This window comes from Malus domestica, chromosome 17, assembly GCF_042453785.1.
Source record: "Malus domestica chromosome 17, GDT2T_hap1".
NCBI classification, from domain to species: Eukaryota; Viridiplantae; Streptophyta; class Magnoliopsida; order Rosales; family Rosaceae; genus Malus; species Malus domestica.
Window position 1 is genome coordinate 29,772,655 of NC_091677.1, and position 72,089 is coordinate 29,844,743.

General features: G+C 37.5%; 6 protein-coding genes and 2 long non-coding RNA genes across 9 annotated transcripts; 3 read left to right on the plus strand and 5 right to left on the minus strand.

Annotated features, from left to right (window-relative positions):
• Nucleotides 1-2,097: 2,097 nt before the first annotated feature.
• LOC139193883 (uncharacterized) lies at nt 2,098-6,497 on the minus strand. 2 transcript variants are annotated; one of them, XR_011578413.1, is made up of 6 exons: nt 6,362-6,497; nt 4,257-4,341; nt 3,472-3,744; nt 3,144-3,173; nt 2,921-3,026; nt 2,098-2,385 (listed from the first exon to the last, which is right to left on the minus strand). It is a non-coding gene; the product is annotated as an uncharacterized lncRNA (long non-coding RNA). The 2 variants fall into 2 exon arrangements; XR_011578412.1 differs by having other exon boundaries at nt 3,144-3,744.
• Nucleotides 6,498-11,478: 4,981 nt separating this feature from the next.
• Nucleotides 11,479-12,084, minus strand: LOC139193463 (secreted RxLR effector protein 161-like). Its single transcript, XM_070816487.1, has one exon. The coding sequence runs from the start codon at nt 12,082-12,084 to the stop codon at nt 11,479-11,481; it is 606 nt and encodes a 201-aa protein (XP_070672588.1).
• Nucleotides 12,085-20,663: 8,579 nt separating this feature from the next.
• LOC114822733 (uncharacterized) lies at nt 20,664-22,391 on the plus strand. Its single transcript, XM_029097794.2, has one exon. The coding sequence runs from the start codon at nt 21,127-21,129 to the stop codon at nt 21,925-21,927; it is 801 nt and encodes a 266-aa protein (XP_028953627.2). The 5' UTR covers nt 20,664-21,126; the 3' UTR covers nt 21,928-22,391.
• A 3,058-nt stretch (nt 22,392-25,449) lies between these two features.
• Nucleotides 25,450-31,597, plus strand: LOC103421886 (uncharacterized). The gene is made up of 5 exons (XM_008359929.4): nt 25,450-26,340; nt 26,458-26,525; nt 26,638-28,419; nt 30,444-30,555; nt 30,734-31,597. The coding sequence occupies exons 1-5, from the start codon at nt 26,184-26,186 to the stop codon at nt 31,456-31,458; spliced, it is 2,844 nt and encodes a 947-aa protein (XP_008358151.3). The 5' UTR covers nt 25,450-26,183; the 3' UTR covers nt 31,459-31,597.
• A 264-nt stretch (nt 31,598-31,861) lies between these two features.
• LOC114822489 (uncharacterized) lies at nt 31,862-32,982 on the minus strand. Its single transcript, XM_029096868.2, has one exon. The coding sequence runs from the start codon at nt 32,765-32,767 to the stop codon at nt 32,087-32,089; it is 681 nt and encodes a 226-aa protein (XP_028952701.1). The 5' UTR covers nt 32,768-32,982; the 3' UTR covers nt 31,862-32,086.
• Nucleotides 32,983-34,091: 1,109 nt separating this feature from the next.
• Nucleotides 34,092-38,608, minus strand: LOC114822690 (chloroplastic group IIB intron splicing facilitator CRS2-B, chloroplastic-like). The gene is made up of 9 exons (XM_029097624.2): nt 38,355-38,608; nt 37,842-38,055; nt 37,669-37,753; nt 37,498-37,565; nt 36,603-36,653; nt 36,415-36,488; nt 34,696-34,754; nt 34,511-34,587; nt 34,092-34,298 (listed from the first exon to the last, which is right to left on the minus strand). The coding sequence occupies exons 2-9, from the start codon at nt 38,049-38,051 to the stop codon at nt 34,182-34,184; spliced, it is 741 nt and encodes a 246-aa protein (XP_028953457.2). The 5' UTR covers nt 38,052-38,055; nt 38,355-38,608; the 3' UTR covers nt 34,092-34,181.
• Nucleotides 38,609-39,250: 642 nt separating this feature from the next.
• Nucleotides 39,251-40,626, plus strand: LOC103405688 (uncharacterized). The gene is made up of 3 exons (XR_524463.4): nt 39,251-39,392; nt 39,499-39,551; nt 40,335-40,626. It is a non-coding gene; the product is annotated as an uncharacterized lncRNA (long non-coding RNA).
• A 17,789-nt stretch (nt 40,627-58,415) lies between these two features.
• On the minus strand, nt 58,416-59,519 carry LOC139193464 (uncharacterized). Its single transcript, XM_070816488.1, has one exon. It carries the CDS (start codon nt 59,517-59,519, stop codon nt 58,416-58,418), a length of 1,104 nt encoding a protein of 367 aa, XP_070672589.1.
• Nucleotides 59,520-72,089: the final 12,570 nt, after the last annotated feature.

The following is a 72,089-nucleotide window of genomic DNA, read 5'->3' on the forward strand; positions in this document are numbered from 1 at the left end:
AGTAGTGAAGTGAGAAACCCAGTGGCCAGCATGCACCTGCTGCAGTAAAACATGGCAAGCATGCACCTGCCGCAGTAAAACTTGCTATCTAAAAACTGTAAGTCATGCTTTACCCTGATAGGATACGGATGAAAAAAATAAATAGATAAAAACATGAATCCTTAAAATTTGCAGAAATATAGGTGGATGATTGGAAGGGCATTAGAGATGAAAGAAACTTATCGAATCTAATGAGTTATCGGAATAAATAAGTTTTCTTAATGAGTAACCACACAATTATTTTCGTTTCTTCTTCAGCACAGCTTGAATATAATGAATTATCGAATCCAATCCGAGACACCCGATATATCCACAAGGGTCCTATGGTGTCCCACCCCCTTTATATCCAAATGGTATTCATTCGACTGGTGAAGAGAAGATAATCGAATGCACTAAATCTCGTAAAGTACAAAGTTTTGATTTGATATGAAATTAGTTCACCTTTTGCAGCTTCTAATTCTATATGCAGGCCAGTTGTAGAGCAGCATGTGACTGTAAACCATAAAGTGGGGATCCATAGAGAGATTTGAGATATATAACAATTTGGAATACATTGTGCTGATAACGTTTGAAAAATGAAATAATTGATTTCTAGAGATGATTTATGGTATTGAAAAATTGACGGTTATGATAAAAAATATTGCTTTTACGATAATTCGTATTGTTAGTTTGTTTGATTTATATGGATGATTAAAAGTCTTCAAGTTCACTGAATGTTTCTAAATGATCTTTAATAATCATTAAGAGAATCAATTGTTTCGATTATGATACGGTAAAATGAGGTCACAGTATCATTTAAGGATTTCTCTTTACATGTAAGGAGACATGTAGTATCTCTAGTTAAATCATTGTGTTCATGGTGGCATACACTTAGGTTGAAAAATGATTCTTCTAGTGTTCTAGCTTGTCTCCGTTTCGGATGACTTTATTCCTCCATGATTAATTGGTACGCAATAGTTCCGCCAAGATGAGCTTTGCCTTCCTCAACATTAGTGTGACATGACTCCCTCCGCAGGTGGTTATTGTTTCTTTGCCTTCCAATTTTCTTGGCTTGCCATGTTACGAACTTTTAAATTAGTGTGAATCTCGACTTAGCCTCACTCTTTTCCCCAACATTTTTTTTTAAAAGCCAACTTTCTAGTGGTTTAAAATACGTTGGCTACAGAGTCAACTTGCAACTGGTCATAAAGCCAATTTTGTATGAAGCATTTACTTAATTATGCTCCACTTGCAGATTCAACCACACCATATAGCACATCTCAAACTACTCAAAAAGATTGCAAACTTTGGGAAGACCAATTTAGTATTGCAAACTTGGAGGATAGCAGAGAGCATCTCAAACTACTAAAAAAGATTGCAAACTTTGGGAAGACCAATTTAGTATTGCAAGCTTGGAGGTGGGTTGTCTGACATCCTATTTTCATACTCTTTAGATTCTCTTTTATTTGTGTGGTCACAGTTAGGCCACATCAACATTTTATATATTTTTTTTATAAAAATAATAAAACAAAAAGTAATAGGAATATAAAATGTTGACGTGGCTTAACCGTGACTATACAAAATAGGAGGGGATGAGAATATGGAAATAGGAGGGCTGACAATCCACATCCTGCAAACTTTGAGTAGCGGATTATACATCAAATGGCCCAGCTGATTAGACATGTTCAGCTATAATTTGTTTAATTAATGTCATTCATTAGTACTTGGACCAAGGGATTTAGTACAGATCAACAGTAATTTGAGACTTATCTGAATAAAAAGAAAGTGGTTACCACTATTGTCAATAAATTTGTAAAAAAATCATAAGTATTGAACAAACCAGTATAAAAAAACAGACGGGTCTATATGGGTGAAATGATGGATTATGATCAACGGGTGCCCATCTATACTCTATAATCTATATATCACCCTTATCATTATCACACAAGCAGAAACATCATCACTCACCACTATAATTAAAGCATATCTACACTTAAATAGACCTGCATTTAACTAAATGGGTACCCATTAATTATCCGCATGTGATCAGTTTAACAATCTTTCTGAACATAATAAATATTGCACAAATAGCATCAAAATTTTATTACTCCATGATCTCATAACAAACAGTACGTGAATAAATTGTTTAAATCACATTTCTAAGCCTTTGTTATGAGTGTATTACACCAGTCCAGTACAAACTTAACAACTACTATCAGTGTGTGTAACCCAGAATAAAAGGGTTGAAAGAATCAAGTGTGGCTAATGCTACGAAACTAACTACTCATCAATGGATTGTGTAAAAAAAATAAGTGAGAGCTGACTCTCCATGCCGTTACGGGAAGACTGATAAAAAATGTCTTGGACCTGAAACAGTAGAGCAGAGCAGTAGAGATGTTATAAAAACATCCAACCTTTCGTTACAATTCATCTTCTATAACATGTTTACCCCTACGAACATGTCATCTAACCTTTAGTTAAAAATATCACATTTCAAGATGTTAATCAAAGGACATATGCAGCTTTCCTCAAACAACTTCTTTTATATGCATAATCTAAAAGAAAAAGTAATGTCTTAGTTAATTTATGATTCGTTTCAGTGTAATTCTAACTAATGACTTTGTACCTTCACTTACAAGATAAACAAATAAATATCACCAAATATACACATGTAAAATAAATTCTGTGAAGAAGATTGTACCTCATGATAAAATGACAAGCCCTAGATACACCGATGTAGAAAAAAATATAAACGATACCAATCCCTTGCATATAAAGATTATTATGTTACGAAAAACGTCAAGTTTTAATCATCAGTACAATTACGTTTTTTTACCATTACATCTAAAATCTTAAATAAGGAATTTCAAGTTTTAATCATCAGTATGCATATAAGACTTACCAAATCACTCCCCATCCAACCCCATTACAGGGGCAGGGGCAAACTTCTGCAAACTTCTCAGCGTCACTGGAGTTGACTCTTATAGATGTTAAATCATCATATATATCTGCGACAATTACAGTCACGCGATATAAAATCAGTGATTCAAATGTTCAGAATAGCTGATATATATATATATATATATATATGTATATATATGTTAACAAGAATCACTGAGAATTACCATAAACTGAAAACAAACTGTTCATCACACCTGCAATTTGAAAAGCAAAATATAAGAAACTTTTCATTTCGCAATTTGCACACAAGAGATGTAGCAATGCAAGACTAAGCGCTTCATCTCAGAAAGTAAAGATTTGAAAAGATAAGAATGTACCGATGAAGAGAATAACGTAGCGAAGAACACGGACTTTCGTAAATTCTTGCAGAACCCATATTATAGCAAGGAATACAATAAATCTTGAAAGACTCATCAACAAGGATCGGTAATGTATGGAAGTATGTGAATAATATAAAACTAAGACGTATTGCACGCATGCGAAGATACTCACCAATACAAAGTCCTCGAAGTGTCCACTGTATAAAACATTAGAATTTTTTGAACGCAAGAGTGAAGAAATTAAGATCCTGAAAGTTCTAACACAAAAATATGAGAATGGAGCTAAAACATTATTGTCTGCATATGTTTACTGCTCTCTTACATGTTTTTGCCATAAAAAGCACGACTAGCAGGGCAACGCCAAAACAACCAGCAGCAATTCGAGCAGTTAGGCGATTTGTGGATGCGAGTATTAAAGCCATTCCCCAAAATGATGAACCTAGATCTGGAGGCAGAAAGAAATACGAAACCATGAGAACCAAGATCTGGATACAAGTCATGACTAGTTAGTTTAACACAAAAGCCAATTTTAAATAAGACCGTAAGAAAAATACATATTTTTGAAGCCAACATGGTTTGCATATAACACCGGAATGCATGAAATATGAAACCATGAGAAACAGTCCTACTTTAGCATCAGATGCCATGTTCAGTGCCAGCACACACAATCTGCTCGTTTCATGAACTGAGACACATCTTAGACAATTGTATATTGAAGATGAAGCATAACAAACTGAGGATGGAAAATAGTTTCTGAACGACAAATGCAAGTGTGAGAAAGTGAGAAACTTAATATGAGGAACTATGTATGCTCAAATCCAGTAAGACACTAGTATTCATGTTTACAACTTCTAAAATTGCATTTCAAAGTTTAAGCCCATAATTAATGTCTCGTGAAGTACAAAAATAATGATACATTGCAATGAAAAGTAAAGTTTAGGGACAAAGGTGTAGTACATCCTGCAGGCAAGATCAACCAATATATACCACCACGTGTTTGTGTCACCCCACCCTCATCTGCGTGAACCTGGGTACCCTCCACCTACAAATCAATTCAAACTATGAGACCCATCAGTGACATACAACTGCCCTAGAAGCTAAGGGCATTTAATGTAGTGGTATGTGATAGCAAGTTTGCAAAATGTGTTGTACTGTATATCAGCCTTCTAAACAGAAGCACTTAGTAAACTATGCTTAACATTCACCATCAGAAAGCTTCAACTATTGCAAGTTTGGACATTTAGAAAACCTAGGAACCTATGAGATGCCAAGGAATAGGAAATATACAGGAAAATTTAAAAGAAATTAATAAAACAAACACATAAATAATACAATCCATAATTATGATGATGAGAAAGCTTTTCTAGAAAAGTAAAATGCGAGTCATTGATCAACCTTCTAAAGAGAAAATATTGTAAGAGAAGCAAGGAATAAGTTTTTCAGCTAAGGATCTTTTCAATCCCAGGATGAATTAAGGACTTGATGAATCAGAATTCGGTGTACTCGTGATCAAGTGTTTAAACTCAAACTCATGCAACAAGAGAGGTGAATTCTTACATAACAAGCAAACGACTTTGAAAACAACAGACCAAGTTTGAAAACTTTAATATTAACTTGTAAGAAATATGACGCGAAGATGTTTGTAAACAGGAAACAATTAGGGAATACGGTGGCCTATGGTGCCAACCTTAATTAATACTTTGTTTGAAAAACCTAGTAGTTCTAAAACCAATATTTGTGAAGATCAAGATAAGTGCAAGAGCTCTGGTAACAGCGAATGACTGAAAACTTTGCAAGCATGAAGACTATGAAAGCTTTGAACTTCACAAGGATTGTCTGAAATGATATCTTTGAATGCAGTTTTAGCTGAGAAGCTCTGTTAAATCAAAATGACCAACAACATTGTCTAACAATTTGTGGGATTATGATCATATTTGACCTTCCTTGGGCTCTTACAACCATCCCCAAACTCGTTCGTTGCCCTATTGTTTTCAAATTATACCTTCCTTCTGCTCATGTCTCTCATCAAGACTTTGTTATCATGGTTCTACACACATCTTGGATTAGCTTCCTATGAGCGAATTCAACCCAATGAGAAAACAGGGCACACTAAAATACAGAGAGAACAAGAAAATACGTTGGTTTAGACATATTTACTTGGATAAGTATACATATCTACTTAAGGATATCCTAAACAAAGTACTTCAAATTGTTATATGGTGTAGATAATTCCACATCAGAAATTTAAAACCTAGCATAGCAATATATAAGATGTTTAGCCTCTCAAAACATTGCCAATTGGTTTGGGTTGAACGCTCTAAATTTTATCACAGCCCAGAGCATCAGTGATCAAAGGCTGTGGTAATGATAAAAAGTGATAATTTTTATGAAGAGGACAAGGACTGGTCAGAGAATTACAAGATCTGAGTTCTAAACTAATGGTTATCATAGTTGACTTTACTCCGTGAGAGTAGGTACTCCGAAACTGCATAAAGAAATTCAGTGAAACGAACACTAAATAACAGAAGTCCTGGTACATTGAACCACCGGTCATTCAATCAAACAACAGAAGGCCTGATACACTGAATCACATAAAGAAATTTAGTGAGGAAATATCACCGAGGCCAAAGAAAAAGAACACTAAATTTTACTCAATCGTCCAAACTTTGTCCCTTGCTTCTCTACAAAGCAGGGTCATACAGAAGATTAGTTCCACTCAAAGTCAGTGACACTGAGACTTTCGTTCTAATGGACTCCACAAATAAACACCAAAAAATGATTTCCCTTGGATCCTTGACTAAGATACTGGCAGCACAACATGATACTGTGTCTGTTAAAGATCCTTATTACCTAGCTTGAAGTTGTTAACAAGTGAATCGATTACATTTATTATTTTGTGAACTTGTGTATAGAGTCTATCACCAAGAAAGCAATATTTTGGAAGAACTGGAGTCCTTGAAAATAGAAATTTATACAAGAAAACAGTTATTCTTTTCTCTTTGGATCTGACCACATCATTTAAGAAGCAAAAAAATAGAAAACATTAATCAGCTTCTCCTTACCTTGCCATATGTGAGTATGCAAGCAATTGCACGGCTTGTTTCATGCAAGAAGACCGTGACGAGCTTAAAAGGCGTGAGTAGTACTGTCCTCCAAAGCTTTAACAGTAAGAAAAAACTTTTTGATCAAAAGGCTAACTGGATCAAGTAAGTGCTAAACCAATAAGGAGATTGATTAAAAATAAGTAAAAAATAACGCAGGATATATTTAGCCAAATAAACATGGCCCTCTAGAAATCATGTAAGATTAGCCAAATAAATTCTAAGTTATTTTGCTATATTCATATCCATCCCCATTCTCATCAAATCTCTTCGCACAACCTCAAACAGCACTATGAGCTTTCCCAACTCCTCTAGGTGCATTGCCAATGGTCTTATCAACGGATTCCCTAGTTACACATGACCGACTGCATTGCCAATGCTCAAATCTCATCTTGGTTGCATGTCTTCATCTTTCCCTGGTTGCTAATTCCTCATTCACACATTGATTCTAATATCATATACACACATGTCCACTCTTGTTTGATGACCATTTAAAGATAAAAATCACGCAAAAATGTCATTTCCAAAGTGACATTTCGTTTGGAAGGAAAAGAAAAGAACAAATCTTATGAAAAGTCTTACTTTGGAAGCTAAAACAAGTTCTAACCCCATTCCGAAAGTCTATCCACCACATAGCTTCATGTATTATTAAGTTGGTAAGCATAACTTCTCCACAACAATCATTAACCAAGAAAATTCCAGTGGAAAATAAAAACGGGGTTTCAGAAATCAACCTTGTTTGTCCAAAACCATTAAAAACCAACAAGAAGTTGAATATAACAAACTGTTAAGAAAAAAAATCAAACGGACAGTAATATATTGGGCCTTAAATTTTTCCATTTCTAAAATCCCAATTCAATTATCTGGTCAACAAGTGGACTATAACCCCTTTAAGTTTCAAGCTGAAGAAACCATAACAAAAACACCGGAAAGACCACTCTTGAGCTTTCTTTCAACAATTTACAGTTTACTTTCCCGGGAAACAAACAGTTTATGTGAATTGAAAAAATAAAGAGAGAGTAAGGCATACGCGAGGATGACAACTGTGAAGATTCCAATAGTCGCCAGGAAGACGACCTGGTCATGCTTGCAACAGCTTTTCAGCTCCCAATTCGGCATTCTTCAAACCCAAGAAACCTGAGAGAGATAGAGAAAGAGCAGGAAAGGCACAGAAAAGTGGTGGTTCTATTGTCTCTTCACTTTCTTCTTTTATTGGTCAAATATTTAAATAGATACAGTTGGTATTTTCTCATTGAAAGAACGTAATGGTAGTAGCGCGTTTACAGCAGTTTTTGAACTTTGAGATCAATCTAACTGTATCTAGGCTCACTAACTTAAATATCCGTTTCACACTAAAAAATAATGGGATTGCTGGATTTTTAGAAACTGCTTAAAAAATTCAACAATTCAAAGAAGGCTACCGAACATTTTACCAAGCAGGCAGCCCTCCTTTTTTTTTTTTTTTTTCGTCGATGGTGTCCAAACAAAAACATGTCATGATTTTTATACGCCAAAAAATTAGAAAATCCCAAAGAGACGGAGAATCCATCTTCTTGAACGCGTGAGCCATGGACGACGAGTTTGTTGTTTGCCGATTAAAAGAGACTGAATGCGTGAATGTTTCTTTAAAATAATAGATAAATAAATAAAGAGGATTATTATTGGTACTCCAATAGGATACAATAAGATAATTTATGCTTATAAATTTATTTATCGTTTAATTAATCTAAAGACTCATATGAAAAATAACCTCACAAGTCCTCTAAATGAGAACTTTAGGTGAGCGTTGTTGTTTTGTAAAAGCATTTTTATTGTTTAATGTTGTAACAATTTCTTTTCTTTTCTTACTTTTCTAGTTTCCTTTGGAGGGAAGACAAGACAAGGTCAGACTGACTTTTTTTTTTTTGAACAAAAAAAAAAAAAAAAAAACAGACCAGCTAATGATATTGTCGTTTAGAGAGAGTTGTCTCTTACACACACGCATGAAGGATGTTAGTAGATAGAAAGATTGAACAAATTGAGTAAAGAAAGACCAAATCTCACCAAAGGGTTGAAGGGGCCAATAACATGACAAAAATCCAACATTGTCGTATAAAATAAGATGGGGTACTTTAAATGCCCCCTTTGAGATTGAATTGTTATAGATTTTACAACCATTTTAAATTTCAAACCAAATAAGTTTTTGAACCTTATAAAAAAAGAAAAAATTAGAAAAATAATCAAATTTTAGACTCCATATAGATTTATAGTAATCATTTTAATTTTATAATAATCAAAACACAACCTATATATGGTACAATTTCAATCTCCCGTACGTTTACCTTGGGCTGCGCTTTCATTGTTCAATCACCCATCAATTTTAGAACTTTATTGGAAGTACCAAGATGCCTACCAATTTAATCTTGAAGACTCTGTCTACTTTTGTTAATGGAAAAATTAGTATCCGGTCCCTAGTTCTTACTGTTCATTGACTAAGACCTTATTAGTTCTCAAATTTTGATTCAAGTCCCTAGCATTAATGTGATAATAAATTTACATGTTTATTATATAATTTTTTAATATAAAAATTAGTAATTAATTTAGGGTTTAATACTCACACCTCTATTAAACTTCTAATTAATTTTCAATTCAAACATTTCCAAAATAATAAAAAATTAAATTAAGTTTGTACCTATTAGTTTTTTTATATATATAAAAAGATTCTCAATTTTTTAATCTTAAATGTACCCATTCATATAATTTTTCAATTTTTTTAATCTTAAATGTACCCATTCTCAAATATATCAATTTGTTATATGTAAAATGTACCCTTTTTTTAATATAAAATCCTTTCAAATTTTTTAATCCATATTTAAACTTATATGGGTACATTCTTTTTCGTTGATTTGAGAATGTATCCATGTTTTGGTACAATAACTTTTTTTGTTAATTTTGGTTAATGTACCCATACATATATGTACACACACACACACACATAATATAATAGAGAGTATAATTTATATTTTATTATTTTTAATCCCATAAATTATGGGTTTTATTTAAAATCTCATTAATATAAACAATTACAAATTTCAATTTTTAATTTTTAATTTAAAGAATATAGTAACTTACATTATTACATTAATGTCAGGGACCTCAATCAAAAACTAAAAACTAACAAGGTTTCAATCAAAGAATATTGATAGCTAGGAACCGCATCCTAAGTGTCCCTTTGTTAATTGATATACATACCGATCTCAGTAATTGATATGAAAGGTACGTAATATATGTGGGATTTGAAGAGGACAATGACATAACATAAATTGTACTATATTCTGTGAACTTGGTTCAACATAAAGGGTGTATAGAATTGTTAATACTTCTAATGATTAAACTATCATGTTTCAATGGTTTGGAACAACTCTTAGTTCCTAACTTTTGTATCTCAAATTGTTACATAGTGCCACATATATATGTTTAACGTTTCTTGTTTTCACATGGTTGAACCATTATGCATATATCTTCCATTAATCACTATGCATTGCAAGTACGTGAGGGGGACTTATATCATATAATTGACCTAAATGCAAAGACATGCACATGCAAAAGGTTTGATCTTGATCAACTTCCATGTGTCCATGAAACTGTTGCATGTCGAATTTGCTACACATCATTATACAATATGTGCTCCCAATTCTACACAATCAATGCAATTGTGCTAGCGAATGCGAAGCCCATTTGGCCGATTGGAAACAAGAGTGAATGGAGTGTGCTTGAAAAGGTGCATAATAGAGTGTGTTACCCACAATTAGACAAGTTGTATTTGGAAGATGCAAGACAAACAGAATCCCATCTCAGGGGGAGGAAATGATGGTGAAGAAATGCAGTCGATGTGGTGGAACATGCCACACTCGCCAAATTTGCAAGAATCCAAGTGGACTCCATTCCAGCGCATGATCGTGAATGTTTTTCTTCGGAATTTATTACTTTATTTGCTTTTATATCATTCGAGTTTAAGAACAAAAGATGCAAAGAGTTTATATGATATGTTTGCTGGTTTAACATACGACTTTCCAAGGTTTGTGTTTTGTAGTTATTCATGCAGTAGTGTTCAAAGATATATTACTTAAAGGGGCTTTTGATTTTTTTTTTTTTTTTTTTTTTTAATTTATGCTTTCATTTTGGTTTAAAGGTTGCAGACATCAAAATGTGTAGTTAAAGGTTGCAGATATCTAAAGATAGTTTAAAGGTTACATACAATAATGTGGGGATTAGGAAAACTCTTTCCATCTATTATAAGTTATGTTCTGGTTGTTGTGAGACCCTAAAATTAAGGGTATATTAGTATTTTTACATTAAAATTTTGGTTATAATTATCATAAATTAAAATGGTGGTTATGAGGCATAATTTAGTTCTTTTCAATTTCTTGCCCAAGGTTGGGTAGATGGGCATGGGGAGATTAACGTGGGTAAGGCTGGAGGGAGGAAGCTGTACTCACTGCTCAACGATAGTGTTGCAAGGTTCTTGTTTGTTTTGAAAAACACAGGGACTGTATATGTAGGAAGTGTAGATGGATGGAAATACTTAACAAGTTTATGAGAAATCTGAGTTGCTACAGCAAAGCTCTTGTATTACTTCTTATTGTAACCCTCTTGATACAAAATGATATGCCAAAGGCTATATATATAGTGAATACAAAGTACTAGAGAGTTCTAACTAGAGAGTTCTTCCTAGATAACTTAACAGACATAGGCTAGGAACAATGACTCTAGAATAATTGTTCTTGGGAATGTCTAGAGTCTTAACATTTAGGATAGTGCATTAATTCCAACACTCCCCCTTAATGCACTTTGTTCACAACTCCAATGAACTCTGAGGTAGCAAAACTTTTCTTTCAGAAGTGCCTTGGTGAGTAAGTCCGTTAGCTGCTCATCCGTTCGACAATATTCAAGCTGAATTTCTTTCTTCTTAAAAGCTTCTCTAACAAAATGGTATTTGATTGCAATGTGCTTGGTACGATCATGTTAACTGGATTTTTGCCAATTGCAATGGTTGACTTGTTGTCACAGTACACTACAATGCCTCATTCTTGATTTTTTCAGATATCTTTAAGAATTCTTCGAAGCCATATGACTTGAGATGCTACTTTTGTTACTGCCACATACTCTGCTTCAGTAGATGATTGTGCCACCACATTTTGTTTCTTCGTACGCCAAGAACATATCCCTGAGCCAAGAGAGAAAAGGTAGGCCGACGTACTTTTCATATCATCAAGACATCCAGCCCAATCACTATCGGTGTACCCGATAAGCCTTAAACTTCGAGTTTCAGCCATAATTCCATAGTCAAGCGTGCCCTGCACATACCTTAACACCCTTTTTCCAGCACCAAAGTGAAGCTGACTTGGTTCCTCCATGTATCTTGAAAGCATACTTGAAGCAAACATGATATCCGGCCTAGTGACAGTGAGATATAAAAGGCTACCGATCAAACTTTGATACTTTGTGGCATCAACTTTCTTTGCACCATCATATTTCTTCATCTTTTCATTAGGCATCAAAGGAGTAGCCACTGTTTTGCAGTTAGACAAATTGAACTTCTTGAGCAGACTTTTTGCATATTTCTTTTGAGAAATAAATATCCCATTTTTGGTTTGAGAAACTTCAATTCCCAAGAAATAATGAAGCAAACCCAGATCACTCATCTCATAGGTGCTCATCATATCTTTCTTGAACTACTGTAACAAACTTTGATCATTTCCAGTGAAGACTAAGTCATCCACATATAAGGAAACAATGAGAATGGAAGCTCCTCTCTTCAAAACATAGAGTGTAGGCTCACTTAGGCTCTTTTTGAAACCACGCTTGGCAAAATACTTATCAATTTCAGCATACTACATTCTTGGTGTTTACTTTAACCCGTAAAGGGTCTTTTTTAGCTTGTAAACTTTGTCTTCTCCCCCTTCAAGCACGAAACCTGGGGGTTGTTTAACGTAAACTTCTTCTTCCAACACTCCATTAAAAAAATACAGACTTTACATCAAGTTGATAAATCAGCCAATTCTTTTGAGCAGTAAGAGCAATTAAAGTTCTAATAGTTTCCAACCGTGCAACTAGAGCAAAGGTCTCAGAAAAATCAATACATGGCTTTTGCTTAAAGCCTCTTGCCACGAGCATATCTTTGTGCTTTTGAATGCTTCCATCTTGATTGAATTTTGTCTTGAAAATCCACTTCACATCCATGACATCTCTATCTTGTGGATAATCAACCAGCTCCCATGTTTGATTTTTCTCGATCATTCTCATCTCATTTTTCATGGCTTTCACCCATATTTCATGATTTTGTGCCTCTTCAAAGCTTTCCAGCTCTAAACCAACGAAATTGCAAGTCTTGTACACTTCTCGTAAACTTTGAGTTCCTAATGGATGACTTTCTGATGAAGAGTAGTTCGGAGAAACGAGTTCTGCATTTGAACTGCTTCCAGCATCATTTGAATTTCTTCTACTGGCAACTACTGGAGTTTGAGGAATGACTTCTTCTTGCTGCTGCTCTTTTGGAATTTCACCTTCTTCTTGCATAATTGCTTATGGCATCTCCTGCACTTTATTATCATTCCAATCCCAGCTAGCTTTTTCATTAAAAATCACATCTCTACTCACAATCAATTTCTTAGTTTCAACATTATAAAGCCTATATAACCTTTGGTGCTGGAACAATAGCCAAGTAAGACACATTTTTGGCTTTTTTCATCAAGCTTAGTTCTCTAATAGTTTCCAACCGTGCAACTGGAGCAAAGGTCTCAGAAAAATCAATACATGGCTTTTGCTTAAAGCCTCTTGCCACGAGCATAGCTTTGCGCTTTTGAATGCTCCCATCTTGATTGAATTTCGTCTTGAAAATCCACTTCACATCCATGACATCTCTATCTTGTGGATAATCAACCAGCTCCCATGTTTGATTTTTCTCGATCATTCTCATCTTCTTTTTCATGGCTTTCACCCATATTTCATGATTTTGTGCCTCTTCAAAGCTTTCCAGCTCTAAACCAACGAAATTGCAAGTCTTGTACACTTCTCGTAGACTTTGAGTTCTTAATGGATGACTTTCTGATGAAGAGTAGTTCGAAGAAACAGGTTCTGCATTTGAACTGCTTCCAGCATCATTTGAATTTCTTCTACCGGCAACTACTGGAGTCTGAGGAATGACTTCTTCTTGCTGCTGCTCTCTTGGAATTTCACCTTCTTCTTGCACAATTGCTTATGGCATCTCCTGCACTTTATTATCATTCCAATCCCAACTAGCTTTTTCATTAAAAATCACATCTCTACTCACAATCAATTTCTTAGTTTCAACATTATAAAGCCTATATAACCTTTGGTGCTGGAACAATAGCCAAGTAAGATACATTTTTGGCTTTTTTCATCAAGCTTAGTTCTCTTTTCAGTGGGAATATGAGCATAACAAATGCAACCAAAAATTTTGAAATGACTCACCGAAGGTTTGAACCCGCTCCAAGCTTCAAATGGAGTTTTGTTCTTTACGGCTTTGGTTGGACATCTATTAAGAATGTATACTGCTGTATACACAACTTCTGCCCAAAAACGTTTTGGTAGCCCTTTCTCATTTATCATGGATCTAGCCATCTCCACAATCGTTCGGTTCTTTCTTTCAATAATTCCATTTTGCTGGGGACTATACCCTGCTGTCAATTGCTTCCAAATGCCTTCATCTTTGCAATAGTCTTCAAATTCATGAGAGGTATATTCGCCTCCTTGGTCACTTCAAATGATTTTGATGCTGCAAACACTTTGCTTTTCTACTAAAGCTTTGAATTGTTTGAAGACAATGAAAGTTTCTGATTTCTTCTTCAAAAAATAAACCAATGTCATCCTCGAAAAATCATCAATGAACGTGAGAATGTACCTATGTTGGCTTAAGGAAGGAGTTGGCATTTTGCCACAAATATCGGTATCCACAAGTTCCAGTGGTGCCTTTGCTCTCCACATGCTTTGACTTGGGAATGAATTACAGTGTTGCTTGCTCATGACGCACCCTTCACAAGCATCAGTTGTTGCTTCAATTTCCGGTAACCCTTTCACCATGCTTTTCTTCTGGAGAAGCTTTAGCCCCTGGAAATTTAAATGACAGAACCTCTTGTGCCATAACCAAGAGTCTTGCACAACATCAACCTTCTCCACAGCGCATTGAAAGGGGAAAAGTTTGATTTCCACAGCGCATTGTATTTTAGGTGAATTATGCAATTGGGTCCCTATATTATCTACGCAACGCATCTAACAAGAAGGAGATTGTAAAGCCAGTGGTGGTTGATGTCATGAAGAGATATGCTGCAGCTGAAGCAATAAATGTTAGTTTCAGCAATCTAGCCCAGGCATTTTTGGACAAACGTGATTCTGAAACAACTTGAAGGCAAAGTAGTTTTTGTTATTAGATTAAGGTATTGAGTCAAATGCGTGTTGATTATTGGTCTTTGTTAACATTTTTGTGTCGTCCTGAAAAATTTTATGTTTCTGTTTCGGGATTCAATTGTTTCTGATTCCAAATGTTTGCATTTCATCGCAAGAAATACTATAATGATCAGTTAGATGTGGATCCAAATTTGCAAGAGCAGCATTCCAAATTACTTGATAACTCTTCGAGTAGTCTATTATTATCCTGAGCTTTAGCTTCTTTTTTCATTTCTCGTTCAAGGAGGCACACAACCATAACACATTGAAGAGTATTGACTCGATAGAAGGCTTGAGGTGAAGGCTTCGTTGTAGAGTTGACATATGAAGATGTAAGAAACAAGATTCGTTTGATTTCCTCAGTCGACCTTTCTTAATGTATGTGACATAGTGATTCTAACTTTTGGTATTTGAGGAATGAGACACTCCAATTTACTCTGCTAGGTACATTGAGCAAGAAATGACTGAAACTGTATGGGTAGAATTTTGTCAATACCAAACAGTTTTTCGATTTTTTTCTTTCTTTGTTTTGTTATTTTCTTATAAAAAGTTCATACATGGTTCTTCACTATTGTGTTGCATAGGGTAGTGTGGTTTCTTTGGTTGTTTCTACCATTGTTCTTGGTTATAACCTAATGAATTGCAATGTGAAGTCATAAGCAATTGATTGCCCTTTTGTTGTTACAGGTTCTCGGAACACATACAACTATTCCACCAAGAAGAAAAGAAATTTGCAGACGAGAACCAGGAAATAGAATGAAGAGAAGACTGATTCAATCATACACAGAGACAAACACAAAATATGAGTTGAACGAATTGCTAGATAACCATGCACTGCATTGCATTGATGTTAACTTATGATTTTGAATGTCTCGAGAAATATCAGTAGCATCTTAGATTATATATTTAGACAAAAGAAAGATCACGTTGTGTGTTTTCTTGTGTATGTGCTTTTGCGATTGTATTGTTAGCTAGTTTGAGCTTTTCCATGTGCACCTCAGTTTAGAGATTTCTTGAATTCAAAAAGCAATCGGAGAACTTGTGACCCGTTATGTGTGTCTTCGAGGATGAGATGGACCGAATGGACAGAACTATTCAAATTCCGTGACTGTTAACAGAGAAGTTTTCACAGAGAAATGAAGAGTGCAGTGCAGGAGGTGCCGAGTAGGGGTCGGTTGTTATGTCAGTTAAAATTCCCCTCTACCCCATTAAAGTATATCACATGCATTTCACGCGATATTTTTGTCGGAAAATTTAGTAGAACAAACGGAAAGCACCAAAATTATAACTTAGATAGACCGCCAGACCTATTTTGAATACCCAAGACCAAAACGCAAATTGGGTTTAGCTCAAGACAATCCTCATCGTTAAGCATATAACCTCGATGATTACAGCGTTATACTCTGCCATTACATAGGAAAAAAGTTTCCACAATCTTCCCTCTTTGTACGAAATAAGAACATGTAAACAAATAAACAAAATTTCATAATGTTCCAGTGTATGATATGCATTGAATAATGAGAATGTCAATTTTTTTTTTTTAATTAACGATCAAAACTCTGATACATACCATATGCTTCCGTGCATAAAAAAGAAACCCAAACCCTAATTCTTATCATTTCTTTATGGGTTCATGGTCCAACAGCAAAGGTGGGGTCATTGAAGTGAATTGCTCAACCACCAATTGCATACTTTTCAGTTGCTTTGTTATTCAACCAAGAAACATCAAGAAAAAAAAAAAAGAGGAGAAAAATGCCTTTTCTTTGTAACAAGTGGGAAAATGGCTTTAATTATTTGTTTATCTTGCTTTAGTTACCAGTTGTAGCCACTTGTCATGTGAGCAAACGCTAAAAGAAGCAACAAAGAAAATAAAAAGCGGTATATATATCTAGGTATGGTATATAATTACTTCTCAACCCAAAATTGCAACAAATTATATACCCTACCTATGGGTTCTTTCACCGTCCTCTTTGGGCTGCCCTACAAGTTAAGGGTTCCTTGCACAGCTACGTTCCACACCAAAAAAAAAAAAAAAAAAAAAAAGGGCTCATTGGTTTATAGTGCTGTACAACTGTAATGAATATCGGCCTATTTGCGATTTTGGTTCTTAGAATGTATCTTTTGTGTATGAAGCTCGGTCACTCTTTGATTACAAACGATATTATTCCTTTATATAAAAAAAAGTTTAATTCAAAAAGTAGTAAGTTTTTTTTTTCTTCTTTTTTTAAAAAAAATATAAATTTAAGATATGACATCCTTGTTGAACACGAATGCAATGATATAGGCATCAAAACACAAGCAAATTACGCAATGTATTGGGCGTAGCTCATTTATTATTTATGTGCTCAAGAGCTAACAAATTCATATATAAATGAATATAGCGCTAATGATTTGTTTAAGTTTACATTATAACGTAGTCTTATGATTTGAATCGTTGGATCTATAAAGTGCACATTCAAGTTTTCCTGCAATAATTACATAATTAGAAATCATTTAACATTTTGATTGCTAACATGAATATTTCGTTGTTTATACTGTGTTCGATCGTTTACATATTTAGTAATAGTTGCATAACTACTCGACAGTTTTAAGTGGTTTACAACAAACAAGCGAGTGGGAAGGTATTAAATTGTACTTTTTTCGAATTGAGATGAAGAGCAGAAGAGTTATAAGTAGCCTCAATGCCAAGAACATGATGCAAGGACACAAGATTGTTTCATAGAAAACAACTGACCAACTTGTGTGTAGGAGTATCATTGTAAGAAGATAAAGAAATAGAACAGTGAAAATTAGAATTACGAGTAGCAGAAATGTTCTTTTGGTAATCATGTAACTAAGAAATTCACGATTCCTTATCTTTAAATTTAATATCAAACGTGCAAAATAAATAAATATAAGTATACACACCGAGATAAAATGGTATGCAGAAATCATTTCACACTCACAAATACGGAAAAATTATAGGCTTTAAACTTTAAAACCAATTAACAGATTTAATTAAAGAATGATTTTGTAATTGTTTATGAAAACTAGTTGATGTGGTACGTAAGGTATATAACAGCACGTGGGATTGGCTGCATATTTTTTAGAATGCTACTATGCTCGGCTGTATAAGGTATAATCTTCATTTATCTACAATGTGAATTCTCTATGAAAGAAAGATAAGGGCTTGAGTATGATAATATTAACGCAGTGGTGGTGGTGCTGTATGATAATAGGAAGAAAGTTTCAGATATGAATCTGAATTTTCTTGCTTGAGAAATTTGACCTCCACTCTATATTCTTCTTTTGGTGTCTATATTATTCTTTAATTATATAGTTTTCCAGGTTTGAACTAATATAATTATTAATTATACTACTTGACTTCGGATGCAGTTTCTTCAGAGCCCATCAGCAACACTAATGAAGATGGGGGACCATCAATCTGTCAAAGATTTTAGAAAGATGGTACACCGGGTACCATAAGCCATACAAATGCGGTTCTCCTCTAACGTGGGATCCATATTCTTCATTATGTTCCCTTACGTGAGATCACCACAAAGTGAATCACACGTGTAGGAATAAATTTAGAAAATTAATTTATCGGGGCATAATTAAGTAGTGGTAATTAATATAAGTTCTCGTGGAATTTCAAAAACAGGGCACATAGCATTATCTGTGGAGTCAAATCCATACACATTATGTGCTTAGCGTACATTCTCACCCTTTGTTCTATTTTAACAATATCTTAGGTCAATATTGTTCTAGTGAACTAAGAAATAAATCATATATGTATAAAGATGGGAAGTACAATTTATAAGACGTACGAGAGAAGAGAGGGTTAACTTAATGGGCTTTTTATCATTCTAAGAAAAAAAAAAAAACTCACTCTAAATTTAAAAACTTTTTGAGCTATATCTGCCTACTGATTATTTTGATGAAAAGCAAGTGATAGAATTGATTGGGGTGGTGAATTGATTATTATTCGCCGTAGTCTAATTCGACGTCATATCAAACGATATAAATTTACTATTTAAGCAGAGCCCTAATTCTTATGGAGACCGCCTTTGTTTTTTTTTTTTTCCCATGCCACAAACTTGAAGGAGGGCACGTGCCCTCTCTGGCCCTTAATAAGATTTGCCCATGTGCACATGCAACCAATGTTACATCTGTCAAGCGCAAGATCATGACTATAGTAAACACAATAATTCGGACAAAAACAAGTTGAGACCCAATTCAAACCTTGTCAAACAACCTGCTTTTAGACAATGTACACGAACATAGTTTTAGTTTCTGTACAGCGGATAATGGTTGGTTAAGTATCTTCAGAAGTTGACCGAAAAAAAAAACATTATGAAAGAACTTGAAGGCTCAAATATGTCGTAGTGTTAGTTGCTTTCTCAAAATACGTTAAAAAGAATTAAAGCAGGCCGTAAGCCACATGCATGATTGGAATATAATTGCATGTGACAAACCCAATTATCATCTTTGCTGCTTTAGATTAGGGTCACAAGTCGATATCCTATCGTGATAGTAGCATAAGGGAAAGTAGAAGTTAGATGCCCTGCATGCCCATAAAAATTGCTTTTGGTTATACCTGCTCTTGAAGTTTACGTGCATGCGTACATAAGCTTAATATCACTGAAAACCTTTACAAATCACAATGCTTTGGAATGTACATACTCATTCTAGACTTCTAGTTAGTGAGAGTAAGTTCAAGTATTATACACATATATACATGTTCTTGTGAAGTACTTTTGCCCTTTTGTTTTTCATATATTTTTTAATTATACAGATAAATAAGAACGTTCTTCAGCGTATACATTGTGCACAACTTTGCGTAAATGATGTTTTTGCGCCTTATATTTTACTAACGTATTTGACGTAGGAGTACTAGAAGTGTAGCTCAGATTGACGAATTCCGGCATAAATAATGTTTTTGGAGTTTTTGCAATTCACATTCTGTTGAGGATATCTTTCCTTAAAGAGAATGAAACTCGTCGCTTTACTACGACTTAAGATGGATTTCAAGTGTTTGAGATCGTTTTTGTGGGTCAAAAACATATTTTAAATATTTTGTGTATTTTCATACTCTCCTGTTTTAATTCTTTTTGTTGTTATAAGGTTGTGTCACTATTTAAACTACTTTTATGGTTATATTTCATTTACCCTTTCAGTCCATTCTTAAAAAAACAATAGTTTAGTGATATTTCTCTTTATTTGTAAGTGAGAGGTCATAGGTTGATTCTAGCCAAAAACATATTTGAACCACATTATTATGACTGATCCACTATGAGGCTTAGCCCATTCTTCCACCCTCCCTTTAGTGTAGAAATATATCGTTTGTTCAAAAAAAAAAGTAATCATTTGTGATCCCTCAATCGATAACTTCTGCTCATTATCCCTTCTGATGGTTTCTGAAACATGATGGTTAAAACATAGACCTTCAAAATTTTGCCCAAATTACTATAAAAAATAGAATGGCTAAAATGATTATCTATTAAATTTCAATTGTTGAACTGATCAAAATTTAGTTTTGATGACATATCATTCTAATATCGATCTTTAAAATGATTATTCCATTAATTAAGATTTGGAAAACGAAAAAAAGAAAGACTTTTTTTGGGGGGTTAAGAAGCAATTGAAAATGAAAAAGAGAAAAATTAGGTAAGCATACAATTTGCTAGAACCCCTTTTCCCCACGTCGCTAAAAACATGGCCTGCCTGTTTGAAGACAGCAGCTGAATAATTTCAGGATTAGGATTATAATCCCTCCTTTTTCCATCCTCTTCCATCACCACCTTTCACATTCTAATATTTTGTTCTTCTCTTACTATAAAAAATTAATATAAAATGTTAGTATGACTTAACCATGACCGTTCAAATAAGAGAGGAGGAGAAAAAAGAGAGGAGAGGATCCTACTCCATAATTTCATTCCCTCAACTACTTCCACCGAGGCCTGCCTGCCTTGGTTGCTTGCTTTTATCTCCCTCTAAAACTCTCAACACACAGCAAAACTCTCAACGACTTGGTCATTCAGTTCTCTCTGTTGTCCAAATCACCTCCATCTTCTTCATTGGTTCCATCAACAACAAAAAACAATCTTAAGTTCACCACTTATCTTTGTGTGTGGATTTGAATTCCCTATTCTATAAAATCTAGACTTGGACTTGTCCATGTTTAAGTTTTAACCCTCAAAAGCGACATGTTTTCTTGGTTTTTTCTAATCCCAACTTCTTCAGTAGTCTGAGTATTTTCTGGCTTTGGCTTTTCTTTAAATTCAAGTTAATCTTACGGGAAAATGGCAGTTGAGCTGTATTCAGATAACCCTAGCAGCATGGGCGTCATGAGTCCAAGGATTTCATTCTCCTATGATCTCTGCCAATCTGATGTTGCATCTATGGAACAGAAAACCCAACCTCTCAGATCCAATTCTTCATCCTCAAGAAGTATGAACTCGAGCATGGAGTTCGACTTCTGCGTCCGCGAGAGCTTCGAGCAGGAGTCCTCCTCCGCGGACGAACTTTTCTCCGATGGGAAAATGATCCCGACTGAGATCAAGAAAAAGTCTTCCCATCAGCCAAAGCAGTTGGACCAAATCATGCCTCCATTGCCAACAGCACCGGCTACTAACCAACGTGACCCAAAAATAACTATGGCGAAAGAGAGCAAGAACACGACGAGTAGTAGTAGTGAAGGTGATGAGAAGCAGAACTCAAAGTCTTTCTGGAGTTTCAAGAGGAGTAGCAGCTGCGGAAGTGGATATGGCAGAACCTTATGTCCTTTGCCGCTTTTGTCAAGAAGCAATTCAACCGGTTCTTCATCATCATCAAATGCGAAGCGATCGTTGTTTTCAAAAGAGGGTCAGAATCAGAAGCAGAATTCCCATAAATCTGCATCCAAAAAGCCCTCCTCCTCCTCCTCACAATATTCTTCTGCTTTAATGAGTAATTACCAAAAGCCTCCATTGAAAAAGGGTCAATATGGATCATATGGGGGCAATGCTGCTCCATTTAGTCCTGTCCTAAATGTTCCTGCAGCTAATATGTTGGGTTTTGGATCAATCTTTTCCAATGGCAAGGATAAGACCAAGAAGAAATGATGATATATTTATGGGATCAAGTGATTAACTTCTTTTTTTATTGTTTAATTTGGTTTCTTGGTATTTTTTTTAATGTGATTTGTAAATTTATTTGGACATTATCTGTACGCCAAATAGTAAAGGGGTTTTGAAGGGTGAAGACAAAGAGATAAAGAGGTGCATGAAGAGAGGGGACATACCACAAGGCATCTGCATAATTCAAGCCACATGCTTGGAGTGCTAAAAGACAAGGTAACCATAGTTTTTCTTGGTTATTCCACATGCTCTTTTCCCTTTTTCTTGCATTATTTGGTCTTCGTTCTCTCATATCGATTTATGTGTATGGTTTGTATGAAAAGTTAGAATTCAGAGAGGTCTGATCTATGTATTTGAGGAGTCTCTGACATTTTCTTTGAACTTGGGTTTGGTGTTTCATTATTTTAGCTTGTTCATTTTTATTTTAATGAATTTTACATTTGTGTGTATTATTGAGAGTATCAATTTCACATCAGAGAAAAAATGGATCTAGTATGTACTTATAAGTAATTCAGCTACTCTCTATATTGCGAGTTGGTTTTATAGCAGAACTTTAACTTTTTATGGTATTAGAGTAAGTTGTTTCATGGATGAATTACAACAACCCCACGTGCTCCACGTTATCCAATTTGAGTTATCCTCGTGTAAGGCTTGAAAATTCGCCACACGTAAAGGGGCGTGTTGAGTGTATCAATTTCACATCAGAAAAAGAATGGACCTTGCATATGCCTATAAGTAATTAGACTACTTGTCATATAGTCAGTTGGTTTTATGGTGAAACTTCAATTTTTTTCGTGTACATACAGATGCATTATATGAATTGGGTTCTCATTAGTTTGTGCAATAATTAGTCCAAGTGATCGTGAACATAAATCATGATAAGTCTAAGATAATCGGATAACTGTGTTGATCAATTTGTTACAATATACGAATGAAGATTCCACCATAAAATCAATTGGCAATAGAAGAGTATAACTTTTAATAAACTCATGGAAGGTTTCTTATTGGTTTTTTAGTAAAACACTATGCATTTGAATAAAGGACCTCTTGCAGATGAAGAGACAGTGATGAAAAGATTGCAAAGAGATTTTTTATTTTCAAACTAAAGTAAATTTTTGTTTGGGGCATATTTGTTCGAATGCATGACTAAGCTCGTTTATTGTTGGATTGCTGTAAAACGAGTGAATAAAGCCTTTGAATTCTTCGAATCTGATGAGTAAGTGAGAACTAGGCCCAAAATATCTTGAAGGAGAAATGAGCCTTATGAATACACTGTTATTCTTCCAGCTGCTCGTATTTGGCTTCCTGGAGTGCTTTCAATAGCTCTGGAAATGGTTGAAGATGAATGGCGAAAAATTCTTAGCATGAGAGTTTGAAGTGTGGTAGCTAAAGATCCACATGTTTAGAACATCGGATAAATGAGGTTCGGTTAGGCTTGATTATGTGATAAGGCTTCGTAAGATATTTTGGTTGCGGTTTAGTTGTTGATCATGGTGATGGAAGGGCTTTAAATGTAGAAGATTTGTGGTGAGCATTATCAACGCAAAAAAATTGGGAGGTCAACAAAAATCAATGTGGTCATTATCAACGGTTTTGTTTGATTTGGTTTTGTTTAAATTTAGAGAGCTACTAGACCCACTCAATTGTCTTATTTCTCCATCCACGTTATAATCCCACCTTCCTTAAAAAGTTAAAAAATTAAAATGTTATTTCCCCACCCACTATTATTTTCAATATAACCTTTAACATATGCATACATATGAAATTATAAAACAACATATAATTTTCATAATGCATCACAGACATGGTATTTCAACTGGCTCTCGTGCCAGGGTCCTGCTGATTCATTCCAAGCATTCTAAAATGCACGTGACAATGAAACAGCCAAAAAAGGAAATGATTGTTTGATTTGCTTAAAGATTTTCGTAGGTGAGTTTTGTGTTTCTCAACATACGTTGGCCAAATTCAAATAAGCAATACAATTAAGGATATGTTGCCCAAATCCTTTTTGCTGATCTTGAAGTCACAAGTATGCAAATTCAATTGGAAAACACAGAGGTATCAAAATTCAAAAGGAAAACTTCGGCAAATGCAAAATACCCACATACAAAATTATTCTTTTACCTCTTCAATATAAACATAATCTTCTACCTCTTCCATAGAAGCGTCATTTTCTACTTCTTCAACGAAAAAGTCATCTAAATCCTTTTTTTCCCTTCCTCTAGATGAAAAGAGATGGAAAGATGAGTTAGCGTTCCTCTAGATGAAAAGAGATGGAAAGATGAGTTAGCGTTTAAGATAAACTGAGCGTGCAACCCAACCCTTTTTTTAACACAAAAGAGGATTTTACAAATGAACAAATTTGTAATTGAAAATTTTAATAAAAGATGAGTGAAAAGATAAGATAATGGGGTGGGAATAACATAACTCTAAATTTATTATTAAAACTGTACAATTCCATTAATGTCGATTTTGATTTTGGTTCATGCTAGTTTATAGTTCTAACAAGAATTATATATATATATATATATATATATATATTTTATTTTTTTTATTTTTTTAATCTTCTACTTTCAACACTAAACACATTTCAACTACATATTCAAGAAAATTTGAGCTCTCACACCCAGAAAATTTGTGACCGCAAGAAATAAGATTGGGATTTTGAGAGTAAAAATTGAGAACTTAAGAAGCGTTGAGGAGTTTTGACTATTAATCTCTTTGCCGATGATCACGATGATGCTTCTGTTGAATGGTTGACGAGAGAAAGAGGAAGAGGAAGAGATTAGCAGCACAAATAAGAGATAAATAAACACGTAGAGACGAAGAAAATAAGAGAGAAGAAAGGGAAAAGGGAGGCGGAGAGAACATACACAAGAGAAATGTGTTAGGGTAGGGTTGGTATTAGGCTTATCAGTAGGGCTATGTGCGGGTATTTAACTTGTTTGATACTTAATAAGTTATAGTTGTATTAAGTGAGATTTTTCATAGATTTTTTGTTATTTTATTTTTTTTAGTATTGTTAAGAAGGTTCTCTTAAAAGTGAAAATTTTCATAAATCATCTGGCCCTCATATTTTTTATAGAATTTCCATGCTAATATTATAATATATTATATCAAAAACATAAAACGATGGAGAGTGCATGAAAAGTTCTATTTTGAAAGAACCTTCTTAATATTTCTTATGTTTTATAATGTTAATACGAAAATTATGCTAAAAAGATAGAAATGCGGGATAGTCGAGAGGGGACAGAGTGGGAGAATCTCCCTAGCGTTTGACATTGTCAGCAGCGAGTAGGATTTTGACATTCCCGGCAGCGAGTAAACATTTGCACAGAGAGTATCGATTTTTTAAAAAGGTGAAAAAACACGGGTGCAAGATAGCGGACAGACGTAGACCCAACGAAATCTCCAATACTCTATTTCCAATTTTGTCCCTATTCTATTCCCCCAAACCACCAAACAATACCATTATTTTATTACAACCCCAAAAACTTAACAATATTTTACTTTTCGCGCCCTCTGTTATGTTGACCGCCAGTGCACTCTACAGTGCGCTTGGGGTGTACAGTGTACACTGTTGTCGTCTTCTCTTATCCTACGCACACGCTACTGTACAAAAGCCAAAGCCTCTTTTTGCAGTGACGAGACTGCGAAAATGGCAGAGAGAAGCCTTGTCCATCTTGGTTTCGATCTCTAGGGCTTCGCGGCGACATACGACGTGTCGTTTGCGTATTCCCTTTTTTCTCGATCGGCGCTTTTCATGGTCGTTATTCCATCGTCGTCATCCTCACCGTCAATCTGAATCGCTTCAGACTCTCTGTCAGCTGCTACTTTTCTCGGTCCATTGCATGCGAAAAACGGGACATATTTCATCAGACCTCGTCGTTTTACGGTGAAAGGTTGCTTTCGTTGCTCTGCACTTGCAGGACAGTTGTTGCTGTGCGTCTGTTTTGTTCTTTAGTCGCTTGAAGGAGTGTAATTATTGTACGGACGGCGGGTTTTCTTTGTTTTTGTTGTATGTTTTTGGGTATTTTCAGGAACAAAAATTGGGTTTGGAGGAAATGTGAGCCCTTTTTGGTGGAATGGGGTTTTTTTAAAAATTGGATTTTGGTTTTTGTTTGGTAGATTTATTTGAGTTTTTGTCTGCAAAAGGTCTCAAACTTTTGGGTGGAAGGTGAGGTTTTTGGGTTTTGAAAGAAAAGAGCTTTGAGGTTTTTCATCCGTGGTGGGGAAGAAGAATGAATGATTCTACCGGGACAACGGCGTCGTCTTTGGCGATAGCAGAGAAGAAGACGCATAGGCCGGGTGGTTGCGTCGGCATTTTCTTCCAGCTCTTCGACTGGAACCGCAGGTTCGCCAAGAAGAAGCTCTTCTCCAAGAAATTGCTTCCTCCATGTAAGTCTTTTTTCATCGTGTAAAGCTACATTTCTCTTCTTTATTTCTTATTTAATTAAAAAAAAACGAAATATAAAAAATTCGACAACATTTTTGTGTGTTAATTTGATGTATCAGCTCGAGGAGCAAACAAGGTTTCCAAGAAGTTTAGAGATGAGAAAATGCCGGTTTCGAAGCTTCATTTGGTATGCATCTTATTGCTTCTAAATTTAGATTATTTCTTTGTTTTGATGGGTTTGATTGTTTTAATTATCTTTCTTTTGTTGAGCATGCCGGGTATGTGTGTTTGAATGACAGATTGCTGATGAAAACCGTGGGGGTTTCCCAAATGCGAAGAAAAATGTGAATCGTAGCGTTGATTTTGAGCACAAGCATGAATTGCGAGCTCCAAGTTTGGTTGCTAGGCTTATGGGACTTGAATCCATGCCCGCCACACGCGAGAAGCCCAAGAAAGCTTCCTTTGCTGATGTTAGGGGCAGCGGAGAGAAGACATTTGTGAATAACCATAGTGGTAATGATAGAGATGAATTGAATTTGGAGACAGAAAATGCAAAGCCTGAATCAAGGCCTCAGAAGCTGCAGAAAATGGGACCGTATGAGAAGAGGGCAGTGACTAGGTTTGGAGCCGAGGCACTTCAAATTAAGAGTGTTTTGTCGCGCTCGAGAAAGCATCACCCAAAGCTTGCTTCTCCAGTGAAGAGTTCAAGGATTTCCTCTGGGAAGAATTCTTCGCGCACTTCTCGGTTGATTGATGCTGCTACTAGAATTTTGGAACCTGGACTTCAGTCTACGAATAGAGCAAGGGGTGCTCTCACTTACTCACGTTCTTTTCATTATCCTCTAGTGGATGAGGTTGTGGAAGATGGAACAGCAGTTCAATCACTGGGGATTTCTAATCAAGCATGTTATAATGGTGGTGCGGTCAACTCTATGATGGGCCAAACTTCTTGCAAAAGTTGTGGTAATTTAGTAGATGTGGACGTAACATCAAATGTGGAGGAACAACAACCTGCGTTCCCATCCTTTGCTTCAAACTTAGTCAATAGCTCTTCGCTGGTAGCAGAACAAAGGCCAAAGTCATCCATATCCTCCTTGGGGCAAGAAAATGATGCAATTTTTCAGGGAAGTAGGAACCAACCTGTATCAGTTCGTGGTCAAAAGAAAATACTATCCATTGGTGAACCTGTCACAGAAGGGAAGTCTCTGCCACCAGAAGGTCTAGCTTCATGGCAGTTGTCGTCAAGTGAACCATGCAAGCCTCAAAATGGAGAAGCATCTTCTATTACCTCAAAGAATAGGTCTCAGATGCAGCATCGAATGTCACTAGGAAGAGAAAGGATTCCACCCAGATCCAAACTAAATAGTCTTGATGGCAGAAGAGCCTCATCCGCTGCAAATGCTGTTAGAGGGACAAAAGACTTTGTTGCCTTGAACCGGAATCTGAGTGGTCGTGCCCAACCGAGGGTGCCTACCAAGGTGAACGATTCTAAGTTAGACACAGAGAGGAAAACTTTTCCTGGAAAAGATGACTACCCATCACAGCTAAGGACAACAATACGGAAAAGGAGGATGATCAATGGTAGTGGCCAAGTTGAAAGTAGTGGTTTTGTTAGTTCAACTTCCACAAGACAGGAGAATTATCAGTTTGATAAGTCAACTGGAAAAGGATTAGGAAATGGTGCTCATTTGATGGACCACACTTCTGCTAGGAATAAATTAGCCAGTCGGAGAGAAGCTAACAAAGCAAATGGAAATGAGGACACTGATGTTATTTCATTCACATTTAATTCCCCTATCAGGAACAAGACTGGAAACCCTACAGGAATGCAAGGTACAAGCATAGACAATTGCATAAAGTCCCCTCCCCAAGAACCATTGCCATTGAGTGGAGATGATATTGGTGCCCTTCTGGAACAAAAACTGAGGGAGCTTGCTTGTCAAGAAGATAATGACATGGCAACAGGTGCTTCATCCAAGAGGTCCACTGCTATGATTCTCCAAGAGCTAATATCTGCCTTGTCTGCAGATCGTTCTCTTTCTCATGACGGACACATGGCCAATACAGATATAGCATCACCTGTAAGTCTCTTTGTTTATTCAACTGTGTTTATTGACTTGGCATTACCTGTACCGTTTATACCAAGAAAAAAAAATATGCTGGAAGTGTAACGATTTGAGTTTGGGAACCAGTTACAATATATTTTTTTACTTTGAGAGAACAATGTTTCTAAATTTCGAGGCTTTTGTATTTGGTAACTGGTTTGGCAGCTTGTTTATCATGTTACGATTCTAGTATTTGTCTAACATGATGCATTTTTAGAATTGCTTTTTAGATGTATGATTACAATTCTTAATATAACTGATGTATGACTTATATAACTGTCTATCAGAGTTGGCCATTACATGCAAGATCTCCCATGGATAATAGTTGGGCGCTTTTCATGGTGGAAAGCGTTATATTTTAGTCATCTTAGGTTGTAGCACTGTTTAATCCCTTATACATGTCCCATGCATCATGAAATACTTTTGAGTTTGATTTCCTGGATGCTATATTATAGATATGGAAAGTATTGCTTAATAAGTAGTGGTGACCTACATCAGATAAGCTTAGATATTCATATTCTTGTATAAGTTGAAGTTTCTTCACAGTTATCACATCTGCTATTGAGATTGGATGTTCATGTAATCATAAATGGATGGTACATGGGTTCCAAAACTAAAGTCCCAATTTTTTTGTTTTTCTTTTAATTTAAGAACTTATTCATGTTTTATATAGTTGGTGGTTGCTTTTTTGTATATATTATGGACACAAACAGAAAAATTCCTGAACTGGGATGACTACAATGGATACATCATTGTTTCCTGATGGATTTCATTAGACTTTCTGGAGCTTTAGTGCTTCCACCAGGCTAGTTTGGGTTATAAGAATGTGTCAGGAATTTGAAGTAGAATGGCAACTCTTTCTTAGTTATGAGGAGTTGCATGTGGATTCTGCTTATCAAATCACAGGCCTTTGGGCATGCATACTCCAGTCTGGCAACAGTAGTTACTATGGCATCTACATGGTATGGAGCTTGTCCATGTATTTTACTTGTAATTTAGATGATGAGTGGAATGAAGAAAATTCAGGTCGTGGGAATATGTGCTATTGCATTGAGATCGGGTCCTAGATTTGGAAAGCTATTTCAACAGAGCATGCTGCTTGAACAATTGATTTACTTTCCTCACCCTTTGCTTGTAAATACTACCCACTAGAATTTCATATTGCATTGATGAACCGGGGGCAACTCCTTGGTTATATTCACAAAAGTTACTGTCTTGGTACCCAATGGTACTGTTTGGTATGTGGGACGGGATGGAACGGAGTGGGATGAGGCGTTCCGTCTCACGTTTGGTGCGCCTAAAATGGGTGGAACGTGCTGTTCCACGGGACACAAAATTATAACCTCTCCGTCTCCTTCTTCTTCCTCCTTGTTTCCATCCGAGGGCATCTTTGCTCCCTCTCCGTTCCATCCCGTCCCGTCCCGTCTGCATACCAAACGATACCTATAAGTTCTAACCAAGAGAAAAAAAGTTATCAACTTCAAAGGAATTGCATTCATGAGTTGGTTGCTGGTAGGATGTTTGCTGCCATCTCTTGTGTATGTATTAGGGAAAATTATATGAAGGAGATGCCGAACCAATAGGGAGAAAAAGGGGAGAAAAGGAAGAAAGAGAGGTCAGGAAGAAGAACAAGGGGTTAGCTAGGATTTAACATTAGTATATTAGATGATGCAAATTCTCAGTAGTACTCTAGTTAACATCTCTAATCAATCATTTGCTGTATGCTTCTTAATTTGCTATTTGCTTCTCCCGCAACTTTTACTGCATAAGTTTCTGGGGAACTATCGTAGTTAATGCTCGATAGCCCTTGTCATGCAAAATTAGTTGTTTATATAGTCCTTTAATTTAATCCTCACCGTTAACTTCTTGAGAAAGTAGGAATTATTGTCAATCTCTTTTAATGTGCCTGCATTGTGCGCAACTTTAGAATTTTCTTCTGTTTGATTAAAAGGTGATTCGGTACACATTTCTTGACTCATTTAGCTTCTGTTGGTCCTCAGGCTCGTGGAAAGACTGATAGATCAGTTGGAATCTGTCATGATGGTCATCATTTGAGCCCTGGGTCTGTTCTTGAAGCTTCATTTTCTTCTAGTAGTCTGGATGATAGCTCAGGTAGAGTACTTGAGTAATAGTAGGAACTGCCATGCAAAACAGATTCATAATTACCTTTTTTAAACTGAGGTGGTAGAGTACTCGGCTAACCCCCTAAAGCTAATTGTGATTTTGTTTTCTTTCGTATCGGTAAGATCCTCTGAATGTGATTCTTATCTTTGTATTGCTTCTGATACAGGGAATAGGTTCGTCTACCATCACTCAACGGATTACTCTGATGATCAATTGCAATTGGGTCATGATACTGATAGTGTAGACTCTGCCACTTCAGTGGACAAAAATAAGACTGGCAGTGAGATAATAACTGCTCTTTTCAATAATGTATCGAGGATATTGCATAGCATCGATGCTGGTGGGGAAAGATTGAGTGGAGGCAAGCTCACCCATGCAAATGAAGTTATATTGAATGCTGAACTATTGTTTGGAGATTTGACTCTGCACAGTAAGGGGAACATAATGGAAGGTCTTTTCATCAGTCCCTTGCTTCTTGATCTGGAAACCATTGCTGACACCTTGATGACAAAATTCTGTGTGTTCAGTAGTTTTGGGGACATCAAAGAACTTGGTGAATTCCTTTTTGACTTTGTCATAGAGTACTTAGACTCAAAATATGGCCGGTGCTGCAATTCCGGATTCAGATTTTGGGAAAAACTCCCCGTAGGCATGAACCAGAAGTTGATGATTCAAGAGGTTCGGGAGGGGATTCAGAAGTGGACGGATTTGGCTGGAATGATTCCTGATGAGTTGATAGAATGGGATATGAGTCATTCCCTGGGTAAGTGGACAGATTTTAATACCGAAGCTTTTGAGATCGGTTCTGAAATTGACGGAGACATTCTTCAAAGTTTGGTTAATGAAGTTGTGATCGACTTATGCGAGTGCCAGCTGCTGGGTTCCTTTTGAAATTCATGTAAACTCTAGCTACCATTTTTTTGAGTTCGTATGATCCTTGATCAACCATGTCACATGTTGAATTCTGTCTGTTAAACCAAGCAAGTGTATTCTTTTGTACAAATCAATGGAAGGCCTGGTTCAATTTTAAGATCAGTTACCAGGATATGCAAGAAGATTTCCGTTTTTTTTCCCCCGCTTTGAGACTGTCAAGTAAAATTGAGTTGTATAAAAGTTAAGCAACCTTTTGCACTCTAACTGTAACTGATGATATGCGCAACTGGTGGGTTGTCCCGGTAGTTACTGCCTTCCTCTTCAACCTATTGCATCTTGGGTTCGAACTCTCTCCCCTCACCTTAGTATAGATTAGTGCAATATATCGTTTGTAATTGGCTAAATACGAGAAGAGAAGATGTTTTCATACTCACGTTTTCTCTCACTCTTTTCGTTTGCTTTTCTTAACCTTCGGATGATAAACAATCCATCAAACTTTAACATTTACTAGTTACATTCCGAAACAAATAAAAAAGAAAAGAATTTTAAGTGGCAATCAAATTCCCAGGTCATAAAACCTCAAGCAAAATGTTCAGCAATGAAAGAATGGATCGAGACAAAAAAAAACCCAAAAAGCACCAAACTTTCAGAACTGTCTGTATCCCAAAACAGTCTTTGGCATTGCTCTTGCATTGCCATTGGCCTTCCTTCCGCCCCTGTTTTCGCCGCTAATAGCATTAGCGGCGGCGGTCGACAACCCCTTCAACTCCTCCATACTCGCGTAGCTCTTCCTCGCCATGACCCCTCCGCCATTGTTGTACCTCTTCTCCCCCGCGCTCGCCGACTTACTCCCTCTCGAATTCGACAAAACCCCGTTCGCCGCTTTCGCCGAACTCTTCGCCGGTGGGGTCATCTCCTGCATCGACGGAAGCCTCGACGGCGGCTTGCGGTTCTCTTTTCGCAACACGGCTGAGAAGTCGGGCACCGACTGAGCGAGAACGGAAGACCCCTTTCGCGAATTGGTCAGATGGGTCTGAAACTTGACTTGTTTCTTCGATGGGGTCGATTTCGATTCGGGTTCTTCGAGCTCCTCTGGGCTCATGTACTTCCTCTTTAGCCGCGATTCTCTGAGCTCCGCGTAGGCTGTGTATCTGGGTCCTCTCTCCATGGGGTAGCTCTCGGTGGCGAACCTCAGGGGGGCTGGATGTTGATCTGGGGTAGGGTTCTGGGAAAGAATGAGAGAGATGGGGTCGATGGCTTGGAAGAGAGATTGAAAAGCTGGGTTTTGTTGATTGGTTTGTTGCAGAGAGCTGTTAGTCTCGGCCATTGTTGAAGAATTCAAGGTCCCAGCTAAGTTTTGTTTTCTTCTTTCGTCTTCTTTCCCTCTCTAGAATCTCAATCAGTGTGCGGAGACAGAGTTTGAGTTTTTGTTGGTGATTCAATAATGGCATTTGTAGTTTGTGATTTGGGTTTTTCTTTCTTTGCAATTGAAAATTTTGGATTTGCAACGGTCGATAAATGGAGGTTGCTCTTTTTCTTGCATCCTAACGTTCGGATTTTAAATCGCTTTGGATACCCTATCGACGGTCTGATTTGACTGATTTTCCGTGATGGATTTTCCAGAGCCGTTGATCTTTTTATTGTTGGTCATAGATTGCCGTCAGATGATATGACTTTCCAAAAAAGTTCTCTCTCTTTTTGTAGCGGGGAAAGACTTTTTAGGATCTTTAGACAAGCCGGAGATTTGTAAGGTTTCCACTTGGAGGCCCGTTATGTCTCCATTGGTCAAATATTGTAAACAATGAGCCGGAGATTTGCTTGGTGTGAATGTGTGATTTTCATAGGGCCAATCGTAGACCTTTGTCATTTATCATAGTGGTAGAAAGGAGTTCAATTTCTGCATGACGGCGTGAGTTCGAATCTTATCAGTGATTAATTTAACAAAACCTATCATTTGAAAAAAAAAATTGGCTAATTGTATTTTAGTCTATTTGAGGTGATTTATAAGATGGATTATGAGGTTTTAATTTTTTTTTCATCCTGCACCATGATGTTTTAAAATTTTATCAATTTATACTTTTTGTCTCTTTGAATGTCTACTTTCCCATTGAATTGAAGAGTTTTTTTTTTTTGTTAATATGGTGCAAATATGACTTACATGTTAAATCAATTTTGAATGTCATGCTTACCATATCATTTATTTAATAAATATTCAAATGATTTATTAGAAAAAAAAATTAATACAATTTTAAAACCTATGTAAAAAAATTAAAACTTTGTGGGCCGCTTTGAAAACCACCACAAACCTAGGGGCTGTGAAATTAACAAAATTGAAACCTTTCGGCTTCAACACAGAAACTCCTCACTACTGATTGCTAATGCCTGAAATTAACAAAATCTCAAGCAGCCCATATCTGCGTTTATTTCTAGTGTTGTCTGTGCCGTCGTAAGAACTCCAGTTTTTTTACACTATCCTTCCCAGAACGGCGGCGGGCCGGCGGCGAGAAACCGGAAATTAATTAACGGAAAGATGCGAATAATTCAGTGTTGATTCCAATTATACGGGTAAACTTGACGGAGGGGGCAAAGTGGGACTCAAAACATCGGTCAAGAAGGCAAGATGAGTCGCTTTTAACTATCGATACACGATGTGAAAATCTAAGGTGCCATGGTATTAATATTATGCAGATTACAAACCTGTTTCAGAAGAAATATGTGACACACAGAAGGATTTGTGCAAATTACACTTTGTGATATTTGTATTTCTGCCTCAAATTAAAACTAGTGATGCTCTGGTCAAATCCATTCAGCACCAGGGTCCTTACAGCTTCAACCCCTTGATCCAGTGCTGCATCAATCTGTTCACATATATAGCAGATATTGGTCAAATTTGATATTACAGGTTGAAATTCACACCAATTCAAGTGAACAGACAATGTAAATTGCAGATGCGTGAACATTTGAATGTGCATGGCGAGCGTGTGGGCAAGCAAATATTTTCTGACCATTTAAGTGATCAATGAATTTCCTTAATACCATGAGTCAGAACTATTTAGAAACGACGATAAACCTGATGTCTCTCGACTGTACTGAATCTCTGTAGAAGATAGGCTTTCATGTCCATAGTTCCAGGTGGATTTCCAATACCTGAAACATAATTCATACTCCTCTTTTAGTTTCCAATTAAGGCAAGTATAGACCCTTTTGGACTAAGACACCTAACTAATAGTTGAAAATAGTACTGAAGAAACAAACCTATACACAGCCGAGGAAATTCACGACAACCGTCCAGATGGCCCATTACACTTTTTACACTGCAACAAGGAGAAAGCAATTATAAAAAGATTGGAACATGAGAGGAGCGGGATTCAGCAGACGCGTTATTAATCAGTTTTGTATTGCCTGATACGGAGTTACGTGGATCAGCATTTCTAAAAGAATGTGTCACAGGACAATTAAGTTCAAGCTGTTCATAATTATTTTCTTTCCTTCCTGCCTTCCGTATGCTTTCAACTAGAGAGAAGAGAAAATAAGAGAGAAAAAGAGGAAGAAACAAAAGAAACAGAAGTTTTAATTTTTTTTGCGTTTGCTTACCAATAGAAAGCTAATAAGAACAAAATGTAATTTTGGTTAGGGGCAGTACGAGTTGGGTTAAATCTTTTCCTTTCTTCATGGCCAAGCATTGGGTAAACAAGAATCAGGGAACATAAATGGCAGATAAAAAAGTAGTGGTTTAATAAGGACAGGAAAATATGCAACCCTAACAAGCTAGAGAAGAGTTTGACTTTCAAATGATCCACGCCAAGCACAATTTTTCTGAGACAGATAAAATGTTACTGTTGCCACTTCCAATATTATCAAACAACCTCCAGTCTATAACTTCACCTAACCACAAATTCACATAAAACCCAGTAGCACACATATCAACAACTTTGAGTGTGCCCCGACTCTACCATTTTTCTACAAGATTCTGAGAAGAGCAATTTAAATTCATTTGGACTTTTAAAGCTCTAACTGTATGGAAAAGGGAAAGATTTGTTTTGAGAGGATTTCAAACAAACAACCCCGGAAAGACTATGTATAGTCTTTGCTTCCTTCTAAACTAAATCATCTGAGCCAGATTGGCTTTTTCTTTTTTCCTAAGCATATCAAGGAAAAGTGATGCATGGTTGTAACCAAAAAAAAAACAAAGTGATGCATGGTTACCCTTTGATTTTGCAATGAAATAAAGGCTTAAATGTAAACAACTAAACAATCTACAGAAAAAATATCGGTTTTCTGTAGCCAAACTGTCAAACCCGTCAAATTAAGTATGGGTAGCTAAAATATGAGACTGAAGTATCCCTTTCTAGAATCAGTATAATGTTTATTTAATTTCTAGTTCGGAATCTATAGATAAAAGGACACGAACAGGGTGTTTCTTCATCCACTTGCTATTCAGCCAACACTAAGAACCTAAAACCACTTACTTTTACTTCTTCTTATGACATCACCACTAATACACCTCTAATTGAATCTAGTAAGATTCCTGCTCCATATCCTTTTTAATAAGCATGGAACTTAATCACAATGGTACATGAAAACTTACTAACAATGGACTATACAGAAAGCATCCATGCAAACGTACCTTCACAGTGTACAGATTGCAAAAATTGAGAAAATGTCCTTAATACTTGTTCATTAGGAATGTCAACACAGTTAATTTAGCAGCTCTCGTGAAAGACATCAATCAGAACATACCACAGAAAATATAATTTACCATAGAATCCACCTCATTTAGTAGGTTAATTATAGTTATAGAATCTTCAATTCTAAGTCAGAAACTAGTTGGACAAACTAACATTATGCATCGTTAAGAGATAAAAGAATCAAACTACTTTTTCTTGATTTTGAAAACATATTTATTCAAGAACATAGGAAAGTGATAGATAAATTTTCATATGAATTCTGTTCAAAATTAATATTCACACATACCCATTGTGATAGCCATGTCCACCTTTTGGCTGAATCCTCAGAACACCATTTGGTAAGCTCATCTCATCATAAACCTACAAGTCCATGGCTCCCATTTATGTAATGTGACATTGAACTTGATGAACTAAATTAAAGAAAGGAATTTATTAATCTTGTAAAGCTGACATTAAGATACAAAAAATGCATACCAGTAAAATATGGCGTAGGGGTACTTGATAATATGCCGCAAGTGGTCCAACCTTAAGAATAACAAAAGGAGAATAAGTGATGGAAAAATGCAATCGTAAGGTAGCTCTAATCACACTGGCATTTACTCATTCAACTAAAGAAAAGGAGATACATACTATGATGCTCATGGATATTTTGGCATAAGTGCACCCATAAACATGAACAACAACAACAACAACAACAACAAAGCCTTTTCCCACTAAGTGGGGTCGGCTAAACCCATAAACATGAACATGAAGAAAAATATTTATGAAAATGGCACATCGCTTCATCACGTTATTCCATTTTGCCAACAAAATTGATCAGTCTTATAATTTTTCACGAGCTCGAAAATGTCAATCATCTGATTACACACCACAATGAAAGATATGGTTTGAAATTTTCAAACATGTAATGATATAGAAATCACCATTGCTTAGTTCACAGCCAGGTTAAACTCTACGTGAGTGAATGGTAAATGATTGTAATCAATTGCAGAAAGCACACTCCGGAGCTAATTAATCATTATTACTTTTACATATTCCTGGAAGACGGTATTTCATGAAACACAGCTCTTCTTCCATCAAAAACTGATTGCAGCGTTGAGGAAAATACGAATAATTATACTAAACGAAAGCTCCTTTTGAAGTTTACTTGAACCCTTCCATTAGGTGCAACAGAAATTTACATTATGGATTCTCAATCTAATGGTCTGTCCAGTATAGAGTATCCTGTCACTTTCGTCGGGACATCACAGAGTTTAGGTTATAAGTAATACAAAGTTATCATAGAACACTTAGGGGTAGTGGAGTGTATAACAGTTATGTGAGCCAAAATTGACACCAAAAAGAGCAAACAGAAACGATGAGAACACACCGATTCTCCGCTATAATTCATGTAGGCTTGAGGCTTCACCAACAAAATTGGTACTTCTCCAATGGAGCCTGTACTGATCACAGAAAAGAATCTAAATGAACACCAAAACACATGAAAATGTGGAATTGAAAAACAAGAATTGAAACACTTAAAATACTACTGAAGACCCACCTATTCCAATCAAGGCCTTCGACTGTATTGTATTCATCGCAATGCCTTCTGCTTTAGCAATACCATCAATCATCTCGAAACCAATCTGGTGTACAAAACCCACAGGAAAAGAAGGGTAATGAAAAAGAATTCAACCGAAACACTTAAACTAGTTTATAAAGGTGGAATATTACATTGTGCCTAGTCCCATGGTACTTGTTGCCAGGGTTACCCAATCCAACAATCAGCCAAGGAGTGTACTCCACTTTAGCACCATTGGTATTATCCGGTAAGGAAGCTTTCACACGAAAACTTGTGGAAACCGAATACTTCCTCAGAGGAGGGCTGCAAGGTCTTCTCGGATACGATATGCAATAGTTTGGGGCAGAGACAGCATACCACATTGACCTAAACATACAAAACACAAATTAGAAGTATGGTTAGCAATGGGTTTGAATTAAAAACCACTTAGCACTTCATTAACTGGCCAAGTTTCAACATTTTTAATACCCCAGTTGGCTAAATTCTGAGATTATTTGTTCTTGTTTACTCTAATTCATATACTCTTCACTAAATATAAGCTTAAGCAGAAAAGAAATACACAAAAAAATAAAAATAAAATTAAAAGACAAGCTTGGTAAGAGCAGAATATGGAGAAAGAAGGGGAAAAATCACGAAAGAATTAAAAAACGAGGAGCAAAACGAACCTGGCTGCAAATTTTGGAGTTTGAATTTGACGTGAGGATATATGAATGTGAGGAAGTTGGAGAGAGAGAGAGGAGGTGCTTCTCGACGAGAGCTTGGAAGTTGTTTATGGTTTGCAGTAGCAGACGGAGGTGTTTCAGAGGATAGAGTTAATAAGAAAGATCTAAGATTTATCTGATTTGAGGATATACCAGCAACAACCCCAGAATTTCACTTTGATTTGGCCCAATGCACCTTCTCATTGATGGATTGGCCCAATTTACTCTGGCAGTTTTGACGGATCTTATACGGTGAAAATACAATAAATTTATAGAACTTTAACGAAAAGCTACGGTATTGTTTATTTTAACGAAAAATTATATTTTTACATTAAAAAATTAATTATGATACTATTTATTTTACCTTTTATTTTGTTAGAACTCAAAATTCTCAAACCATTTTCATTAATTTTCCTTAAATTCATAGGTAAATTACATTTTACCCCCTCATGTTTGGGGTTTATTTCAATTCCTTACAACATCTTTAAAACATTTCAATTTCATACATTTAATTATCATTTTATTTCAATTTCATACATCTGTTAAAAAAATCTGTTGGGTAAATCGTTAAGGGGTGACGTAACAAATATGAGATCCACATTTATGCTAACGACTGCCAATTTATGCGCGGCCAAAAAAAAAATTATGTTAAAAAAAAAAAAAAAAAACACTAAACAAACCCAGAACCCCCGACCCACCTCCCCTCCCATCCAAAAACCCACCCCATACCGCCCCGCCCCGCCCCCACCTCTCTCTCTCGCGTCTGGCGACGAACGCTGAGATCTGAAAATCCTTTGCTTTCCTTTCTCTTCAACTTTCTACTAAAAGGTCATTCTTCTTTCTTCCTTAATCTTATTGCATTCCTCCAAAATTTGACTTCAGTTTCTCTGATTCGCTCTGATTCAGTCGCAATTTTGGTTCTCCAATCTCATCGCGCATTTCCGATTATTTCAGATTCGTCAAGGATTTCATGAAGGTCTCCGATCAGACGGTCCGAGAAATGTTAGTTTTTATTGCGATTTTACGCAATTTTTTCGTTTTAATTTGATATTGCAAATTTGAATTTGCAATTTGATTGACATTTTTTTTGCTTAATCTTGATTTGCAGAAAGAGGGAGGTGAATCTGAAGGTTTTGAAGGTTCCGGAGATGGGAAGAGGAGGTGAATCATTTCTGGGTTCTGTTTTTTTTTTTTTTAAATTTAATTTAATTAAAATTTTATTTTAATAGGGTAAATATTATTATATTTTAATGCATAAATTTTTTTTTTGCCACTTGGCACAAATTTGACAACCATAACACAAATGTAGACTTCATATTTGCCACGTCATCACTTAACAGTTTACTTAACAAATTTTCTAACGGATGTATGAAATTGAAATAAAATAATAAGTAAATGTATAAAATTGAAATGTTTTAAAGATGTTGTAAGGAATTGAAATCGACTTCAAATTTGAAGGGATAAAATGTAATTTACCCTATATTCATTTGAACAAGAGTTATATTTTATTAGATTAAATGATCGAACTATTCTTATTTAGATGTGTAACTTAATGTGCACTAAAAAAAAACCTCAGATGCAAATCGAGCAAATTTTGTACAATGTTTCTCTTTTCACATCTAGATGCAAATTACAGTTAAGTTACAATCGGGTAAAAAACCCCTAATATCAAACAATTTATATTTCAATTTTTAGTTTTAAAAATATAATAACCTATACATTATTATGTCAAGGACTTCGGTTAAAAACTGAAAATCAACAAGGTTTCGATCAAAGAACATTGATAGCTAGGGACCGCATCCAAAGTCTTCTAATACTTAATTACCTAAAACAAAGAAACACTACAAAATTGCCAAAATATTACATAACTCGAAGAAACTAAATCTTGCAAGACTTATTCTAGCCGAGTTACAGACATCTTATTATAAATAACTGGTGCAACAGTTGGTGTGGTTAGTGCAGAGCTCTGCTGCGAACGTGAGTGAAGATTTTGGTCTCGGGGCATCTCGTCACTCCAGTGCCATGAGCAGCAGGAGAGAAGATCTGGCAGCTTCTTGTCGCTTGACTGACGTTTGATGATGATGGCGAAGAGAGGACGATGATTTTCATTTTGATCAATATCATGTAAGCATATAAAAGAGAGACAGATTGAGTCATTTCCTTTAAATATTTATCTCTGTCTGCTCTGCCTGCCCAATATTTTTAAATAGTTCGAATTCAGAATTAATCTCATGAATTCTGGGCCCTAAAGTTCTCCAAGGCACTCTAGCTTGTTCACTATTGGAGAAGCAGATTTAAGAAAAAAAAAAAGTTACTGGAAAATTGATCATGGGGGAGTACAATGGGAAATTCAGGAAAGTAAAACATGTTTGGGGTCTGATTTAAAATTTTTGATCTGCAACACCCAACCGATCTTCGGCTTAGCCCAAAAGCTCAAGCTGTTGAATGTTTGATCAAATTTAAACAAATTTCAAATTACTTTAATTTTCACAATTCTTGATTGTTTGAGGATTGAGAGACATTTGAGATTGAGTTACAATTCCAAGCTATTTGTTTTCCATGGTTATATTAAATTGGTGAAATTTGACCGTTAGGCTTTGTTTGGGTGTAAGGGATTTAAGCCAAGTGAAGAAGCAATAAGCTATAAAACTTTAGATGCGGAAATGCACTACATGACCATTACCAAGTTACAAATGTATGCTAGACGGAGTTGCAAATCCCTCTCATATGCCTTTGTAATGCAAATGTGGTGCATTTATAATCCGTTATTGTATATTTTTTTATGCATCTCTTATTTGGCTTCATTCCTCCAAATATAGCATTACGGAAAAAGAATACTAAAGTTTTGTAGCGTGCTTATACTTAAAACTATGTCGTTTTGAGTATAGAGGAGGTGTAGAGTGTCACGCCTTGATCTCAAGATACGACCATGATCGACACATGACGACATAAAGTACTTATGAAGCTACCATCCCTCGTTTCCGAAACTTGACCAAAAACAACCAAACAGTTCGATAACGTAGTAACTTTTTCTTTTATTTCATGGTTGCATCTAACATTTGCGTTAGATTGCCTACGTACCCTAAGACGGGATCAAGCCATTCGTAGTTCACCCCTTGTTTACTCCGACATTTGTCATGGTATTTTATTGCAAAAAACGTAGAGTTCCAGAATCACTCAATGAAATTCGATAAGTATGGATCATTAATAGGAATTAAGCACGTTAATTAACGCTGAAATAATGATCCAATAATCCACAACCATATCATTTGGTTTGCAAATTTGGTTTAAATTTTTTTGATTTCCCTAGGATTACCCTTTCAATATCCCAAAAAGATACAACTTGGTAGTTAAATCCAAAGTCAACTCCCCAAACCAAACTCATTTAATTTATTTTATTGCAATCAAAATAAACTTACTTTCTACACAATAACTTCTTAATAACAAAAGAAACCCCACGAGCTTCTACATCTATTATTTTTGCATTTATATCATGAACTAACTCATTGACTGATTTGGGCGGTAACATAAATTGTATTATTTGGTAGTAAAACTACATTTTTTTCAAGATATAAAACAGTATTGTCCTATGTCCTAGTGATAACAGTTGATGGAAAAACAGAAAATGGGAACATTTTGTTGGCAATGTGCATGACGAATGTATCTATTTTTATCCTTGGCACCTTTCTGTATAGCAATTGGGTAAACTAAAGCTGAGGAATAGTCATATAATAGCCTTGGATGTTAACTTATAAACCTAATTGGACCTACCTTGAATTCCAACTCACATATTCACTCGAGTTTCTCCTTAACTATATATAAGATGAGAAATATCTAGACCTGACATTCGTGTCGTGTTTTTTATGTTTATATCGTTTTCGTGTCATACTCGATATTTTAACGGGTCGTATCGTGTAAGACCCGTTCAAATTAATAGGTATATGAATTGACCAGAAATTGACTAGTTAATATTAATAGGTAATATAACCTAACCCATTACCTGTTAAAGAAAATATATTTTAAGCCAATAAATAATCAAATAAAAAAATATTATATTAAATAGTATACACATACCACATTGCCGCATAAATATTACTTCAAACATAAAATCACATTTGTCTTTCAAGTATCACATAAAAACAGAAAAATAGTGAAAAAAATTATATAAACACTCGTACTAATTAACAAGCTTTACAACTTTCGTGAATGGCTCAACTTTGAAATTTGCCACTATAATCACATAAACTATAGATTGAAATTTAACTGTTGATTGTCGTTTACATTTATGCTCCATTCTTCTCACCAAATTTGTCTTTTCAGATTTTCTTTTTTGAAAACATAATCTTTTAAAGGATTCAGAAAGATGAATGGTTTTTGACACACCCTAACCCGAAGACTAGGACATGCTGGCCGTCACGTGAGCATGACGTAACCATAACGCAAGCGGAAACGATTTAATAATAAAATACGAGTCAACGAAAACCACTAATTGCAGTTATTTACAACCTAGCATTCTATGTGCTTAAGAGTGTACTAAACACACATAAACAGAGCATAAGCGTCTAGGTGCAGTCAAGTAGGAACATAGCTATTTTACAACACCCTCGGGTGAAATCCTACATTTATTTAGTCTGTCAGAACGCCGAAGCAGTCCTCGTAGGCCACCAACGCCTCAACTATCAACTAGAACCTGGAGGGGCGAAAAACAGAAAACGTGAGTGGGCGAAAATAAAGCTTTTCCAAATCATTTCATAAATCCACATTTATAACCCCTTTTTGGAAAACCTGTATACTTTCCCAGAAAAATAGTACATAGCATATATATCTCAACTGTCTCGATCATCAATCTTATAACGGATTCAATAAGAATGTACCATGCCAATTTCAACAGTTTAGTATGAATGCATTGACATAATATAAATCAGGTAAAAGAAATAATCAATCGGAGGCCCTCTAATAGCCCTGAACGATTGAACCTAGAGCTCAACATCTATCAATCTCACTCTCTGCCGGAGTCACTCCGCGTGACCTGTCCGACCTTCTGCACATAAGTCGGAACCACCTAATGTAGTCTGAACGACTCATGGTAATATTCGCTCTAGTGCTTCTCTCATCAATCATCTGTATACAATAACCTAAGGTCACCCACCAGTCATAATCTCACTAACACTCTACGACTGGCCCGTCGTACCCACTCTGCGTGGACTGTACGACAAGCATCTACTTGGATCCAAGGCGAGCGTGCGATGCGGTGAATACTATAAGCACTAAACCATGGTGCAAGATATGAGCTCAATATATCATCATCATCATCATAATATTAATTAAATACTTACCTGTGCTTACACAGAACCATCATACATATATGCATTATACGACAGTTCATAATATCCATAACATTCTATGCATGGCAATCACATCATATTTCATTTCATTTCAATATACTTTTCATTTAAATTTGATTTCTGGGGAAATCGAGTATATAGGTATATATATATACAAAGCAATGCCCACTCACTGGTATGTCGCCGGGTCGTAACCCCCTTGACGCCCCTAGATGTGCTCGTCCTCGTTAGAAGTTCCACCTAGAAGTGAAATAACTTAAAACAATCATTTAACGCACATTTAACGCACCTAAACCAAACTAGGTAATAAATTCTTCATACGTTGCTCAAATTGGGTATATGAATATACCACCGTGACCTACACAACCTCAGGATCATCCCCATATTTTTAAAATAATTTTTGGAGGTCCCACGCGCCCCCACGCGCCTGACATGGCACGGACATACGCGCCCCCCACGCGCGGCCACGTGCCAGGCACACTGACGGTACAGTGAACGGCGTTAGGGAATATTCCTGGAATATTCCGTTAAATATCCAACGGTAACGGTAACGGCGTTGGAATATTCCGTCAGTTTTGACGGAATATTCCCTGTCTTCTCCGGCGAGTCGCCGGTCGCCGGCGACTGTTCGCCGGTTTCTGGAAAAATTTCAAATCCACTATTCTTCTTCATTTTTCGTCCATTTTTCACGTAATTTATACCAAAATGAAGCATTTCACATGTACAATCACGTTGGAAGGGTTTTAAGGCCTAAAAACAACAAGATCAAACCTTTCAAAATTCTTCAAATTCGGCCAAACTCGAACCCGACGATCCCGACGTCCATTTTGTTCAAACGAGGCACTCCGAGCCTCCTCGTGACCTCCTTAAGCTCACTGTGAGCTTTGTTCAACCTAAAACACAACCATTTTTAAGTTTGTGAATAGTGCCATTACACGGGATGTTTTAAAACTAGGGTTCTCGAAATGGAACTTACCTTAAACTGGTATTCCCGTGCTCGTGAGGTCCTAAGGAGTGTCGTGGTGATCTTACATGGAACGTTGGTGTAGGATTGTGATTGTTCTTGGTTCTTGTAGTGTATACGAGGGTAAGAGAGAGATTGAGAGAGAGAGAGAGAGTGACTAAGTCTGAAATGAACGAAGAATAAGAGAGAAGGAGACATGGATCTAGAGATTAGGGAATGATTTAGGGGTAGGGTCCCACCTAAAGTCCAAACACAGATAAGATTAACACATACTAATATAATTCTAACCCTAGTTTAGGATCTTAGTGTAAAACAAATACCAAATTTACGCACCTTAATCCCGTTTAAGGGCGTTTCCGTAATTTCACGTCCTCGGTATTTAGTAATTCTGGGACGGGATGTGACAATCTCCCCTCCTTATAGAATTTCGTCCCCGAAATTCCAGTCACCAACCAAAACATCAAAACTCATAGAATAATCTCGGATACATATCTCTCATCCGTTCTTCTGTCTCCCAAGTAGCTTCTTCCGCTGAATGGTTCCTCCACAATACTTTTACCAAGCTCACAGTCTTATTCCTCAGAGTCTTATCTTTCCAATCCAGTATAGTCACTGGTTCCTCATCGTACGTCAAGTCCGGATTAATTTCCAATGGTTGAGGAGGAATCACATGTGAAGGATCTGAAACATAATGCCGAAGCATCGAGACATGGAACACATTATGTACCTTGGACAACTCTGGAGGTAGCTCCAACCTGTAAGCAACTTCACCAATCCTCTCAGTGATCTCATAAGGTCCAATGTACCTGGGACTTAGCTTTCCTTTCTTCCCAAAGCGAACCACACCTCTCCAAGGCGATAATTTCAGAAATACATAATCGCCCACATTATACATTCTGTCCGTGGTATGTCGATCCGCTAGGCTCTTTTGTCTATCCTGGGCCACTTTCAGGTTAGATTTAATTACCTGAATATTCTGAGTAGTCTCATCCACAATCTCTGGGCCCTCGAGTATTCTTTCACCAACCTCTGACCAACATAATGGCGTACGACAAGCTTTACCATAAAGTGCTTCAAATGGAGACATTCCAATACTCGAATGAAAACTATTATTGTAGGCAAACTCCATCAAATCCAAGCGATCATGCCAAGAATCACCAAATTGCATCACAGAGGATCTCAACATATCTTCGAGTGTTTGAATAGTTCTCTCTGACTGACCATCTGTCTGTGGATGATAAGCTGTACTGTAAAGCAATCTAGTACCCAAAGCTTCTTGAAAAGCTGTCCAAAACTTAGAAGTAAATCTTGGATCTCGATCAGAAATAATATTCACTGGGACACCATGATACTTTACAATCTTCGATATGAATAACTGTGCCAACTTATTTAAAGAGTACTTCTCCCTTACTGGAATAAAATGTGCTGATTTGGTAAGTCGATCTACAACCACCCAAATGCCATCAAAACCATTTTGTGTACGTGGCAACTTATACACAAAATCCATCGTTATATTCTTCCATTTCCACTGGGGAACGGGAAGTGGTTGCAATCTTCCAAACGGTTTCTTTCTTTCAGCCTTAACCTGCTGGCAGACAATACACCTACTTACATACTCCGCAATCTCCCTCTTCATACCCGGCCAATAGTAGAATGGTCGAATGGTATGATACATTTTAGTTCCTCCTGGGTGCATAGCATAAGCCGAACAATGTGCTTCATCTAAGATTTCCTTCTTCAGTTCCTCATTATTAGGCACATACATCCTGTTCTCTTGCATAAGCATACCATCTGATCCTCGGATCCTGAGATCTTTCTTCTTCCCTTCCTTTCTTAAACTGACCAATTCTTGAATTTCTTCATCCAACGATTGAGCTGCAAGCACCCGATCAATTAAGACTGGCTTGACTTGAAAACTGGCAAGAAAAGCTTCACTTTGCTCTTCCAATTCTAACTCTACTCCAGTAGATCTCAACTCTGCCAGAAGAGGAACACGACTGGCATACAAGGCATTAAGTCGCCCTTGAGGTTTTCTACTCAAAGCATCAGCTACTACATTTGCACGACCCGGATGGTACTCAATCGTGCAATCATAATCACTTAACAATTCCAACCATCTCCTCTGACGAAGATTAAGATCATGCTGAGTGAAAAGGTACTGAAGATTTTTATGATCTGTAAAGATCTTACATTTCTCGCCATAGAGATAATGTCTCCAAATCTTCAAAGCAAACACAATAGCTGCCAACTCAAGATCGTGAGTCGGATAGTTCCTTTCATGAGTCTTCAACTGCCTAGAAGCATAGGCAATCACTCTACTATGCTGCATCAAAACACAACCCAAACCATTCAAAGAAGCATCACTGTAGATCTCGAAGTTACCATTATCATCAGGAAGTACTAACACAGGTGCATGAGTAAGACAATACTTCAACTGCTGGAAACTTTGCTCACAACTTTCATCCCATTCAAACTTAACATCCTTCCTGGTTAACTTCGTTAATGGCAAGGCAATCATAGAAAAGTCTTGAACAAACCGTCTATAATAACCTGCCAAACCAAGAAAACTCCGCACCTCAGTGACGGTTCGAGGTTGTTCCCAACTTTCCACTGCTACTATCTTTTGAGGATCCACTTGAATTCCCTGAGCTGATACCACATGTCCCAAAAATGCCACTTGATCCAGCCAAAATTGACATTTACTAAACTTGGCATATAATCGGTGTTCCCTCAATTTCCTTAACACCAAGTTAAGATGTCGAATATGGTCTGATTTCGACTTATAATATACCAGGATATCATCAATAAAAACAATAACAAACCTGTCAAGATATTCCTGGAATACTTCATTCATCAATCTCATGAAAGCTGCAGGAGCATTAGTCAATCCAAATGGCATCACCAAAAACTCATAATGCCCATAACGAGTCCTGAAAGCTGTTTTATGAACATCCTCATCTTTAATCTTTAGTTGATAATACCCAGATCTCAAATCAATCTTAGAAAACACACAGGCACCTTTGAGTTGATCAAATAAATCATCTATACGAGGCAATGGATAACGGTTTTTAATCGTCACCCGATTCAGTTGCCTGTAATCAATGCACAATCTCAAAGTTCCATCTTTCTTTCTTACAAACAACACCGGAGCTCCCCAAGGTGAAAAACTAGGCTGAATGAAACCTTTATCAATTAACTCTTGCAATTGAATTTTCAACTCTCTTAATTCCGCTGGTGCCATTCTATAAGGAGTCAAAGAGATAGGGTTTGTACCTGGAAGCAATTCAATCGAAAACTCCACATCTCTATCTGGAGGCAATCCAGGCAAATCATCTGGAAATACATCAGGATAGTGTCTGACTACTCCGACTTCCTCCACACTACTGGAATCAACATCATTCAACACCACATGTGCCAAGTATCCCTGACAACCCTTGGATAACAATTTCTTTGCCCTTATAGCTGAAATAACACCATGTCTCACTCCACTTCTTTCACCCACAAAAGTAACCTCAGGTAGTCCAGGACGAAGAAAAGTAACTGATTTCCCATAACAATCTATATGGGCGCGATTATAATGCAACCAATCCGCCCCTAAAATCACATCAAAATCCACGATGTCTAACGGAATAAGATTAGCAGGCATAATGACATTATCTACCATCACTGGACACCCAGAGTAGAAACTATCAACATAACATTTATCCCCTCTAGGCATAGCAAACTCTAAATCAAACCCTAGAGGTGAAGGATGAGGTTGCGTCATTTGAGCAAATGTATGAGAAATCACAGAGTGTGTAGCACCACAATCAATCAAAACTCTAGCAAAATGACCAAGAACATTCAACGTACCCATAATCAAGTCTGGATGGTTCTGAGCATCTTGCAGCGAGATGTGGTTAACACGTCCCTGAGCTGGCTGTCGTCCTCTACGACCTCTGCCACTCTGATTACCTCGTCCCTGATGAGTACGTCCTTGACCTGCCTGGGCAGGCAGCCTAAACGACCCTGCACTACTAGCAGCAACTCCGCTCTGTTGGGGCTGACCCCCCTGATACCACTGAGATCCGCTAGCTGGCATAGACGGATATGAAGTATAACCTCCCTGATCCTGAGAATATCCACTCTGAAAATAAGGATCCTGGGAATAGTGATATTGTCCCGGAGCATAAGGAGCAGCATCACCCTGATAGTGATAAGCACCACCACGACCACTTTGGCCATAACTGCCTGAATTAAAGTTCTGTTGAGTCGGTGCTGATGTTGGCATAACAGGCTGCTGGGGCCTCTGCTGATTCTGGGGACAATTCATAGCTCTATGTCCTGTCTGACCACATGTAAAACATGCACCACTGCTTCTCATACATTCCCCATGATGTCGGAAATTACAACAGCGACATAACGGAGGACCCGAACTACCAGTACCACCAAAGCCTCTCTGACCAGAAAATCTAGGTCCATTACCAAACCTACCACCTCCTCTCCTCGGACCTGTGGCACTAAATCCACCACTAGAAGAACTCGAACTCATTCCACTTTTCTTGAAATTCTGCATCTGACGAGGTCTTGGAATGGAAACACCTTTACCTTTCTCATTTTTCTTCTGACCATTACCCTTATCCTCTTCATCCTCACTGTCCGGAAGATTATCAGAGTCTTCCATCCGGACCAGAATCTCAAAATACTCATGATAATCGGCACAAGGAAGTGCATTGGCAAACGTTCTGTACTTCTTCTTAGATCCTAGCTTGAAACGACGAAGCATTTCTGCTTGATTACCCGCTAAATCAGAATCATAACGGGATAAATCAGTAAACTTCCTGTAGTACTCATGTGCGGACATATTTCTCTGCTTCAGACTGGTGAATTCCTGTTTCTTGCGATCTATATATTCCGGAGGAACAAATCTCTTCATAAAATTTTCCTTAAATACCTCCCATTCGGCTGTCCTTTCAGGTGCCATGTGCCTCGACTGATTTATCCACCACGCCGCTGGCTCACGGCCCAAAAACCAGGTGGTAGTCTCCACCCATCTATTAGCTGGCAGGTTTCCCTGACTTTGCATTACTTGAAAGGTCTGCTCAATCCGATCCAACCACTTTTCTGCCCCTTCATAACCTTCATTTCCCTCAAAGGTTTCCAATTTCAGATTATACATCGTCTCTACGGGCGTTCTCTGAGGAGGACGGATATTAGCCTGAAAAGCTTGAGCCATTGCTGCCCCTAGCTGAGTTATATCGGGGAAATTAGGCTCAGCAGCACGGCGATGATCTCTACGAGGCGACATAATTCTGACAGAAAACATAACAAAATCAATAGAAGAACTCATTAGTTATACAGGACTGCAACCTATGCTCTGATACCAAACTGACACACCCTAACCCGAAGACTAGGACATGCTGGCCGTCACGTGAACGTGACGTAACCATAACGCAAGCGGAAACGATTTAATAATAAAATACGAGTCAACGAAAACCACTAATTGCAGTTATTTACAACCTAGCATTCTATGTGCTTAAGAGTGTACTAAACACACATAAACAGAGCATAAGCGTCTAGGTGTAGTCAAGTAGGAACATAGCTATTTTACAACACCCTCGGGTGAAATCCTACATTTATTTAGTCTGTCAGAACGCCGAAGCAGTCCTCGTAGGCCACCAACGCCTAAACTATCAACTAGAACCTGGAGGGGCGAAAAACAGAAAACGTGAGTGGGCGAAAATAAAGCTTTTCCAAATCATTTCATAAATCCACATTTATAACCCCTTTTTGGAAAACCTGTATACTTTCCCAGAAAAATAGTATATATCATATATATCTCAACTGTCTCGATCATCAATCTTATAACGGATTCAATAAGAATGTACCATGCCAATTTCAACAGTTTAGTATGAATGCATTGACATAATATAAATCAGGTAAAAGAAATAATCAATCGGAGGCCCTCTAATAGCCCTGAACGATTGAACCTAGAGCTCAACATCTATCAATCTCACTCTCTGCCGGAGTCACTCCGCGTGACCTGTCCGACCTTCTGCACATAAGTCGGAACCACCTAATGTAGTTTGAACGACTCATGGTAATATTCGCTGTAGTGCTTCTCTCATCAATCATCTGTATACAATAACCTAAGGTCACCCACCAGTCATAATCTCACTAACACTCTACGACTGGCCCGTCGTACCCACTCCGCGTGGACTGTACGACCAACATCTACTTGGATCCAAGGCGAGCGTGCGATGCGGTGAATACTATAAGCACTAAACCATGGTGCAGGATATGAGCTCAATATATCATCATCATCATCATAATATTAATTAAATACTTACCTGTGCTTACACAGCACCATCATACATATATGCATTATACGACAGTTCATAATATCCATAACATTCTATGCATGGCAATCACATCATATTTCATTTCATTTCAATATACTTTTCATTTAAATTTGATTTCTGGGGAAATCGAGTATATAGGTATATATATATAGAAAGCAATGCCCACTCACTGGTATGTCGCCAGGTCGTGACCCCCTTGACGCCCCTGGATGTGCTCGTCCTCGTTAGAAGTTCCACCTAGAAGTGAAATAACTTAAAACAATCATTTAACGCACATTTAACGCACCTAAACCAAACTAGGTAATAAATTCTTCATACGTTGCTCAAATTGGGTATATGAATATACCACCGTGACCTACACAACCTCAGGATCATCCCCATATTTTTAAAATAATTTTTGGAGGTCCCACGCGCCGCCACGCGCCTGACGTGGCACTGACCTACGCGCCCCCCACGCGCGGCCACGTGCCAGGCACACTGACGGTACAGTGAACGGCGTTAGGGAATATTCCTGGAATATTCCGTTAAATATCCAACGGTAACGGTAACGGCGTTGGAATATTCCGTCAGTTTTGACGGAATATTCCCTGTCTTCTCCGGCGAGTCGCCGGTCGCCGGCGACTGTTCGCCGGTTTCTGGAAAAATTTCAAATCCACTATTCTTCTTCATTTTTCGTCCATTTTTCACGTAATTTATACCAAAATGAAGCATTTCACATGTACAATCACGTTGGAAGGGTTTTAAGGCCTAAAAACAACAAGATCAAACCTTTCAAAATTCTTCAAATTCGGCCAAACTCGAACCCGACGATCCCGACGTCCATTTTGTTCAAACGAGGCACTCCGAGCCTCCTCGTGACCTCCTTAAGCTCACTGTGAGCTTTGTTCAACCTAAAACACAACCATTTTTAAGTTTTTGAATAGTGCCATTACACGGGATGTTTTAAAACTAGGGTTTCCGAAATGGAACTTACCTTAAACTGGTATTCCCGTGCTCGTGAGGTCCTAAGGAGTGTCGTGGTGATCTTACATGGAACGTTGGTGTAGGATTGTGATTGTTCTTGGTTCTTGCAGTGTATACGAGGGTAAGAGAGAGAATGAGAGAGAGAGAGAGTGACTAAGTCTGAAATGAACGAAGAATAAGAGAGAAGGAGACATGGATCTAGAGATTAGGGAATGATTTAAGGGTAGGGTCCCACCTAAAGTCCAAACACAGATAAGATTAACACATACTAATATAATTCTAACCCTAGTTTAGGATCTTAGTGTAAAACAAATACCAAATTTACGCACCTTAATCCTGTTTAAGGGCGTTTCCGTAATTTCACGTCCTCGGTATTTAGTAATTCTGGGACGGGCTGTGAAAGTTTTGGTCGTTCATAATACATTCTAAATTTACCTTTAGTGAAAACATTGCTTGGAGTTTATAAAGTTTCTAGAAACTATATAACATCGACTCATATTTCAGTTAACCATAATATCAGATTTTGGAGTTGACCCCTTCACAAAAGTTGTAAAGCTTGTCATTATGAGTAATTGTATATGTGTATGTGTGTGTATATATATATGCATGTATGTATGTAATTTTTTTTTTTTACATTTTTCACATTTCTACAATGATTATTATTAATTTTATTAATTTTGCCGTCAAATAAAAAACACTATTCATGAGGGTTTGGACGATTTTAAATCTAAACAACAATGTAACCATCGTCTACACGTGGAGGATGCAATCCCAAGCGTCTATATATTCTTTCACTTTTTTACACTTGTACATTAATTATTATGAATTTTTTTAATGTGTTTGGTATTTGTAGATTATTTTGATATTTTTAATTTTAATGTGTTTTACAATATTTTAATTTCAAAACATTTATGAGTATGAGTGTATAAGAGAGAGTAAAAAAATTTTGGGTAACAAATCAAGTAAAATTTATAACATTAACGATAATAAGAAAATCTCACAATAAAAATAAATAAATAACACTTAAATTTTTTAAATTTATGTAGAATAAAATTACAATAATACATATTTAATATACAATATATACACTATGGTTGTTGTATTTTATAGTAAATTTTTTTTTAGTAGTTTAACTTTAAAATCATCAAAGTAATTTAAGCCCCACAAAACTTACAAAAATAAAATTATATTTATAAGCGCAACCCAAATTATGTTCAAATGTATCTTATTTTTCTTCAAGCTTTACATAATTGTCTAGTCAATGCTGACCCAACGGAAAAATGCAATGACCAAATCTGCATTTTGAAAGCCAACCAATTCGACACCTTCAACACAAATAAATCATGGCAACCGACATCTTTGATTGAATCATATCTACCCAAATTGAACACTAGACGCAAACCTAGATTTGCAGAAAAATCTAAGAATTATTTAGGCTAATGATATGGAAATTGAATAGAAATGGGAGGAAAATTTCGTTTCTCTTGTGCTGAGATGTTTTATATTCATGTTTATGATTATTCATCTGTATTCGTTTGATGTTTGATTAGTGTTCTTGTATTTACTTAATACTCGTATTGCCTAGTTCTTTATAACTAGTTTTTATTATAGTACATGACAATGACTAATTGACAAATTCACGTGTTTTATTAGTACTAGTGTTTAATCATTTACTTAATACACAAATTATTTAATAGTCTGTTTGGGCCCAAAATAATAGTTTGGGCCGAGGATAGGATCATTCTCGGCCCGAGAGGCCGTGCGGCAAAAGGGCCATGGATCGTTCAGCTCGTGGGCTTCCAAGCCTAGGTTAGTTTGATCAGAACGCAAGTCGAGTCCTAGTACAATATGGAGTCTCGACGGGATCAGTAATTCAGAAAGCGAATCTGGCTCGGTTAAGGACTAGGTTCACAATCCTAGTGAAAGTAGGACTGGTCGAGTTGGTACTGATCAGGAGAAGAAGACCTAGTCCAAGTAGGTTTTTAACTCGACCTTGGGGGGTCGTTGCTATAAATAGAAGAGACTGCGCATTATTCAAGCCCCCTGCAAATCAATACAAAATTGCCCTGCGCAAATTCTCACAACTTGTGATTTTTCTTTTTCATTTTTCGCTGACACATCTTCCGTTGGCATCAACCGCACTGTGGAAGCAACCGGTGATATCTTAAGTCGGCATAGATAGCTCTGTCACCGTAGAATCAGTTGGTCTCGCAGTATCTTCCGTTGGCATCAACAGCACTGCGGCGAGAACAACTGATTACCTATCCAAGTCTTGGTCGAGAAGGATTTCTGAATCCTTATTGGTCGAGGCCATCTCATCAGCCTTCTCGGCGAAGTGAGGTGTTACAAGTGATTACATTCGGCACGTTGAAAGCCGAATTTGATATTGAACTTCGTAAAAATAGCAGTGTTCTAAAAAACGGCCTAGGCGGGCCTAGGCGCTGGGCGCCTAGCAACCGAGGCGTTTTTGGGCAAATCGGGAGGAAAAATCGGGTTGGGCCTAGGCGGGCTAGGCGGCGCCTAGGCGGTCTAGGCGGGCAGGGCGGCTAGGCGGGTTAGGCGGGCTAGGCGGTCCTAGGCGGCCCTAGGCGGTCCTAGGCGGTCCTAGGAGGTTTTTTTTATTTTTTATTTTTTATTAATTGCGTGCTTTTTTCTTTTTTGGTTTCATGGTGGTATACTTATGGAAATGGTGCATCTAATTTGCAAATGATGGATTTACTACAAGTTCGTCCAATACTTATGGAAATAATGTACCTAATTTGCATTTTATCATTATTTTATTATCCATACAAGTATAGTTTTTTTTTTTGTGTCAATATGCATTTATTTACAAGATATACAAGAAATTTACCTAAATCCGCCTAGGCCGCCCAGGCGCCCGCCTAGCCGCCTAGGCGCTAGGCGCTAGCCCGCCGCCCGACTAGCGCCTAGCGTTTTTTAGAACCTTGAAAAATAGTAACCTTGTCTTCAAGTTCGAGAGCCCAAGAGGCCGAGATGCGTTCCTTTCTTGGCCGCAATCGCAAGACGCAGAAGTCAGCCGCGCACCCAACGCAACATCAACAAATTTTACTCCTCGGCCGAGCTCGGCCGACGAGTTGGCACGCCCCGCAATCACCGAATGACGTAGTTAGCTTATAGATTACTCGGCCTGCGCGCCACGTAGGCTTTGTAGTTTCTAGGGTCAACATTTTGGCACGCCTAGTGGGACCCAGTGCTAGACTACGAAGTTCATGCCAATTGAAACACGATCGGTAAAAAAGAAAACAGCTATGGGAAAGTCGACAGCCGATTTGCCAAATCAGAGCATAGGACAAAGTGTGCCACAGGCGCAGAATCCCCTTAACGCTGTGACACCTGAGTCCACGAGCACGACTCGTTGAGAGAGAGAAGTTAATCTCGGCGGTCAACTACGCGGTCTAGAAATCCCTAACAGAAACACATGCGCCATCAATGAAGGGATAGTAGAAGAGTGCGATGAGGATGGTGGTGAAGGATCTGATTCGCCAACAAGGTCATTTCTTCGAAAGTGACTAGACGAGCAGTCTCGGTCAGTCGAGCAGACGTTTAGTCGAGGCATTGACAAGCTGCATGACGTGATACTCAGTTCCAATGAGCGACAAATCAGATTGCTCGAAATGCTGGTTAGTAAAGTCAGTGACAGCAGGCCTTTCGATCTTCTCCAACACTTACCACCAGGAAACAATCTGTTACCAATTGCACCAGCCGCGCCTATTCCTGTTCGGCTCAAACCAATTAACTTGGAAAAAGGAGGAGGGTCGAATAGTAGGTCAGACGGAACCGACCAGAGGGTCGAGGCAACACCTGTCGATATGACCGAAGTCCAGAGGATGATCGACTCGGCCATGAAGAAAGGGCCGAAGTTTCCTAAGTTTATTCATCCGTACCCATCTTACGTGGAAACGTTCGGATACCCGAAGGGTTTCAAAATCCCAGATTTCAGCCTTTTTACCGGTGAATCATCCCTGTCTTTGTTGGAGCATGTGGCTCGTTTCACCGCGCAATGTGGGGATGTTAATAGTGATTTCCATAAGTTACGGCTGTTCAATTTCTCATTGACCGGATCAACATTTGCCTGGTATATCAATCTCTCTCCTAATTCCGTCCAATACTGGGAGGAGTTGGTCGAGAAATTCCACGAGCAGTTTTATCGGCCAGGGATGGAGATGTCAGTTTCTTCATTAGCACGGATGGCTCAAGCATCTGATGAGTCACCAATGGATTATCTTACCAGGTTCAAATCAGCCAGGAATTGGTGCCGAGTGCCTTTACCCGAAGTCGAATTCGTCAGGCTTGCTTTGAACGGCCTCGACGTCGAATACAAAAAGAAATTCTTGGGGGCAAACTTTCGGGATATGTACGAATTAGCCCAACATGTCGAACATTATGATTATTTGCTCCGTGAGGAAAAGACTTCGAAAGCTCCAACTCGGGGGACGATTTATAAGAATCCTACTGTCAGTTATGCATCAACCGAGGATGAATGTGTTAGTGTGGATGAAGCTGAGATAGTGATAGATAAGCCATACGTTTGCAAGGCATTGACTCAGGTTGATTCTAGGGAAGTCAAAAGTCGCTCGGCCGCTGAAGGAAAATTGAAACAGTCAAAAGTTTACACTTTTGATATTACAAAGGCTGACGCAATTTTTAACCAACTGTTATCAGCAAGAATCATCAAGCTTCGGCCTGGTCACAACATTCCCAAGGCCGAAGAGCTTAAAGGAAAGGTGTATTGCAAGTACCATAATTCGAGCAAACATACGACAAACAATTGCGTCGTGTTTCGAGACAACGTCCAAAGCTGGATTGATAATGGCAAACTGAAATTTCCAGAGAAGAAGATGAGTGTTGATACTGACCCGTTCCCCACAGCAACAGTAAATATGGTTGATGCATACCTACCTAAAGACAAAGGGAAAGGGAAGGTCGAAGATGTTGCGACGCAACGCTTTCGAAATCAGAATTCTCGGCCACGTTTCATGGCCGATTTTCGTTCAAACAAACCACCTACAGCTTTAACGGGACCCGCTATTGTCAAGCCTATGGTAGATTATACCACCGATGAAGACAGTGGGACAACGGTTTTATGCAGCAAATGCAGAGCCAAGGTCGGTAGTGAGCCAGAAGAAAAGCCCTCTTCGCTTATAACGGAACGACCTACGGCCGCAACCCAGAAGAAGGTTGCCGAAGTAGGAAAACATCAAGGGGTTTTTGATAGGCTTGGTCCTAAAGTACGAATGGAAGAGACACATTCGGTCAGGCGGCGCCTCGATTTTGATGTTTCATTCTATGACGATGATTACTATAAACGTAATTCTAGCAGTTCAGAATCATCGCAGAGCCAAAAAACCTTCAAACCTCCCGAGCCTAGAGATCAACGTTGGTATACATATCATTCTTCGAAAGGCGTCTACACCGCATTGTCCAAATCCCAGAAACGCCGGCATCAAAGGATAGATTGCATGGCCCGCCGACGGGCAGCCCAAGAAACTTCGGTCCCTAAATGGCGGCCGAAGGATACCATTGCTACTGATGATGAACGACCACCTCCAGCCATTATGCAGAGTTGGCTCAAGGGAGACGGCTGGTCGACCAAGATGTCGAAACCACGTTTGAAGAGGCCGATAAACGGATCAAACTTCTTCTTCAACCAGGGGAGATGAAGGCGCGCCTTGAACATTTCAGGCAAGAGGTCGAAAGAAAATTATCCCCGCCGGCTATACAAGAGCCTTTGATCAAGATCTGACGGAATTTGCACCCCCCGTTCCTTGGGGAGGCTTTGGAGTACATGCGAGAATTCCATAAGAAATATTCAGCCAATGATCTGTATGGCTTGCCAAAGGCATGCCAGGACACCATTGATCTAGTCCTGACTTGTCCTGATGCCGAGCGAATCATCCAGAAAACCTCAGACCCAGGATTGAAAGCAAGGTTCCAGCACATACGATAAGCTCGTGTCCTTGGATTTGAAGTCGACCCCTACACTGATATTGATGCAGCCAACCTTCCTTTCTCAATGGAGGACTTTCAGTATTTACGATATCACTTCGAAGTATTCTCGGCTGTTTCGCTCTTCGGCCTTACGACCGATTTTTTCCCGGCCGTAGCAGCGGCAACTGCCTCCACTTTTCTCAATGGGCGACTACCTGAGAAGATAAAAGCAAATCAGCAAGGCAAATCAATATGCAAAGCTGGAGAAAAAAAGGAGAAATGAACAGTTACCTTGAGTTTGGGGGGCCGAGGCCTTCTTAGGTTGGCCATTGAAGAGTTTGTTCAGCACATCTTCGACCGGAGCACCAAAGAACTCCTGGGTGTAATCTTCCCACCAATCACCGAAAGTGTCAGTGCAGATGGTTTCTGGGGTGGCCGGTCGAAGGCGAAATTTTTGGCAGTGCTATTGGAACTCCCTCGCAGCAGTTTTGCATTCCTTTTCCGAGGAACGGGGTTCACGTCCACGGCTCAGGACTGTTCGGGAGGAGAGAAGGGGGACCGGGCAACCCTGGAGATAGCCGAGCTGTCGAGCAAGGAAGTTAGGATGATATACTTCCCAACCTGCTCGTTTTCCATCGCAGCCGAGAGGAAGGTCGCGAGTGAGCACAAACGACCCCCAGGACTGACGAAGGTCGGCATCTTCCCCCGCGCCCCACATGGATGTAGGCAGTCTGATGGAGGAGGGATAGTCTCGACGACGACATATCAGGAATTCATCATTGGAGAGGTCATCAAGAGCGAAGAGGTACCTAAATACCTCTTCGGCTTGGTGAGGAGGTGTCGGTTGGGAGGCCAGCTGAGGTCCAAGCGCCTTCGTTGGTGAGAAGTCGGCTATGGCCGGCCGAAGGGAGGCGAAGTAAACTTGTAACCAGAGTTGAAAGACCCAGAGGGGACCATTCTGGTGAGGGTCGATTTTGTGAAGGGTCGCATCGGCCAGGCAGCGGAAGAGATGTGCGAGAATGTTGGAGCTCAGTGCCAGGACGTGACCACTAGCCAGAGCCTCGGCTACCGGCATGTTCTCGACCAAGCATTTGTTTGACTTGGTACAACAAATGTACTTGTTGTACCAATAGAAGAGGAACGCTTCATGTTCCCCTTCTCGCAGGTCCTCTTCTCCTCGGCCGGCAAAATGGAGATAGAGGGTGTTGTAATTGAAGAAGTTCTTGTGGAGCTTCTGAATGTATTCTTTCGATAGGATGTGACCTTCACAGTTCAGGGTCTCGAAAGCCCGTCGGTCAAAAAGCGTCTTCAGGTCAATATTCAACGGGTACCCAGAGAGTGCCGCGTCGATAGGGATCCCAGTTGCTGAAGTCCCCAAAATGGCGGTGACATCGAGAATGGTGGGACCGATGGGACCAAGGGGAAAAACCATGGTGTTGGTGACCGAGCACCAGAAGCACATGGCGGCTAGGAGAAGCTCCTTATCAGGAACAACATCCATTGACAAGAGGAGGATTGTGTCGTAGATGCCGAGGGTTTTCCATTGCTCGCCAAAGAGTCGTTCCATTCGAATAACCCAGGCTGCCCAGGTCGTGATCGTCGAGGGCCAGGAGCCTTGGGGTTTCGCCGCATCCCATCTCGACTATTCAAACCCTTGGAGCAAGGGTGTTAGGCAGTGCTCCTGGAGAAGGCCAGTAATGGTCGACGGTACTGCTGCCTTGAAAAGAGGACCCAAGATTTGGTAGGGAATGCTCATGTCATTTTCAAACCGTATGGTTTTGATTGAGCTCCGATTAAGAATTTTCTGATGCTGTTCACATTCCCTGGAAAGCTTAGAGATGAAGGACGCCATTGTAGGAAGGAAGCACGGTGTAAAAAGTTTTCTGGGTTGGGAAAATTGAAGACGAAGACCTGGGAAAAAGAAATGTGCTGGAGAATAAGGGCAAGAAATTTCAGAATAATTTTGGAAGCGTAAAGTATGAATGAGGGTTTTCAGTATTTATAGGATTTTGGCAGGAAGGGCAATCGTTTGAAATTCAAAACAAAGGGCAAAATCGACCGAAAGAATCGCTGATCATGATGAGTATTTGGGAAATACAGTTGAGAAGACCGAAGGTTTCAGGTTTTGGGGGCGCACGATCACGTGTGACGGCGAGATTGATGGCGAAAGACGTTTCGACGCCTGCACGATGACAAGTGGACTCACGGATTGAGGTAGTGGCTCGCGGATTGAGGTAGTGGTTCAGTTCAGCCATACGGTCATAATGGCAAGGCGGTTCAGGCAACCGCACGCCTTAGACGTCATTATTAGGGATTGGCCGTGTTGGAGGACGCCACGTGGCGAGTTTGGTTAGCAGGATCAAGATCGTGCAATCATGATCAATAGATGTGCCTTGGAACTCGGGCATTAGGGTTCTGAGTGACATATTCGCTTCTTCAAGGCCGAAACTCGGCTGAAGAATTCAGGCCGAGGACCTCAGAAGCGAGGGGGTAATGTTTGAGCCCAAAATAATAGTTTGGGCCGAGGATATGATCATTCTCGGCCCGAGAGGCCGTGCGGCAAAAGGGCCATGGATCGTTCAGCTCGTGGGCTTCCAAGCCTAGGTTAGTTTGATCAGAACGCAAGTCGAGTCCTAGTACAATAGGGAGTCTCGACGGGATGAGTAATTCAGAAAACGAATCCGGCTCGGTTAAGGACTAGGTTCACAATCCTAGTGAAAGTAGGACTGGTCGAGTTGGTACTGATCAGGAGAAGAAGACCTAGTTCGAGTAGGTTTTTAACTCGACCTTGGGGGGCCGTTGCTATAAATAGAAGAGACTGCGCATTATTCAAGCCCCCTGCAAATCAATACAAAATTGCCTTGCGCAAATTCTCACAACTTGTGATTTTTCTTTTTCCTTTTTCACTGACACATATTTCATTGGCATCAACAGCACTGTGGAAGCAACCGGTGATATCTTAAGTCGACCTAGATAGCTCTGTCACCGTAGAATCAGTTGGTCTCGTAGTATCTTCCGTTGGCATCAACAGCACTGCGGCGAGAACAACTGATTACCTATCCAAGTCTCGGTCGAGAAGGATTTCTGAATCCTTATTGGTCGAGGTCATCTCATCAGCCTTCTCGGCGAAGTGAGGTGTTACAAGTGATTACATTCGGCACGTTGAAAGCCGAATTTGATATTGAACTTCATAAAAATAGTAACCTTGTCTTCAGGTTCGAGAGCCCAAGAGGCCGAGACGCGTTCCTTTCTCGGCCGCAATCGCAAGACGCAGAAGTCAGCCGCGCACCCAACGCAACATCAACAAATTTTACTCCTCAGCCGAGCTCGGCTGACGAGTTGGCACGCCCCGCAATCACCGAAGGACGTAGTTAGCTTATAGATTACTCGGCCTGCGCGCCACGTAGGCTTTGTAGTTTCTAGGGTCAACACAGTCATATGTAATTAAAAATGATATATTCTTTTTTTTTTTTTTTGGTTACATACTTGATTGTTAGATGTTAAATATATTAAATAAATACTACTTAGTACTACGGTTTAGTAGTATATCTCTTCACTTGTAATTGTGAGGTTTTAGGTTTGATTCTCGTTACAAGCGAATTTAAACCACATTATTGTTAACACATTGTGAGGTTAAGTCCACTCTCCCTTCTTAGTGTAGACAATATCGGTTGTTCGAAAATAAATAAATAAATATATATGTATGTATATATATATATAATGTGTGTACCGCAATTAGTCCCATATTGTAGTCTCTCTATTTCCAACGAAAGCAAAAGGTTGAAACGAAGAGGTGGAAATACGGTGGGGGACCAGATGTATTTATAACAAGTTAGCACCAAAACTTTTGCCGTTTTGGTTGTATTATTTTTGTTTATTTTCCGACTATAGTTTGACTTTAACAAAAATTACAAGAGTTGTCTTTTTGGTTTTTCCCACCATAAGAATTGTCTTTTTTAGTTGAAAGTTACTTTTCTTAAAACAATCGGTATTCGAAGGAGATTTAAATTTGGGAACTTCTTTAATATTGAAAAAATAAGTATTAGATCGTTTGCTTGCGTCACAAATAAATTGAACTTCATTAATTGTGCCATAGAGGGGTTTAATCTGTAGTTAAGTTTTTTTCTATGCCTTATCACCAAGGATTTTGTATTTTCTTTGTGTTTATGCCAAGAGACAATCCTAAACTAATCGGATCTTAGTTTGCAACTGCAAAGTAAATTGGAAGACAAATAGTAATGCAAGTAATGATAGAAAGGAAAGACAGGGAAGTAAAGGAAGGTTAGATGTTCATCAAATGTTAATTAACAAGAAAGTAAATTGCATATAAGGCTAATAATTTGAAAAGAAATGACAAATACAAGTATTCAGGCAAAGTTTAAACTTATTCAAGCAAAAATTGACTACTAATAGGCAAATTCTTGCAAGCAAGGCAAATTTTTGCAAGCAAGGGATTTTTTTTTAGAAAGGAAGTTAATACAAAAAATCGATTCTACAAGTGATATTGCAGAGCTATAAAGAAAAAGGAAAACTAATAAAAAGAACTTGAAAACTTTGAGTTTTAACGATAAGGAAAAAATAAAGGGTAAAGTGAATAGTACCAGTATTAACTTTTTAGTGTAAAAATGTGGTTTTTCGTTAAAGTGAACAGTACCAGGAGCTTTGCGTTAAAGTTTCCTAAAGAAAATGAGTGTCTGAACAACAAAAAGAATTTGTAAAAAGTAGGTTTGCAGAGCTTTGAAGTGTGGAGTGAATCTCATTGTGCAGAGCTTTGATCTCTTCCACCAAGACCATTGGATCAAGTGATCCAGACCCTTGAAATTTGTTCCAATGGCTATAAACATGGGTTCCCTTTAAAAGTTAAAATAATTTTAGCTATTAAATCAAATTTCAAAGGTCCGAATCACTTGTTTTAGTGACCTTAATGGAAGAGATCCTTTATACTTCCCTCTTAGTTCATTCCTTATGATCCAATAAGTTGCTACTTTGACTACTGCCAAAGGATGAGTTTTTCATCTCGCAGCTCGAGCTTTTGTCCCTTTGAAACTACAATTTTTCCACCAAATAGCAACTGTCCTTTGAAAAAAGAGAGGATAAATCTCATTTTACTGAATAGAGGTTCACTGAATATTAAAAAAAAAAAAATTCCCCCCATCTCCTACCTCCCCTATTCCCCTATCTCTATTCCTTCATCTGCAACCTACACCTTCCTCCCTTCCATCTCTCATCTGCAACCCGCAACACCTCCACCATTCCTCTTCATACCACCACCTCCTCCACCATTCCTCTCCTAACCCCAACCCTCTTCTTCCTCCTCCTTCTTCTGCACCCCAACCCTCGTTGTTGGCTGTCCACAACCGACCCATCCCTAAGCCCCTGGAGACAATGCCATTTTCCATTTTTGCCGATGTGGATCTTGTTGCAAAATATTAGTAGTTAGGTTTATTTTAGTATTTGGGTTTTGCTTGTTAGTTTAGGATTTGGGCCTAACCCATCCGAGTTAGGGTTTATTAGATTTGGTTCTCTATAAATAGAGCTTGTAATTTAGTTTGAGAATAAGTCATTCACAATGTAGTCTCTTGTGGTTTTGTAGCCGTTTCGGCATTCTCAGTTAGTTTAATAATATTCTTATTATTTTGTTAGTCTTGTTCGTTTCGTACTCTGATATTCAACTTGGTTTCAGAGCAGGTTTGATCCTTCGAGATTTAATCTATTCGTCTCATATTAATTTGTTGTCATCTTCTGCTGTTTGATTGTTCCAGTTTAGATTCATCGTGGAAATTGTTGTTGATTGTTCTTCTTGTAGTAAAAAACAAAAAATTATCTTCGTTCTTGTCTTGTACTCCAGCTTATGAACCTACACCTGACCCGCATCCCACAGCATTTTTGCATAACCACCATCCGCATCTGCATGCACCCACTACTGCAATTTATTCGTCCTTGCCATCACACCGCACCCACAATTTGCTGCACCCGTGTGACTCCGTGAACTTCTTTCTGCATCATACCTGAAGGAATTATTTTGTAAAACATGTTCATTTGAGCAACATCATATAGCATGCAATTAACAATTAAAGGCGGAATCATGCTTACATGCACTCAAAAACAAAACATTTACCCATGAAATTCAAAGCCTAGTAGATTGGTGAACCAATAATCAACTCAAAACATAAGTGAGTTGAAATTAATACCTTTGTAGATTCCTCTTTGCATAAGCAAAGGCTAATCACCCAAAGAGATAAGGGCCTTCATTCCTTGCTTCTTAGATCCATGGATTTGGATGGAAGAATAGGTTCTCCAAGTTCCCAAAATTGAGAACCTCTAATTCTCGACACCAAGGTTCGATTGTAGAAGAAATGAGTGACCTTGGTGTAGTAGGATTGCTAGATGTACCCTCCAAGGTGTTGGCCTCTTTAGAGAGAAATGAAGAGACAATTCTCACCAATTTTCCCCTAAAATAAACCCTTTTTTTTTCACTTAATGAATATTTAGTTATAAAGTCATTTATATAGTCACTTCTTTAAGTGACCTAAACAACCAAAAAACCCTAATTCATCTTCATGGCCGGCCACCTTATGGGATTTGGGATTTTGGGCTTTAATGAATCTTTATTCATTAAATTGTCATACAACTTAAGTTAATGGGCTTGACGTTCGAAGCCCATTGGGCCTTAAGGTCCAAAACTATGCCGAAGTCTTTAACGAACTTATTCGTTTGATTAATTAACATATTAATTAATCCTTGCCATAAATAAATGATTAAACCATTTAATCATTCTTACTCATTTCCGTTTAATCTCCAATCTCCACCTTTCACGGTGTGCGATCCATTAGGTTCCTTTTAGCGAGGTAGTGGGCGATTAAAACCATTTTACATCGATTGTGAATTGAAACTATTTTCAATTCTCCCTTTAGTGATTATACACGTTTAGGGCTTCCACAAACCATGAGTGACACCTAGCAGCATATCATGGTTACCCAAGCTAATCAGAAGAGGTTAGAGAACCTATTCAGTTCGAGATTACAAATGTAATACGGTCCTTCTCTAATCTAATACTCTTGACCACATTGTTTGGTTTGATAGTTTATTTTCTCATGTCTACTATCCAATGTGTGTCTTGTGCTTATATGATTACCTTGAATGTGCTTAGGAACGCATTCCCAAATCTCATTCATACTCTGGCCAGAGATTCAAATCATATCAGAAAGTATTCTCCCTCAAACGGTTTGAAGGTTAGAGATCCCTTGTTGCGCATTCACTTGTCTCCATAGCTAAGCGGCTTGACCCCAACGATGCCGTGGACACCCTCCTGATGGAGTGACTTTGACATAATCAAATATCAAGGTCTTAACCACAAGACAACTATGATGCCTCAGGTCAAAGGACTACTTTGCATTATCCCAACCATGAGTTCTCATATGACATGGAATATGAGAACTCTTCGTTGACCGCGTTCAGTGAACTCATTCTCTATTGAGCACCTACCGTACTTGTCTTGATGTCACACACACCAATGACTAGAGACTAATCACTCTCCCTGAGAGAAGACATAGTACGTACCGATCTTGACGGACTGTCAATGCCCAATTGGCAATCCTATGATCAGGAACGTTTAGGATGTGTCTACGAAAGAATGGTCTCAAGAATCTAACTTCATTAGATTACATTCTCCCAATCACATATTCCTTGTACTTTATCGTTTAAGCATATAACATTTATATGAGACGGATCAAACAATAATCTATGCCCTTTATATGTTAAACTAGATTAGTTTAACATGTGAAATGTCCGTAAAGTATCATCACATGATTGGCTTTAGGGCACATTTCCAACAATCTCCCACTTGCACTAGAGCCAATCAGCTTGATCATCAATGATGATATCTCTTCTGTAGTCATTTCATAAATGGCTGAATAGTAGGCCTAGGCAGTGGATATCTATATGTGTTATCCACATAAGCAACCTTGAGAATAACGACGTCACCATTATACATGATTCTCAATCATGTGGTTCAGTCTCTCATTTGTGTTCGGATCTTGATGAGACCTTGATTCCCAGGCTTGAGCTATCGCCCCATTAGTGTCAAACACTTTCTGGTTGGAACCGAATAGAGAGTTCATAAATGAACTTTCCCATCCAAACAACATTGTTGTAAACTTCTATATGGCAATATATCTTGCATTCATAATGGAACACACTAAAGTCATTACTTTAATGTTTCCATTCAAATATCTCTTTAGTCATAATAAAGAGATATATGTTTATCTCTTCATTCATAATGAAGAAACATCCAATGATGGATTAGATTCATAATCTAATACATTTACGCTTCCATTACGTTACTTTGATTCTTCCTCGATCTTTGAGGAATTTATCCTTTAGTATTTCTCAAATACTTAAGGACTCACTTGACAGTTGCCATGGTTCTGATCCTGGGCTTGCACCGATATCGTCTTGTACCGTTCTAGGTACAAGTCATATCAATGTTTTTCATACAATATGAAATACATAAATCACCTTTCTGCTTAAGTATAAAGGATTCTATTTACGCATTATTTCTTTGGGAGTCAAAGGGTACGTTCCCTTTGAGAAGGGCAACTTGCTAGTCTCACTAGAATCGTCCTTCTAATTGAAGTTTATCATCATATGAGAAACTTCCTAGCATCCATTGTCTATTATTAGGGATTGATATAATCCAATTATATCATGAAATATATCATTATAGATTTCCATCCCATGTATATAGACTATATCTCCCATATACATTATATCTTCATATAATGTATTAAAGTCATAACTTTAACGTAGAAGTATTCTTTTCATTTCCAAAATTAATATATCATATATATTTAAATTTTTAGGAATATGATTAACTCCCACTAGTCTTTTGTAAAACTAGTAAACAAAAGATTCATTTACATCTTTATGAGAAATCAAACGATTTGATCCTTTTACTCATAAAATGCAAATAGCTCCCACTATCTTGCTAAGATCCATGATGGATGGGTCTCTACAACTTACATGTCTTGTGATTTATAGTTTTAGACATATAGTATAAAGACTATCTTAATGATGGTTTCGGAAACCCATATTATGTCCAAACATTGAATCACCATTTAGTTGTAGCTAGCATTTTTCGAATTTATTGAAACTAAGACTACGTCAAAAATGGTTCCTTTAAAGTCAACCATTCTATTTGATTGTAGTCACCTTAAGCTACCAATTAGCTTTGAAGGTTTCATTATTTCGAGTCAAATGGTACTTTACCATTTCCTTGAGTATATATCGTATATGCACTCAATGTAGTCATAAAGTTCAAAAACCATTCAACTGAGACGGTTTATAAATCCTTATCGACTACCTTGGAGCTTGTGGTATAGGAACTAGGTTGTTATATTTGTTGATTACTATCTTGTCTCTCAAAGAACCCATTCTTTGAGTTCTATCTCTCGTTCATTTGCTTTTAGGCAAATCACATTGTAGAATTACAATGAACTACCCAACAAAACAACATTTGTTAGTTGGTTTATAGAAGCGATATCCAAAAGTTATTTTAATGATATCCTACAAGATTATTATCAAACAAATATTGCTTGTTAGCACACAACCCTAAATCTTTAACATGCTTAAGATTTGTCTTTCTTTCCAACTACATCTTATGGAGTTATGAAAATATTGGAAGATCTTCTCATTGACAATCATATTGTTTTAGAAGTATATATCCTATATATGGGTAATAAATAACATTTAACGAACTAAATCTTATTCAAGTTCGTTCTTCTCCTAATGGAGAAATACATTATCTTATGATGCTTATTTCCTTGATATCTTTCAAGGAAACTGTTCTAAAGTGTTACTTTATCTTGGATCAAATCTAAGGAGGTAAATACTTTAGACGTCTTACTCATCAACTTACATTACTTGAATTCTTTGAAACATTTTGCAAAGTATTCGGACTTGTGTTTATTCAAAATAAATTATAGTCCAACCGAGAGTGATCTTCGGTGAATGTTAATCAACATGAGTAGTATTTATGTTTGTGGACAAGTGCCACTAACATCTAAGTGAATTAACCTCAACAACTTTGTGATTCTTTCTTCTTTCCAAAAGAATAAAGATTCGAACATTTCGCCTCTATACAATTTTAACAAGAAGGTATTGGATCCGGATCTAACGATCCAAAGCGTCCATCTATTACCAACTCGTAATTTATGTTTTAGAGGTATCACAACTTTAGTTGGGATTAGTCACTACCTTGCAACCTTTTGGGTTTTAAGCATCATTATTTTCTAAACAGTTAACACTACCATATTATCTCTATTATAGAGATAATTAATTAGATTACCATAATCCAATCATTGATTAATAAAGAACATTGTTTTGTCAAACAAAACATTTATCCATTTCACATAGTGACGGAATTTAGTTCCTTAAAATTGGAATACAAAGACAATCTATGTTTTTCCAATTTCTTTGGTAGTTCATATGAGGAAGTAAGTACCATCTGCTTTCGCAGAGATCTACATTTGATTCACGCTTCGAATGTGAAGTACTTTCTCTTCTCTCATATATCTTCTACTTCTTATTAGTCACACTTTTACAACGATTGTAAAGCTTTGTTACTAATACGGAATCATGCATTCAAGTAGAAGAACCAACTGTTTTGAACTATTCAAGAACAATTTACAACACCTTCGAAAGGTGTGTCCTTGACACTTGCAAGACATTTCTTGCAAATACCCCTTCCAATGTCCATCATTTCATAAAGAAAGTTTGTTCCCTTGGAGTTATTTATCTTCTTTATTTGACTTTTCCTTTTGACTACAATAGTCATGGTCCCTAAACTCCCACTATCTCTCTTGAAACCTTTTTCAATTGTGTTATACACATCAAACAATTTTGGAGAGCATGTGGTTTATTGTTCACTATATAGTTTACAATAAACTTAGTGAACGATTAGGATAAGGACACAAAGGTAAAGTCCTTGCCTAGTTTCCGTCTCGTTAAGTGGTTTATCACTTCAACATTCAATGATTCAAAATCATCATAAGTCCATGTTAATGGACTATTTTTGTCAACCAACCATTATGTTCTAAACATAATTACAAACTTTAAAGAGTTGTTCAAGGCAACTCTCATTTCTTCATACAACAATTGTAAATGAAGAATCATGGCACATTTAGTGTCCATGCCTATGTGCTTTCTTCTCAAGTTTTTTGTTCATTTAACAAAGAAACAAGCACTAAGTGTTTGCATTGACTAAGAGTTGTTCAAAGCAACTCCTATTTCTTCATACAACAAATTGTAATTGAAGAATTATGACATTTAAAAGTGTTGTCCTCTTTATGATAGACCTTTTCTAACATATTCTTCTAATGATACATTATCAATAGTAAGATTGTGAGGAAGAGACTACTTAAATACATATACAATCCTTTTAAGACATTCTTTGGGATTGTGGTACCAAGTCCGGAAACTAAAACATTCGGTTTTGTCAAGTGTTGGATAGCGTTTGCAAATATATTGGTAATCAAATACATAACGAATATAAATTGATTGATTTTAAGCCATTTGATTTGGGTCTTTAAATCAAAATAGCACCACCCACTATTTTTTGGCAAATTCCATATCCCTCATAGGAATTCGAGAGTTTTGGATGAAACTCCTAGTAGGTTATGGGAGGCTCACTATTACCAAGCCCACCTCACGATGATACGATATATGGCTAGCAACAATAATAATGAGAGAGTACGCTTACTCATTTGCAACTCATGCAAGTACCCATCTTATTTGGCCTCTAGAGAATGTAACCTCACAATGATATGATATTGGTTCCATTGCACTTAGTTAAGTTCTTCCCACCATGCTTAGTGTGTGAAGGGGTTCAAGAATAGCCTCACGATGATACGATATATAGCTATCCTCATTGCCTACACTCACCTCATCATATGTATATGGATTCCTCCTGAGTATAAGCATGCACTGTGTACTCCCCCATGATAGGGTGAAGCCGGTGTACAAGTCATAAACGATTGGATCCCACCACGGTGGAAGGCCACGAAGAGATATTCTAAACATCTCTCGCTTATCAACTTAATATTGGTTTGATTGAGGGTTTTAGGTCTCATCACATATAAACATACATTTTAATCTCTATTAAAACTATTTTGGTCCTATTACAACTATTGGTCCATCCCTTTGTTTTAGTTGTACATAATACTCCCACTATGCTTTTAAAACGATTTTTAAAGCAAGAGTATATGATACTACTAACATAAACTTTGCATTCATTTGATGGACTACATAGTTGCCTTAGGGCCTAAGGATGATTATGAACCTTTGTTTAGATTCAACACGAGCCTTGTGTTGAACCTCGGTCTAGGAATGAAGATTGATTTTAGTTACGCGTTTAATCACATTAAGGCGTGTTGTCTTATGGGCGTTGGACCCAACTACTTCATTTTCATGCATATCGTATAAAGCAAGAAAGAAGTACTTCAAAGTAAAGGTGAGCTTATGCTCATTACAACATTTGCATATAACAAATTACTTTAAAGTAAAGAAGAGCTTAAGCCCTTTTACAACATTTGATCAAATCAAATTACAATCAAAATCTAATCTACACATTCCCATGGTTCAAACAAATTTGAAACGCCTTTCACATAGCTCAATTATATTAGGCTTAGGTTCATAATCACCCTTTAATTAATTAACACTTTAACTAATTAATGAATGCAACATTTTCATTTGGTTTTTGTATCCATAAAATTGATTTAAATGGAGCTAAACAAAATGAAAATCCAATTCTCATTTAAAGAGACAAAACAATTTTGTTCTCATCCTATTTGGGCCATCATGCAATTAACCTCAACTTTTGGGCCATATTGCAATAACAAAAACTTTTGGGGTCACTTTGTATAATACACAAAAGTCACAACTTCATGTAAATACAACTAGAACCCAAACTTTTAATAATGCAAAAACATCATTAAAGGATCAAAACAATTTGTCCTTTAGCGTTTTTGGACCTAAACGTAAAAACGTAAACTTTTGGGCCAAAGTGCAAATACACAAAAGTATCAAAACTTTATGTAATTGCATAAAAGCCCCAAAAGTACTCCCTTTGAGGGAGTGACCGGTTTTAGGGGAAGATAAGGTGGGTGTGTGTGTTGATTTGTGAGTTTTGTCAAAAGCATGCAAGTGTATGTGAAAGGATATGTTTATGAAATAATTCAATCACAATTATTTCAATCATCATTTATACAAATATCTAACACTTTAAATACATAATAAATCATTTAAAAACATATCACATAAACTTTATGAAATAAATCAAAACTTTGAATCAAAACACCAAACCTTTTTGTTCTTGGCAAGAACATCAAGAACAATGAAGAACATCCATGAAAAACCCAAATTTTTCCATGAACTTTTTCCACCCAAAAACATTCCAAAACCATTCTTACTTAAGGGAAATAACATCTAACCAAACTAGGGTACTTAGGGGTTCCAAATAACACATTAAAACAATTTTAACAAGTCAAACAAGAACCCAAAAATCCACCCTTTGGTTTTGGCCGAATTTTCCCAAAAGCATGGCACCAAATTTTAGCTCCAATATTCATGCTCATATGAACAACATCTACAACATTTGAGATAGCAAATTTTCCAACAAAATTTACTTTCAAAGAAGCAAGAATAAAGCTTGTAACAATTACAACTTTTAAATCACAAACTTATGAACTACAAAACCCAAAAGGATTCACCAACTACTAGACCTAGGCTCTGATACCACTTGAAGGAATTATTTTGTGAAACATGTTCATTTGAGCAACATCATATAGCATGCAATTAACAATTAAAGGCGGAATCATGCTTACATGCACTCAAAAACAAAACATTTACCCATGAAATTCAAAGCCTAGTAGATTGGTGAACCAATAATCAACTCAAAACATAAGTGAGTTGAAATTAATACCTTTGTAGATTCCTCTTTGCATAAGCAAAGGCTAATCACCCAAAGAGATAAAGGCCTTCATTCCTTGCTTCTTAGATCCATGGATTTGGATGGAAGAATAGGTTCTCCAAGTTCCCAAAATTGAGAACCTCTAATTCTCGACACCAAGGTTCGATTGTA

Coding starts and splice junctions, on each gene's coding strand:
- LOC139193463 (XM_070816487.1), bottom strand. CDS start 12,084: ATGAGTGATCTGGGTTTGCTTCATTATTTCTTGGGAATTGAAGTTTCT.
- LOC114822733 (XM_029097794.2), top strand. CDS start 21,127: ATGGCAGTTGAGCTGTATTCAGATAACCCTAGCAGCATGGGCGTCATG.
- LOC103421886 (XM_008359929.4), top strand. CDS start 26,184: ATGAATGATTCTACCGGGACAACGGCGTCGTCTTTGGCGATAGCAGAG. Junction 28,420..30,443: donor ATACAGATATAGCATCACCT/GTAAGTCTCTTT, acceptor GTTGGTCCTCAG/GCTCGTGGAAAGACTGATAG. Junction 30,556..30,733: donor TAGTCTGGATGATAGCTCAG/GTAGAGTACTTG, acceptor CTTCTGATACAG/GGAATAGGTTCGTCTACCAT.
- LOC114822489 (XM_029096868.2), bottom strand. CDS start 32,767: ATGGCCGAGACTAACAGCTCTCTGCAACAAACCAATCAACAAAACCCA.
- LOC114822690 (XM_029097624.2), bottom strand. CDS start 38,051: ATGTGGTATGCTGTCTCTGCCCCAAACTATTGCATATCGTATCCGAGA. Junction 34,755..36,414: donor GGACATGGCTATCACAATGG/GTATGTGTGAAT, acceptor TCCTTGTTGCAG/TGTAAAAAGTGTAATGGGCC. Junction 34,299..34,510: donor GTACAGTCGAGAGACATCAG/GTTTATCGTCGT, acceptor ATATGTGAACAG/ATTGATGCAGCACTGGATCA.
- LOC139193464 (XM_070816488.1), bottom strand. CDS start 59,519: ATGGAACGACTCTTTGGCGAGCAATGGAAAACCCTCGGCATCTACGAC.